At 41.1% G+C, this 72,089-nt stretch overlaps 2 protein-coding genes across 2 annotated transcripts in view; one reads left to right on the top strand and one right to left on the bottom strand.

The window, feature by feature from the left end:
* The window catches only part of SLC22A3 (solute carrier family 22 member 3), a 35,996-nt gene extending 5,335 nt beyond the window's left edge, over positions 1–30,661 (top strand). Inside the window, exons 2-10 of the mRNA XM_063307831.1 lie at positions 1,936–2,039; positions 10,517–10,671; positions 12,036–12,204; positions 14,183–14,300; positions 20,342–20,439; positions 20,559–20,773; positions 26,011–26,119; positions 28,288–28,400; positions 30,472–30,661. Of these exons, the coding sequence (XP_063163901.1) occupies positions 1,936–2,039; positions 10,517–10,671; positions 12,036–12,204; positions 14,183–14,300; positions 20,342–20,439; positions 20,559–20,773; positions 26,011–26,119; positions 28,288–28,400; positions 30,472–30,578 (1,188 nt within the window). The 3' untranslated portion in view covers positions 30,579–30,661. The remainder of the gene's footprint in view (positions 1–1,935; positions 2,040–10,516; positions 10,672–12,035; positions 12,205–14,182; positions 14,301–20,341; positions 20,440–20,558; positions 20,774–26,010; positions 26,120–28,287; positions 28,401–30,471) is intronic.
* Positions 30,662–35,624: 4,963 nt separating this feature from the next.
* Positions 35,625–68,276, bottom strand: PLG (plasminogen). Its single transcript, XM_063307822.1, has 19 exons — positions 68,168–68,276; positions 65,138–65,273; positions 63,514–63,620; positions 59,554–59,668; positions 57,915–58,054; positions 55,430–55,550; positions 54,319–54,437; positions 53,009–53,168; positions 51,784–51,911; positions 50,994–51,177; positions 50,075–50,220; positions 48,386–48,534; positions 47,699–47,792; positions 44,474–44,594; positions 42,319–42,396; positions 40,561–40,701; positions 39,186–39,292; positions 36,491–36,636; positions 35,625–35,902 (listed from the first exon to the last, which is right to left on the bottom strand). Exons 1-19 carry the CDS (start codon positions 68,214–68,216, stop codon positions 35,741–35,743), a joined length of 2,403 nt encoding a protein of 800 aa, XP_063163892.1. The 5' UTR covers positions 68,217–68,276; the 3' UTR covers positions 35,625–35,740.
* Positions 68,277–72,089: the final 3,813 nt, after the last annotated feature.

Genomic DNA, 72,089 nt, shown 5'->3' with positions numbered 1-72,089 from the left:
AGGCCACTTTGGTGATGCTGTAAATAACCAAAGCTCTCTGCTCTTTGTCTGCAAGTTTATTTTAGAAATCCTCACTACATACACATTACATTAAAATATAAAACATAGAGCACAGTCACAACAGGTAGTAAATGCCAGCACAGCAGTTAGTTGTAATTAAACTTGCTCACGTGATATGCTGGACAAAGCAGTAACTCATCTTCTTCTGTTATCAAAATACCATTATGAATATTTTGTGATATTCATAATGGCCCCTCAACACAATCCTCCTACCCTACTCTATGAACATTCATTAAAAAACAGGCAGCTAGGTGACCTTATGGTTTTTGTCATAAAACAAAACAATACAAACATTCTGAGGATTTTGTCGGGACATAACCCTCCCAGGACATTGTGAAGGGAACAGCATCAAGTCCTGGGCTCAGATCCAGCCTCCTGGAATATATCAGTTGTTTCCCCATTTTTCCAAATGAGAGGCAAGAAACATTTGTAAGAAGAGAGGAATTAATGCAACAAGTATTGCTGGCTTGTCAACCATACGATCTGTCTTCCTTAATGCAACTTCCCTATCACTCCATATCATAAAAGTAAACCATTTACTGCTTACAGGGGGTCTTCCAGCCTGTCAGCACCTGTTCATTCCAGCATTCACACAATCACAGTCGGGAGGCTGTGTTCCTTTAACTGTTTTAATGAAGCGAAATGAATGGCACAGAGGTAAAGCTGCAAATGGAGAGTTCCCGCTTAAACCTAGTTGTAAAACTACATTCCCTTAACTTGTTCCCTTTCCCACGAAAGCATGTCACCCCCCCTCCCATCCAGGTGGTGTTCCTGGTGTATCTCAACCCATTGTCCTTGATGTCTCCCATAGCCATAATAACCCACTTCACACTCTAACCTCACACCCCCGCCCCATCTGGTGACACAGAGTCTACACCCATTGAGAAGGAAACGATGGCACATGCTCCGATAAGGGGTTCTGTGAATCCTTTGATCAGGGGGATGTGACACAGCCCCACTTTCAGCCCTAACAGCACCCCCAGACTGTGCTGCCCATTGTTGACAGAAAAAAAGGTTCATTTTGAGCTCTGCAATTTTGTGCATTTGGAAGAACCAAAATAAGCACATGAAGACTGTGCAGTACCCTCTTTCAAAAAGGTAGCACATTGTCAAATCTTCTCTTCTGTGACCTTCCCACATTAGAGCTGCATCTCACAAACCCCTTGGGTTCTTTAAAAAGCAGAAACAAACTACTGAACCTGACTTAAATCTCTTGGTATACAGGAACCCAAAAGCTAGACTAAGATGCATCCCAGGCATGGCTTAAACACCAACCTCTCCACCCATATTCTTCTTCTGCCTTGCCTAAGTGTCCTCAGAGCTCAAAGGTTTGCACACTGTCACCTTACATAGACCTAATGAAGTGATTACCTTAATTTTAATATAATGAGTGGTTAATCTCAAACGCACTGGATTACTATGTAGATATGTGACAGCCATGAGTATGTGCAGCCCCTGAATCATGTCTCAGCCCATGCACAACTTGCAATGACTCTGGAATGGATTTAAGAGACCAGGGAGGGGACAAATCATTTCATAGATTTTAATTTAATAATACCAGGGAGGTATTATCATTGGGACATTATTCTGATGCATTTCTAATTATCTTTTAAATTTACCCTCTTCGTTCTCTCATATACTGAAAGGCTGGAACATCACTTTACAAAACCAACAAAACAATGCATGTGTTTAAGCACATGGGTCCAGTATGACAACTGGATGGCAAGTTGTGCGTCTTTAAGAAAGAAGGGAGTGGGGAAGGGAAGAGAGGAACATTAAATACATAAAACGTTAACACTGTTAATTTTTTTCAAGACCTAAAAACCATCCTTCCTCTACTGAAACTTACTGTATTTTTTATGCTTCCTTCTGCAGTATGACCTTGTCTGTGAGAACAAGTGGTTAATAGACATGACTCAGTCTATTCTCAATATGGGCTTTCTAGTAGGAGGATTTGTTCTGGGCTACGCTGCAGACAGGTAACATTGTCTTTTGAACACTTATCTATGGGCTGCATTATCTTCCATGGCAAATAAGGCTATGTCTTGCATTATGTAGGTGGAGGGAGACATACATTATGTACTGATATTACGCACATGACTGTCATGCGCTGCCTCCCCCTGAATAACAATCAGACACTGGTTTGCGAATCAGGCTCTGGTTTATTGCAGGGCAGGTACAGCGTTGGTAGAAAAAAGCTGAGAGTGACAGGAGCGCGCCGGTGCGGGGTTTAAATACCCCGCGCCGGTCAGCGCCCCCTCGCTCACGGTCACGTCACCCCCCTTTGTCCCATGCGTTGCCCTGCCGGTGGGTGAGGGTTTCCGGGATCGCCCATCGGCAGGTTTCCATTCTTCTGCTGATTGCTTTCAGCTGGGCGATCCCCGTTGTATTGCCGCTGATGGTTTGGGTGGCTCCGTGATTCCTTTGGCTATTGTTTGTTGGCCGTTAGTCGTTGTAGGTTGATGGCTACTTAACTTGTACCCCTTCACCTATTTCCTTGTCATTGTCATGAGTGCCATTGCGCTGATGACTTTAGCTCAACGGCACTCATGACATACTGCCCCCTTTCCGAATAGTGTTCTCCCTCGGGTTTCTGGGTTTTCCCCGTGGAGCTGTCAAAACGCCACATTTTTTTTTTTTTTCAAAGTTCCCGCCGGAGTAGTTGTCGCCCCTCCCTTTGCTCCTCCCTCTACCACGTGCCTTCCCAGGGTGTGTCCATGGTGCGCATGCTCGGGTTCTAACCTGGCGTGCGCATGCTCCAACCACACCCTGTTTGTTTGGCTCAGTTCGGCGAGGCGAGAGGCGTGGCTGGTCGGGTGCTGCTCAGCTCCAGGTAGGGCCCTTCTTTTCTTATTTAGAGTGCGTCGCCTTTGTTGTGTCTCCTGGGCGTTGCCCCCAGGTTGCCCTGTTGACTTGCTTGCCACTCCCCCGCGGCCAGGGGGCGGGGGGAGGGTGCTGGCGATCGTTTGTCACCACCCCGTGGGCCCGGGGCGGGGGGAGTGAGTCCCGGGGGGGGGAAGGTCCACCCAAGTCGCGGGCTTGGGGGGGGCCCTTTCCCTTGGGGCACGGGAGGCGGGGGGAGGCCTGCGGGGGGGGGGTTTGGTTTTGCTGACCTTGGTTGCGGTTTGTCGGGGTATGCCCGGTGAAATGCTCTGGTCAGGTCAGGCGCGTTAACGTTGTGCGCCGCCACCCATTCCGGGTGGGGGAAGTGTTTCCACCTGACCAGATAGTGTAGAGTTCCTCGTTGCTTGCGGGAGTCGAGGATGTCCCTTATCTCGAAGTGGTGTTGCCCGTCGATCATAAGTGGTGCGGGCTGTGGCGTGCTTGGGTGCCATCGGGAGGTGGTTGCCGGTTTTAGGAGGCTGGTGTGGAACACCGGGTGGAGCCTCCGGAGGTTGTGTGGCAGGTCCAGGCGTATTGCTACCGGGTTCACTATTTGCGTGACTCGGAACGGCCCGATGTACTTAGGCCCCAGTTTTTTCGAGGGTTGGGTTGACTTTAGGAACTTGGTGGATAGATAGGCCATATCCCCCGCCTGGAACGTCGGTTGTTGGCGCCGGTGCTTGTCGGCCTGCTCTTTGTAAGCAGCCTGTGCCTCCTTTAGCGCCGCCGTGATTACTGGCCATGCTTCCGCGATCTTCCGTCCCCAGTCGCTGGCGTCCACCTGTGGTTCCGGGGGTTGAGGTAGCTCCGGTATGGGGACGAAGTCGCGCCCCGAGACTACTTCGAACGGAGTTTTCCCCGTGCTCGTGTGGACGGCGTTGTTGTATGCGACTTCGGCGAACGGGAGCAGTTCGGCCCAGTCGTCTTGGTGGTAGTTCGTATATGATCGTATAAATTGCTCTAAGGTGGCATTAAGAACCTCAGTGGCTCCGTCCGTCTGCGGATGCCAAGCCGTAGATAGGGCCTGTTGGGTCCCCGTCAGCTTCAGGAAGGCCCGCCAGAATTTGGAGGTGAACTGTGTGCCCCTGTCGGTCACCACACGTGCGGGACATCCGTGTAGCCTGTACACGTGGATGAGGAAGAGTTTGGCTAGTTGTTGTGAGGATGGGACCGACGTGCAGGGGATGAAGTGGGCCTGCTTTGAGAAGTAGTCCTTCACCACCCAAATGGCCGTTTTCTTCTGGCTGGGTGGGAGGTCCACTATAAAATCCATAGAGATTTCCTCCCATGGGCGGGAGGGTTCTGCCACCCATTGCAATAGCCCCGCGGGTTTGCCTGGTGCCCGTTTGGCCCTAGCGCACGTTGGGCAGGACGCCACGTAGGTTTTTACGTCTCGCCTGAGCGCGGGCCACCAGAATTGGCGCCGTGTTAGGTGTAGGGTCTTGAGGAACCCAAAGTGTCCCGCTTGCTTGGCGTCGTGTGACCTATGCAAGATCGCCTGGCGCTGCGAGTCCGGGACGTAGATTCTGCCTTCCCCCCATGCCAGGTCTTGCGCCATCGTTATCTTGTCGGGGTTCGCCAGGAACCAGGGGTCGGTTTTGAGGGCGGCGGCGAGGTCCGTGCGCATTCCCCCTGGTAGTTGCGGTTGGCTTCTTTCCGTCGCCGGTTGTCCCGCCGTCGGCTGCGCCGTAGCGTCGAGCTGCCTCCGTGCGCCGCTTCGGGTGGTCACCGCCATCCCCAGTTGCGAGGCGGATAGGACCGTCCCAATGGTGTCTGGGGCGGGCTCTTCGTCTTGGGGCAGTCGGGAGAGGGCGTCGGCCAGGAAGTTCTTCTTGCCCGGCATGAACTTCAGCTGGAAATCAAAGCGGCTGAAGAATTGGGCCCATCGGACCTGTTTTGGGCTAAGGCGTCTAGGCGTTCGTAGGGCCTCGAGGTTCCGGTGGTCCGTCCAGACCTCGAATGGTTGGGTGGCTCCCTCGAGTAGGTGTCGCCATGTCTCTAGTGCCGATTTCACCGCGAAGGCTTCTTTCTCCCAGACGTGCCATCGCCTCTCTGTCTCGGAGAACTTCCTTGACAGGTAGGCGCATGGTTTCAGGAGCCCCGTGGAGTCTTTCTGTAGTAGGATGGCTCCCAGGGAGAAGTCTGAGGCGTCGGCTTGGACCACGAACGGCCGTTCTGGGTCCGGGTGCGCGAGGATTGGCTCCGTAGTGAACAGCGCTTTCAGCTTGTCGAATGCGGTCTGGCACGCGGGAGTCCAATTCAGCACTGTGCCTGGGTTCTTGGCGCGTCGGGTGTCCCCCACCCCTTTGGTTTTGAGGAGGTCCGTTAAGGGGAGGGCTATCTCAGCGAACCCCCGGGCGAATGACCTGTAGAAATTCGCGAATCCCAGGAAGCTCTGTAGTTGCCGTCTGTTGCGGGGCCGCTCCCAGTTTAGCACCGCTTCGACTTTTGCGGGGTCCATTTCGATGCCGTCCCCGGAGATTCGATACCCCAAATAGTCTAGGCGCTCTTTGTGAAACTCGCACTTTGTAGGCTTCGCATAGAGCTGCGCCCTTCTGAGCTTGTCGAGGACTTGCCTGACTAAGGTTACGTGTTCCTCGTGTGTTTTTGTGTAAATAAGGACGTCGTCGATGTAGACCAGGACCCCTTTAAACAGATGTTCATGCAGTACCTCATTGATGAGCTGCATGAACACCCCAGGGGCCCCCGCGAGTCCGAAGGGCAGTACCTTGTACTGGAAAGCGCCTAGGGGGCAGTTAAACGCCGTCTTCCATTCGTCCCCCTCCCTGATTCGGATGCGATAGTACGCCTCGCGAAGGTCCAATTTGGAAAAGACTTTGCCCGTGGACAGGTGGGCGAGCATGTCTTTCACCAGGGGTAAGGGGTATTTGTTGGACAGGGAAGCCGCGTTTAGGCCCCGGTAGTCGGTACAGAGCCGTAGGGTCCCGTCTTTCTTCTCCCGGAATAAGACGGGGGCTCCGACCGGTGAGCATGCTGGCTCTATGAATCCCCTGTCTAGGTTTTTATCGATGAACTCCCGGAGGGTTGCCATCTCCTTCGGGGTCATCGAATAGATTTTTGGTCGAGGTAAGGGGACGTCGGGCAGTAGGTCGATCCGGCAATCCGTCTTGCGGTGGGGGGGTAGTTGGTCAGCCTCTGCCTCTCCGAAGACCTCGGAGAAGTCGGCGTATTGTTCTGGTAGGTCTGCTGGGTTAGCGGCGTTGTCTTGTGTGGTCGCCTCCGCTCGTCCTACCGTGGGGTTGCTTTTGCCGGCTGGAACTGGTGCTCGATACTCGCCGTCGCCGAATGTGAAGGTACGGGTCGCCCAGTTGATCCGCGGGTTGTTTTTCGCGAGCCATGGCATCCCCAGGACTGCAATGGGCCGTCCGATGTGCGTGACTACGAACGATGTGCGCTCAGTGTGAGTGCCCATTTGCAGGGTGACCGGCTCGGTTTGTAGCGTGGCTGGTTTCCCTCCCGCTGTAGAGCTGTCCAGCTGGTGGAATGCCAGCGGCGTGGGGAGGGGGAAGCAGCGGAGGTTGAGTTTGGCGACTAGGTCGGGGTGGATGAGGTTTTTTGAGCACCCCGAGTCCACTAGTGCCGCGGCCGTGGTGGCTCCGTTTCCGGTGGAGAGTTGAATTGCTGCCAATATTACGGAGCTTTTGTCGTTTCGTTGAGGTGGTCCGCGTTGCTGTCCCACCGCCTGCCTCGCCACGCGTCTCAGAGCAGGCGGGGAGCATTTCCCGCCGGCTGGTCGGGGTCGGGATTGTCCTCTTCCCCCCAGTAAGCGTCCCAGCTCTCTTTCGGTGTCGCTGTGGCCACGGTCATTCGGCGGTGAGGCGGCGGCCCCGGGTTGGGTGGTTTGGGGCTAATTTTCGGGGTGGGCTTGGGCGCGCTGGTCGGCGGTCGGTTGGCGAAGCAATCCGCCGTCTTGTGCCCTAATTTGCCACACCTCCCGCAGGGCTCCCGGTTGAACTTCTTTTTAGGGTATATGGGGCCGGCCATCCCCCCGTGTGGTGCGGGTACCTTTTTCCCGGCATCGTTTGTGTCTTCCGTGGTTGTCATGAGGAAGGTGCGGTGCGCGTGTTCGGCTTTCCCCGCGAGGTGGATCCACCCGTGTAACGTTTCTGGGTCGTCGCGGTAGAGGGCCCATTGGAGAACGTCGCGGTTGAGCCCCCTTTTGAAGATTTCCAGCAGGGTGGTCTCGGACCAGTCGCTGACCTTCCCCGCGAGGGCTTTGAACTCCAGGGCGTAGTCAGGGACCGTGCGGGTGCCCTGTTTAAGTCTTTGGAGTGCGCTTTTCGCCCGCACTTTGGCTAGGGGGTCTTCGAAGTAGTCTTTCATCTCTTTGATGAAAGCAGGGAAGGTGGCGAGGGCGGGGGAGCTGGACTCGTACAGTTGGACGTACCAGTCCGCCGCCCTGTCTTGGAGTTTGATCGCCACGGCGGCGATCTTGTCGGCCTCGGAGTCATAGGAGTGTCCGTGCCTCCCCATGAACTCCCTAGCGTTGGTCACAAAAAACGAGAGTTTTGTGGGGGTCCCATCGAAGAAGATGGGAAAGTCCTTTGGGGCCCGGGCGTTTTGTGCGGCCCCGCCTCTCGCTTCTCGGGGTGTGGTGTCGGCCGCCTGTGCCGTCTGCTGGCCCTCCGCTGGCCCGTGTGGGTTCGATGCTTCGCTCGGGGTGTGGGCTTGTGCGGGGACGTCGTTGGGTGGCGCGGGGGGCATAAGCGCCTGGAGCATGGTCCGGAGTTCCGTCAGCTGAGCCCGCATGGCCGCGAGTTCAGCTCGTGCCTCCTCGTCCACAGCCCGCGCCGCCGCTGGGGCCGGTTCCGTTGGCGCGTCCTCGGGGGTGGGTTGCCGGCGGGGTTCATCGTCCCTCTGCCGCGGGTCCGCTTCCTCCGCCGTCTGATGGGTGTCTCCGTCGTCCTCCTCCGTGTCGAGCGCCGTGGGGCTGTCGCTCCACGCCCGTTGCTGGGGTGCGATGTGGGGCGCGGGGTCCTCCGCTGGTTTCGGAAGTCGTGCTGCTCCCTCCCGCGGTCGGGTTGCCTCCGTCGCCATCTCCCCTTGGGGTTGGAGCTGAGGCTCGGGTCGGGTTGGGTGGGCGTCCATGGCTCCGGGAGTCCGCGGTGCCTCTGGCCTTGGTCGGTCCTCCTCTGTCTCTTGCCGCGCGGCTCGCCCTCCTTGCCCGCGCCGTTCCGGCCTCATCTTGCTGGTCTTCTCGCCGTCTACTCCTCCCGCGGCTCGTTGTCGTCCGGTGGGGCTCGGCGAGGCTGAGTTTATGACTCTCAGCTTTATGTCATGCGCTGCCTCCCCCTGAATAACAATCAGACACTGGTTTGCGAATCAGGCTCTGGTTTATTGCAGGGCAGGTACAGCGTTGGTAGAAAAAAGCTGAGAGTGACAGGAGCGCGCCGGTGCGGGGTTTAAATACCCCGCGCCGGTCAGCGCCCCCTCGCTCACGGTCACGTCACCCCCCTTTGTCCCATGCGTTGCCCTGCCGGTGGGTGAGGGTTTCCGGGATCGCCCATCGGCAGGTTTCCATTCTTCTGCTGATTGCTTTCAGCTGGGCGATCCCCGTTGTATTGCCGCTGATGGTTTGGGTGGCTCCGTGATTCCTTTGGCTATTGTTTGTTGGCCGTTAGTCGTTGTAGGTTGATGGCTACTTAACTTGTACCCCTTCACCTATTTCCTTGTCATTGTCATGAGTGCCATTGCGCTGATGACTTTAGCTCAACGGCACTCATGACAATGACTATCCTGTATTTATGGATTCAAGGAGAAGGTTAATGTTTGAATCCTTCTGAGAAAAGAAGTACTTGGATGAGACAAGTGATACACGTTCCACCTCTCATTTGACGTCCGTTCTGAACTGTGCTGAGAAATCCTTGAGTAGAAAAAATGAAGAACTTAGCTTTCCTCATATCTATACACAATACCATGCAATGAGTAAACAGATTCCTCTATTTCTCCCTTTATTTGTGACTGGAATTCATATATACACACTTCTACCCACCTGCATGCTATATGAGTATCCCCAAGTGGCTTGGCTTCTTCTAAAGATTTGCTACAACTGCAACTCCCTTTCCTTTCTCAAAGTATCAATTTGCCGTGCCAGTATCCACCTTCACCTGATTTCAGAAGCACCAGGTGCCATCAGAGGAAGCTAGCTGTAGAATTTTTTTAAAGGGGGCAGGGAGAGAAGAATGGTAAAACAGTCACAAATCCAAAACCATGGTTTAAAAATCTTGCTATAGTTGGCTTTGGACTTGCATGCTCCTCTCTCCCTTCCTCACACTCAAATTTGAGGGAAGTACACTGGAAGCTTGCATTCATGCTTTGTAACAAAACATATTTTTCTTTATTGTTCAAATATGGGAAACTGGTTTCTGTCTATTGTAATCTGCTAAGAAACCGAAGTATCAAAATACTGTCCTAGTGCAGCCATAAAGGAGATCGTATGCATTTTCTAGTTCTCATCTTGACAGCTACAGGTATTTGAATACAGATGAGCAGAATTAAGCAAAATTATGCTGCTGAATAAACCTGAAGCTTTGTCCACTTTGACTCCACTTCAGCCTCTCTTGTTCCACAGCCTTCCCTGATCTAAGAGCCTAACACCAACAGTGGGGTACCAAGAGGTGGCAAAGAAATGTTTCCCCCCTAACTTCCCAATAGGAAACCATGGTCCCATATATAGTCTCTTCACTGAGCTTTCTTCCCAGCAAAACCTGTACATCCACATTAGGTTTCCATAGGGAACCTGAAATTCAGGGACTGTCATAGTGTGTGGCAGGAAAAGTCATCCTACCAACGTCTGGCAGCGCTTCTAGTCATTCTACCACTTCTGACTGTTTTCATTATTTTCCAATGGCCCAAGTTATAATTTTGGACCCTTATGGCACAAATCAGCAACAAAATAAATAGTGCTGGATATACAGAGCACTTCTGAGGATTTGACTAAAACACTAAGGAAAAAACCTCCCACTACTTGGACTCCTTATAGGATGAATAGACATCTCTAATTACAATCAGCTGCCAAGGATCTGTAGGTAGAGGAATGGGCGTAATTTTCACATCCTTCATCTTATTTCTTATACTTTAAAAGAGGAATACTTTTAAGGCACTTATCTTCATTAGTACAAGCAGTGGTGAAACATCTGATCTCTTCCGCAGACATGCACATCCCCAGGCTGTTAATTAATATCTGGAAGGAGTTGAAATAGTCTGAGATACCTTAGTATTCAACTAAGAATTATTCATGTGTTAAAGTATTTAGAAGATCTAGCTCTTAACACAATCCTATGCATGTTTATGCAGAAGATCTTCCCCAAAAGTTTTATTAAACAAACTAAATTAAACTAATAATGGGAGTTGTAATGAATCATGCTGATTACAGGTGATGGAGCTTGTAACTGAATGTACTGTATCTGGAGAACATCAGGTTGGGCAAACTGTATTAGAGTGCCAATAATCTGAGGGAAGAAGAGAGGTTTCTCTAGAGCTTTTCAAAACATCTTTTCTTCCTCTTGGCTCCACTTCTTAATTTATTCATTCATTTTGCTTCCCTTGACAGATTTGGCAGAATCACCATTTATCTCATCTCTTGCTTTGGGGCAGGACTATGTGGCCTTATAGTGGCTTTTGCACAAAACATTGTTGTATTTTCAATATTTCGCTTTCTACAAGGAATCTTTGGAAAGGGAACCTGGATGACAAGCTTTGTACTGGGTAAGGAATAGTGTGTTTTCATTTCTTTCCCAATGTAGCTGGGGGAACGTATAGAAGCTGAATAGCTTTATTGAAGGAGCTTTGTTGAATTGGGTTTTATTGTAGAATTCTCTGTGGGGTCATTCTGTTGAAGGATGATATCCTATTTTTCTGCTGGAAGCTTCAAAGAAGCCCTTAATTAGGACCAGTTCAGGAAAGAAAATAGGCAATTCTTCTTCTTGAACTGTAGAGATGGAGAATGACCATCCTGATAGTAAATGCTGTTTGCATTTTTAACAAGAATGTGTTACATTCAGTGTCATTTAATGTCATGTTTCATCTCAATACCATTTATGATATTCCTGTCTCATTTTAGCATATGACTATTTATATCATCTGGCTGGAAGGTCAATTGATTTTCTCTTTTTCTTAATTTCCACTGGAACTGCAAAAATAATTCATTTATTGAACCTCTCACAGGCTGTCAATCAAAATGTCTGATTCACATTCAGCTTGGAGAGTTGAAATCTGAACCTAGTATGATCTGCATATATAATCATATATTCCAAAGTATCTCCTGATTCCAGTTTGTGCTAAGCACCCAATTTACAAATTCCTTTAAGAATGAATGCAGGCTCCTCTATCACCGCATGAGTTAGAGACCTGGATGGATATTTGGCTTTGCATGCAGAGATTAAAGCACACCTTCTTGATGAAGTTGTTAATAGTGAATTGTAGCTTATGCATTATATACATTACATTATGTTACATTATGATGTGCAACAGAGTGAGTGGAAGAAAGGAGCATACAAGCAAAACAGTTGATTGGTATGTGTGAATAAGATCACAGAGCAGATCACAGAGCCATGTCCAGCATCAGATCTGGACATGGCTTCAGATCTATGTGGGAAGCAAATTAAACCTCCACAAATCACAGCCAACCAGTTGGCAGCATCATCAGGCCTTTTCCATCATGCCAGGTCCAGACTTCCTCCTGCTACAAGGAAAAGATCGTATGCAAATAATCAGCATGAGTTCAGTTTGATTCCCATCCAGATCTGAAGCCACATATGGTAATGCTCATAGCACCAAATATTTGTAACAATGTTTGCAAATGGCCTCCCCTCCACTCCTCCATCTCAAAATAGCAAAGTGGTCTTATGGCTGAGGGAGACTTAAATAAAGTACACAAATTCTTTTCTGTCCACTTTGGCACAAGACAGGTCTTTATTTAAAAAAAGTAAATATAAAACAAGTGTTTATAAAAGCAAAATCTCCCTGCATGTAAGACACTGCAGTGACGTGCCATTACTTTACCTATGATTTTTATAACAGCTCTCTTGTTTTCTTTCAAAGTCTGACGTTTTGTCTTTTTGTCAATTCAGTAACAGAGCTGGTTGGTTCAGACCACCGAAGGGTCGTTGGAATTGTTATACAGATGTTCTTCACACTCGGAGTTGTGATTCTTCCTGGAATTGCTTATGTGATTCCCACATGGCAGGGGATTCAACTAGCCACCACACTCCCCAACTTTCTTTTCCTGCTATATTACTGGTAACTCTGCCATTACTTTCCTTCCCATCCCCCACTACAAAATGTTTGTAAGCCCCATTTACAGATGAAATGTAAAACACAAAGAAAAAAAAATCTCTAGACTTGAGTAACTAATTCACAGTCTAGGCATCCTGCAAGAGATTTACAGCAAAAGGCACTATAGTGGGAGGTGGCAAAGGAAGAAACTCTCTGTAAGGAAGAGAATCAAACAGAGGAGCAAGTTCGTGGGCAAGACTCACAAGTAAGAGCAAGAGATGCAGAAGATATATCCTTGGACCTCAGAAACAACTCTGAGGTCATTGCAGAAGAAACAGCCTCTGAGTCTTCTGTGAAAGAAAAAGAAGCACAGCAGGATAGTGGATCTCTGAAGGGTGGAGAAGATGCAGCTGCACCCTGCAAAAAGGCAAAGAGAAGAGATATGATCATTAGTGACTCAGTACTACTATGAGGAACCAGAACCACCATGTAGTGAAGTATGATGTGTGCCAAAACAACTCCTAAGTCTTATCAAGTCCACTGAAAAGGATCTTGTTCTGCTAATCCATGTGGACGCAAATGATACTGAAAAAGCACCTGCAACTGGCATGAGATATGCTGCACAAGAACTGTCCAAAATGTATTCAGCCAAAACATGGTGAGTTTGAGCTGGAGAATTTTGGAGACAAAATCCTGAAGTAAAGATCTCGGAAAAAAGAGCTGTGCACTGTCAAAGGAAGTGGGGATATTGCTACAATGGGACCTATTAGACCAGTCAATGAGAAGTCATCATGAACAATGGCCCATAAAGTTTCTGAGCTCCATTAACAAATGATCAGAATATGGGAAATGAGGAACTTGTAATTTTGGTGCAGGAAGATGATAATGATGTAATAAATATTACAGAAACTTGATGGGATAGCTCCAGTGCTTGGAGTAGAGCAATTGAAGGATGGTTCTAAAGGAGCAGAAGCAATACAAAGGGAAGAGGAGTTGGAATACCTGTGTAGAACTCCAAATGGATGAACCTGGTGATGCTGCAGAGAACATCAGATTGTTCTTGATGTCTGCTGTGATCCACTCAGCCAAGTAGATCTGGGCGATATCTTCCAAAAGCAAATGGCAAATATTTCATAGAAGCAAGAAGCAGTAGTAACGGGGGACTAGAATTACCTCGACATTTTTGGAAAAGAAGTTCTGCCAAACATGGTACTTCCAAGAAACCCCTGGTTTGTCTTGCTGACCTGTTTCTTCACAGGATAAAGGAAGGCACAAGAAAATATCCTTGGCATTATGCATAACTAATTCTAAAATCACACTCAAAGAATGCTGATTTTAATGGTTATTAGTTTGTCAGTCAAATGAAAAACTGTAAGATGGCGGAAATGAAATAAATGTATTTCATTCCCATGTGCTGCCTGATAAGTAGGAATGGGAAGAAAGGAAAGGCTTGATGCTCTCCAGAATTTTGATAGAATTTCAGAGGCACCAGATTACACATATGAGTCACCCTTGTTACTAATATGAACTAGCTTACTGTTGGAATGGTTGAATTCATTAGTTTCACATAGTTCAAATACACTGGACTGCTCGTCTCCTTCACCATATGCAATATCACTTTATTGGCTCATAAAAAGCAACAGCAACTATGTTGGTATCTCAAGAGGGAAAAAAATAAAAATCCGCAGTATAATAGTTTTTCTAGCATCAACCAAACCAGCACAAAAGAGTATGAGAGCTTTTGAATTCCAAAGGAATCTTCATCAGGAAGGATATTCCAAAAAGCAGGGGAGGGGGAAGAAGTGGCCAGATTTGTAAGAGTCATTTTCTCCAGCAAAAGAAGTTTTCAGGAGGGAGAAAGAAGCTCAGAGTGCCAGGAAAGAGTTGAAAGGCCCAAGACCTCATTAGGATGCTGCTTAAGTTCTGCCATTCTTGCAGGCAATAAATCTTACCTGCTGTCAGCTGCCGATTCTTCCTCATTGGTCTCTCTCTCTTTTGGCAGGCTGGTCCCTGAATCTCCACGGTGGCTGATCACTCGCAAAAAAGGCAAAAAGGCGCTGCAGATTATGCAGTCCCTTGCCAAGGGGAATGGACAGAGCCTTCCAGTGCACTTTTCAGAGGTACAGACTATAATTTAATTTTTAAAATGCAATTTTATTGCACTGCAACTCTGGGTGGCATACAATACACCAAATTTAAAATAAAACAATCTGTGCAATAGAAAAAGAGCATCTGGAGGAAACAACCACCATCTCACAAATCAAACAACCCACAAAGAGCCCACCACCCCCTCTAGCCCAAGGTCTGGGAAAAGAGCCAGATCTTAAGGGCTCATCTAAATACGGCCAGAGTGGGGGCCAAACGAATCTCAGGGAGGAGGGCAATGTCATTCCAGAGGGCAAGTGCTACAACTGCAGTAACAGCTAATTTTTTACCGCTATATCTTAAGGAGTTATTTTCTTTGTCATGTATTTAGCCAAGTCTGCACTCAAACCCACAGGCTGGGCCTTGGAGGGTTTCAAAGCATAGGTTCCCCCCAACACAGAAGTCCTGTAGTCAAGGCATTACAGGTCATGTGTATATGTGTTGTTAACAACCATCAGATTTCTTTGATGTGTTACATTAGGTAGCCACCTAGCTTGTAGTAAAGGATTTTCCCTGTTTTACTCTTCAGTTGTGTCGTGGCTCTGAGCTCCATCCCATTTCTCCTAGATTCCAGTTCAGACAGGAGAGAAAAGTGAATGCCACTTGTAGCAGTGTTTTGATTCTTCTGTACCACTTCTGTTTTTACTAATATGCATGTTATTGGCCAGAACTTGATGGCTTTGTTAAACTTTTCAACAGAACATAGGAAGGGTGACTCCTTTTCTAAGGAAATGGAACCTGCCCATTTTCAGAGAAGTAAGTGTAGGGATTTAAAATCCTGTTGTTGCTTTTTAAGGAAAACGTTTTAGACTTTTGGATAAATCCTAACAGACTTTAGATCCCAAGGAGTCTTGACAGATTGTGAAGGAAACATTTGCTATTATCCCCCCAACATTACAACCCACCCAACAGTTCTCGGTGAACAACATTTATGAAAATCATAGATATTATAGAGGCATCACTTGTCTTTTGAAAAAAAAAATCCCCTCTAAATTATAGAAAGATAGATGTATAGTGTGAGCAAGCCACCATCAAAGTTAATTTTGGATTTTCCCCATTCCTAGTTGTTGGATGTATGTAAGATTTCAAAAGGAGAGGGTTGGTGACCCTGAATCTTGTTTGATTATATCTTAGTTTATCTTGTACAATGCACTTAATTCCTCACAGATTGTAATGGTTGCCTATCCTAAAATACTCTCAGACTTCCAAGCAAGAGCTGAATAAAATCTGGTTTATTAAAGAATAGTATGCAAGTACAAAGAAAGCTGAGAATGAGAAAAACGCGCCAATTACAAACTAAAAACCCTTCGGTACAAACGAGATCCCTCCCCCAGTAGAATCTTCCCAGGCTCACAATCCCAGGTGCTCCTAACAGCTCTTGACGTTGTGGTGGAAAAGTCCTTGAGCCGAGCACATAACCCAAACACATTCCATTAAAATGAACATAGATACAGAGCTTGGCACAAGGTCAGCGACATGGCATGTGAAACGTTACGATGTACAGTGCACATTGGAACAGTGAACATGACACAGATGCTTTCAAAATGTTGTTAGTAATTGAACTATGTTTAGTTGTAAGAGGAATGGAAAATTGGGGGTGTTTTCAGACTGGTAAAGCAGTGAAATTAAGATTCAGTATGGTCCATCCCACATTTCAGAGAAGAATATATTAAAACTTCATAAATCACTATAATGAGAATTTCCAACTTTTCATAAAAGTTGAGCAGCGGTGCTTGAAAGACTCTCCCCTCAACATATATCTTATAAATGCATTGTGTATAAATAAATATATTTCTATGAGGTCAGGTTAAAAACAATGAACAAAAATATGTATGGCTTTGGGGGGGCATCAATCAGTTTATATTAAATTCAATTTGTTCAACCACAATATTTTTAGAACTTTAACCTTGGCCTCCAGGATTATATTACTTTCCCTGTGTCATTTCAAAAATCTTTGTCTAAAGTTTCAAGTTAGTGTTCTCAGCCACAATCCTAATTTATTGACAGCTGCAACTGGTTAGTTTTCAGTCATATCTACCACATCTAAACTCCACTTTGGCTCTTTTCCAAAGTCCTTTTGGATACACAAGTTCAGTCATTCTTGGTTCTGTGCCCAGCAAAGAGCATGATGCTCCCGGAAGTACTATGATGGGAATATCAGATGCATGTCACATTCTGTACTTTTGGTGGATTTTCTCCCTAGCTGATGTAGCTCTAATTTCCGAAAGAAATGTTGAAGCGGGGTGGTGGGAGCAGGGGGAGATAATTACCTCCTAACAGCTAGGCATAGCAAACTCCTTCTAGTGCTAAGTTTCTTACAGTGTAACAACAGATAAACTTTGTGTTATTTAAAACCATGTCATTGGTAGGCAGAAAAAAGTTGCTGCATTCCCTTTTGGAGAAAGTCATTTGAATGCATATTGTCAAGAAGCATAACTTAGAAGGAAATTCTCCTATGTAAGCAGAGCAGTAAGGGAGATGCCAACCTTTTGCCTCCTTGGATAAAGGAGTACCAACCTGCCCTGTTAGTATCAATTTTCTGCCATGCCCCCATGACTCTGTCTTCAACTTGTCCGCTGCCCATGAATAAGATAGTCATAAGTCATTTTTGACTGTATCAGTGTTGTTTTCCCCTTTACGCCAACAGCATCAAGCACCAGTACTGTAGTAAAATATATAATTGAGTTTTCTGTACTACCCATTATGTCAGAGGGAAAATCAGTTGACAAATAGTTGGTGGAAGACTGGTCATTTTGGGCCGATGCAGGTGTGCCCCTTCTCTGGTCCCTGGTAAGCCTCCTGTACCATCATTGTGCAGTTGTCTCTCTAAAGACCTGGTTGGATAACACTGTGCTGGTGGTCTATCAGAATTGTCCAATAGTGCTAGACTATTCAATAGGCAAGATGGTGAGTGCTTCAGCTCTATGCCACCTACTAGCTTAGTGCCAGGCAGAAATAGTGACACAGTGGTATGATGGGACTAACCTCCCTCCATGGCATCTCAAATTGAGCATGGAGGAATCTGGAAGTTGATATTTGTGGTCTATATAAAAAAGAGAAAGGAAGATGAAAGAATTCCTAAAGAAAAGTGCTGCACAACTTCTTTGTGACTCTGATCTTGTTTTTAAAAAAATGTTCAACTTGAGTTATGACAGAATGGGATGTAGGAGAAGCAGCACAGCAAGTTGCCTAGACGTAATAGAGCTGCAGCCAGGCTTGCCCCATTCTTGCTGTTGTGGTTGGTGGATGTTTCTCCCACCACTGGCTGGCAAAGGCATCTGCAATGATGAGAAACATGGTGAAATTCATTTCAGCTTTTGCCCCACCACACCTCCACTGCAGATGCTTATGTTGTCTGTTGACCTGCAGAAGAGCACATGAGAATGTGAGAATACCCTTGACTCCTGGGTGTGGCTTGTGTGTGAGAGAGCAACCACTGTCACTGTTACAGATTGCATGAAAGCTGGATGAGGAGGGGCTTGACCCTCTGGTGGAACTGAAGCCCTGGGCAGCTTCCCTGGCTTTCTTCCCCTCCTCCTGAGGCCCTTTGTGAAGAAGAAGCAACTGTGGGAACCCTCCTTTCCACAACCAGGAAGGCTTTTATGCCTGAGCTATCTCCACTGGGAAGTTCCATCTCAGAGATTTGCTTAGAAGCTCTCCTCATGCCACTGATCCTGAATCTGCAGATTTAATCTTTAGAATTTCTAATTACAGGTTCTCATGCCTCTCAGTACACTTGAGTGCATGGGTGATCCTTGAAATTTCACCTTTAGGGCCCTATATGACTCTAAGCATGATTATCTGAGGGACCATCTTCTCCTGTGTTCATCTGCCCATCCAACTAGATGAAATAGGGTTAACTCTCTAGAGGTCCCATCCTCTTGGGATTGTCATTTGTTGGGACCTCAGAGGCAGGCATTCTCTATGGCCACCCCACTCTTTGGAACTCCTTCATAAAGGGCATTTGATTGGCTGCATCCTTCCTAGAATTCAGGAAGAACCTACGTGTTCCATCTTCCATAGAAAGAGTGTGGTCTTTGGTTAGAAGATATGGTCATTGTATTTGTTGGTGTTTATTTTCCTTTTTTTTTTAAAAAAAAAGCATGCTTATATGTATTGGGGGTTTCCTGGGGTTTTTTATAATGCTTACATTGTTAGCCACCTACAGCCTGTGGGAGTGGGCGGCATATAAGCAACATAAGTAAATAAATGAATAAGGCAGGACTGGATGGGAAAGACCTGCTGAAGAGGCCTTCTTAGCCAGCACTATGAAACAATCTTTTGCAGTGTATTGCATTATGACTCCTGTAATTCCACTCAGCACAGGCCAAAACATTAAAGTTTCTGTGCTTTCCCACAAACCATGCTTCCTAGCTGGTAATCTAGCAGCTAACTAATTCATACTTTTAACTGATCAAGATAAAAACCTATTTTAACCAAATTCAAGCAAGAATGATTTCCATATACATGATCTATCACACTGCAAGGCAAATGCAAACCTTTAGAGTATAGATTTTAAGGGGATCTACATGTTTGTTTGTTTGTTTATTAGATTTATATTACCGCCCCTCTCACTGTACATCGGTTGGAGTATAAAAAGAGGGAAGTTAGAAATTAAATGCCTATCTACTTTTTCCAAGCAACTCAGTTTTTTCCTCTTCACTTTTTTTTTAACATTAATAAGAATACAGTGGAGACTTTAGTATTAAGTATTAAGATCAAAGATCAAAGATCAAAACCTTTCTCATATAATTCAATGCATTTTGCAACTCTTTATCAATGTCATACTTAGCATTTGTACAGTTTAAGCAACTGTATGTTCATTACATTTTAGAAATCATATTTAACATTAACTTTTTTTCTAATCTTTAAAGGTTTAATTTAAGTCATCAGTGTTAACAATTAATAATTTTTTTATTGTATAAACACTACCTAATTACTAATTTTTTATTGTATGAACACCACTGTACTTAGCTATTATCTGTATTATATAATCTATAACTCACATTTTATAATGCAATAAACAATTAACCTGGGAAAAATGATAAAAACCAAGGATATGACCTCACATTCTCAGTTCATCATTTATGGCACATTGGGCAATCTGAGACCCAAAATATTTATGCAGCCCCCAAACTCCATTTCTGCTCCCCTATTTCTCCCTCCAGCTATAACTGCCCAGACCTGCCCTGTCATTTAGGGGTGCAAAATGCATAAAAACTGACATACCCCTCAAAATGATGTTAGTATGATTTAGAAATAAATAAAATTTAAACTAAGGAAAACAAACTAAAAAAAAAATCTTCCAACACATCATTTTCTTGTCCACTATTGCTCCTGCACAAGAAAGTGTATTGCTTTCCCCAGCTACCAAAAATGTTATCCACTCTGGCATACAATATATGAATGCTGACCTTGATTTATTTTACAGACCCATTTGAAGGTTATGGAGGTTTTCTGCATGAAGTTCTTTGAATGTTCTCAAGTACTATATGGCTATGTTTGCAAGATATCTTTAACTTTACCTTCATGTTCTTAATTACCCCAATTTTTTGGGTTTGCGTGATTCACCAAACCATGAAGTGACCACAAAGGCCGAATTTGGACAACACACTAAGCTACACTGTGGCTGGCTAGTTTGTGTTCAGTCTGTTCTGCAAACTTTGTCTATATGTATTAAATAAGGTTCATTCCAACTGGTAGTTATTAGTTGTAAGCAATAGAATACTTTGCAGTGGATGGGTTGAACATTTGTGTGGGTTTATCCAACTGTACTCTGTTCACAGGGATGTAGCCATGTAGTTTAGGAAAGACACAAATATCATGGCAAGGGGAAAAAAAGAAAAATACTAAGGTGAAATGTGATGGTTTATTAACAGCTCTTTGTTTGCTCCATTTGCCAACTTGCCTTTCTGCTTTTAAAATTAATATTAGCACATTTCAAAACTAGAGCACTTTTACCTGGTCCAATTTCTTTACTGTTACTGGGAATACGAACTCTGCATCTCTTACATAGATCACAGTCTCTGATGAAGAAGTGAGCAACCCCTCTCTGTTGGATCTGGTTAGAACTCCGCAGATGAGAAAATTCACATTGATTCTCATGTATGCCTGGTAAGTGTTGCCCAGCTGCACTGCTGCTATGCCTGTCTCATTCAATATTTCCCAGGCAAGCCTGGCTGTTCAGAAATCCTGGAGGCCCCACTGTTTCTTGTTTTGTCTTGCTTTTCAAGGTTCACCAGTGCAGTAGTTTACCAAGGGCTTGTGTTGCGCCTGGGACTCATAGAAGGGAATCTGTATTTGGAGTTCTTCATCTCTGCCGTGATGGAATTGCCTTCAGCTTTCTTAATCTTAGCGACCATTGACCAACTTGGCCGGCGTCCCCTCTTTGCCTCAGGAACCTTTGTGGCAGGGGTTGCATGCTTAATCACAGCATTTTTACCAGAAGGTAACTGGATGGCTTTGGTCTTCTTTTTCTTTTCTCTTTGCTATCTCACCCTGTCTCTCAAAGCATTCAGCTTAAATACAAAAGTGCTTTTTTAAACAGGTTTAAATATCTCCAAATGTTTCAGTTTGGTGAAATAAGGTTGTGTGTTACTCTTTCAAAAGAACTGCACTGCTTTTTTTATGGAAAATAATAGGAGAGGTTTCAGGACTCTGCCACACACAGGTTGATGCCAATCTGTCCTCGGTGCCATGTTGGAGGATTCCTGTAAGGTCCTCCTCCTTGACCAGCCGAGTTGATTTTCTTCCAGCTTGTCTGTGGAGCAAAACTTCCATTTTGCACTTTGTGACTTGGATTGGAGTTTGGTTGGGGGCTGTTTGCTGAGGTGAGCAGATGGAAGAGAGATGCAGGCTAACTTCAAAACACATTAGAGGTATTTGAGAATGAGCCAATACCAATGGGTAGAACTGCCATAGTTTGCAACAGTGCCTGATTGCAGGCCTTGACATTCTTATTTGTTGTATATGCAATAATGAGAGTATTTGTTTAAATGACTGTAGTATCATGAAGCACTGGAACATAAAAGAATGAGACATCAATGAAGGCCACAGGGCTTGCTTCCCAAGACTGTTGCTTCAGTCTTATCCAGAGTCTGCTTTTATTAAATCATTGGCATTGATTATCCAAGCATAGATGCTGTGTAAGAACAGAAGGATATGATTTGCCTATTAATAAGTTGCCAACTCAGACTCTTGAGAACATTTTTCAGGTGATTCATCATCAACTCATGGTCATGATCAAAGGTATTCTATAGCCTGTATTAACTACTAACTGCCCCAAACTACAGAGAGGAAAGGGTTCATTAGGGTAATGAATGGGATAATGAACTTGCAGAGCTAAATGGAGCCATCTGAAGGAATCCCAAGAATATCTCCTTGATTAATTATGATCCCTCTCAATTTCTAGGCCTGAAGGATGCGTACACTTTAGTTAAAGTCCACAAAGAATGAGAGGGGTTGGGGATGGGGATGTGCAATGGACATTTTTAGAGCATGTTGTAGACACTCTCATGAAATAAATTTCACTGGGGAAATTTGCACATGCAAAACATGGCTGTGGTGGAGGGCAGAAAACTCCCCACCTTGACTTTTGCCTTCTCAGAATGTTCCTTGCTATTTCCAGGTTACTTTTGTCATTCTTCTGGGCAGGTGGGCATACTTCCAAACCAAACTCTAGGTTGCAACTTGTAGCCATTTTTTGTTTTCCAGGAATGCTTATGGGTCCAAAGGCAAAAGATGATGTGGCAGGCTGGGATTATATTTTGCAGAGTACCAACTTCCCATTTCATTGAAAAAGTAAATATATGCTGGCTGGGCAATTCTGGGAGTTAAAGTCCACACATCTTAAAGTTGCCAAGTTTGAAAAACACTGATATAGAAAGTTAGGTGGGGAAGGGAGCCTAAAGAAAATGTCCATAGATATATGAGTGCCTTAGACATCAGGTAGTGGGTGCCCAGAATACGTCTTACAAACATATTCCATTCATTGGTTACTTCTCTTCTCCTGCCCACCCCCACCCCCACCCCCACCCCCAAATAGAAATAAAAAAGTCATGCAGCTCATTAAGATTGGAACAAATGTTCTCTTTCCTGGAATATTGAAATGATTTTGTTATTCTATAAGATCAATGTATTTAAAGGGATGGTGGTCCTACTTTCACTTTGGGAAAACATGTACATCACACAGACTAATCTGGTTTGTACCTTATCTGCCTACCATTGCCTCCAGGTTAGGAGTCCAAGCCATGTGATCATTGCATTGCAAAGATTTGGGATCAATAATGGCAAGGGATAGAAGAACTAAGAAGTTATTTTTCTGGATTTTCATTTGCTGAGCTCACAATTTGCTAGCAGTTAGGCAAGTTTTTCTGTTCTGCCCCTTGTAATGAGATGCTTGGGCAGTACAAGCCATTGGCCCAAAGGCTTTGGCAAACAGTTGGCAAATAATTCATCTTATCAGTTTTTTTAGACTTCAGACTTTCTCTACTGGTTGTCAGCCTCACTGGGTAAACCAGATAGGAATCACGACCAGATGAGCCAATTCCTCTTTATTGTAAAGCTACATTGACAGAATCCTGCAAGTCTGAAAGTACAATTTCTCCCCTTCTCCTCTAAAGCCCGAGAAACTAGGGAGGGTCTCTTCTGAGCCTCCTGCCCCACCCACCATCCAGCTGTGGGCTGTGCTGTCTCTTATCTGACCATTCCATTGGCAGCATCTCTTTGCCCAGTCTCCCAAGGTCTTTCCCACATGCCATTACATTGGGCAAAAGTGGGCAAAGCAATGGCATTGCTTTCCAGTTCCATAACTGGACACACTGTGTCCATGATCACATAATGTAGAATAATCCCATAATCACCTAATGGTGAGGATTGCCACGTGATATTATCAGGCTGCTTTATTTGTATCCAAATTAGTTCAAAGTGGATAGCCTCAACTATATTCATTGCTGTTTCTCTGATTGTCCAAGAGAGTTCCATGATCATTTCTGGGTACAGTTTGAAGGAATGGACAGCAAGTACCAAGATGCCTAGTGCAGCGCAGCCCATCTCTGCTTTTCTCTGCAGTGACAAGGAAGTTTCAAATCCTTCCAGAGACCTGTTTGTTAAATCCAAAAGCAACAGTTGCTGGGCAATGCACTTGAGTCAAGTTTAACTCCTGGTGATTGCTTTCATGCAGTTTTCTTGGCAGCTTTATGGAAGTGGTTTGCTACTGTCTTTTTGCAGTATTTTTTTTTCCTCTTTAATTCTCAGTCATGCCAACAGCACAGTGATCAACCACAGGAGGCTCAGTGCTGCCATCTGCTGTGGTAAAAGCAACAGTAGCAACTGCAAGCACAGTGATTTGGATCTGTCCCTAATGCAGTCTGGAACTAATGGGCCACCAGAAGTCAAGGAAAAAAAAAAAGGGAATCCCTCTATATTTTTAGCAAAGCTCATCAATTGCCTTTGGGGCAACCTGAGAGTTTATGTATTTTAAAACCAATGTTGTTTGCGGCAAGAACAAGGGTCCTTAATGGGATAACGATGCATAGTTACTGAAAAGTAAATTTCAGCAGGACCAGTATTCCTCCACTCCACTCCACTCCACTCCAAAGGAGCATTCTATGGTTATATTCCCCCCCCCCCCGCTTTTTCCTTTTTCTCAAGCACTGCACTCTTTGAAGCTGCAACTACAAGTTTAAAATGGGAAGAGAGAGAGAGAGAAAAAAGATTCATGCTCCCTTTCTTTCTGTCATGCAGCTGGAAAAAGTCACTCCTCTCAGCTAATCATGACTCACATCGAAGTTTTAAGGGGGCAAGTGGAGGTTCATATATTTATTGTATTCATGTATATTTGGGAATATTATACGAATATACCTGTGATTTTAAGGGTCAGTCTAAACTTCTTAAACTTCCTTATTCAACATTCAATGTTTCTATTCAGAATGGCAGAATATTTCTACTAAGAACACTAACCCTCACACAAACCCTTTGTAAACAGAACTCTCCACCTAGAAACCATGAGGACTGAGGCAGCTGATGAATTGCATAAACAAATTAAATTAATACATTTTAAAAACTAAAGTAGTTAAACAATCGAGTTTGGATATATATACTATCTTGAAGAAGCATATTTGTCAATCATTTATAAACAGTTACAGAAGATCCACCCATTGGTTGGCTTGCCCGCCCAATGTATCAAAGGGTGAGAAAGGGAGGCAAAGGTTGGTGGAGACCATTTTTGGCCTTCTCCTTTTCATCATTGGAAGGACTGCCATTTGGTTCATCCAGAGAGAGTGGCATTTCCCAAACAGCAGCCCTGGGGACAATTGCAGGTTGATATGAATCGGTGAAGAGACACAGTTTGATGTAGTGGTTAAGGTAGTAGGCTAGAAACTGGGAGCCTCTGAATTCTAGCCCCACCTTAGGCACAAAGCCAGCTGGGTGACCTTTGGCCAGTCACTTTCTCTCAGCCCTGGGAAGAAGGCAATGGCAAACCACTTCTGAAAAGCCTGCCAAGAAAACTGCAAGGACTTGTCCAGGCAGTCTCCAAGAATTGGACACAATTGAACAGATTAAAAAAAGCATCAGTGAGGAGTAAAAAATGCTCTCTTCCCTTTCTTAAATCTAGCCTTTCAGCTCCTTATGAAAACGATATTTTATGCTATCTACAAGTAAATGTGAAAGAAGTGGCTAAGTATTTTCACATCTGGAGATTGCACACTTCATTCATTTGCTCTTATGCACAAAAACGTCTTCCTTCCTTAGATTTCAGTAGATAACAATTACACTGACAAGTCAATAAACTAAAAATTGGTTTTTAGCCACAACTGACTTCCTTTTTAAAGCATCCTTTCATTTTTTTTAAAATGTCATGATGCAAAATAAAATACTAGGCTCTAATTGTATTTACTAGAATGCTCTGCCTCGACATAGATCCCGTAGACATTTTGAGAAGAGACAAGTGGTGTCTGCCTGCAATTCAGTGTTTTATTGGGAAGTGTGGTTACCTGTCCTCCCAAAAAGGGAGAGATGAGATGGCATGGAGGGAGCATCCTGAATTAAAGAGGGTGGCAAGGGATAGCCTCACATTTTATCATCTGTGACACATACTACCAATATAGCAAGTTAATTCACCCCTCCCAACAATACTGGTATGATCAAGCAGGGTGGGTACACTCCAGGTTCTATCAATTAAACAGTGCCATTTTATGGGACCCAGGAAATGGGCCTTCTCTGTTGCAGCCCCTGCCCTCTGGAATGATGTCCCCCCCAGAAATTCAAATGGCTCCCACCCTTATGACATTTAGGAAATAACTAAAAATTAGACTGTTCTCCCATGCTTTGGGATAGGGTGATTGTGGAATCCCTTTTACTTAAGTCTGGTTTTGTAACTGGCTGTATTGTTCTTTCAGTTGGATAATACCTCTTTTTATATGTACTGTTTTTCTTTTTTCTCCGTAATCCACCCAGAGTAATTAAGGAGTTTGGCAGCCTTGAACTTGGATGATAAATACATAAATAATTCTGAAATCAATCACAACATTACCTCTTTGGCTAATTTATATGGAGGAAGAGTCATGAAATAACAGTGGTTAGAGACCAAGATAATAAAATTGGTTAAGGAATCGGATCTTGATGTCCAGGTTCCAGGGTTAAGTGAATTCCTTTAACATTTCCTTTCTGCATATATCTCAACAGACATACCATGGTTAAGTACAGCAGTAGCCATCTTGGCAAGATTGGGGATCACCATCACTTTTGAACTTGTGTATCTTGTGAATAGTGAACTGTATCCTACAGTTTTCAGGTAAGTGGGATCTGCATTTTGAACAATTTTCACAAGATCACAGAAAGGATCAGCTTTGCATCTGAAGGCATTTTAAAAGTAAGAAATAGCATTTAGCAAGGAAGTGGATCAAAGAGCTGCAGTGCAATCCTATGTCTAGACATATGTTGAGAAATAAATCCTGTTGTATTCAGGATGATGTAGTTACCAATAAATGTGTAAAAGCCTGGGACTCCAGAACAACTGCAGCAAAATTATTATATGCTCAAAAGTGGAAAGACTCGGCACAACCCACAATGGAGGAATGGTTGATGAAGGCGATGGAACTTGCAGAGGTGGCTAAATTGACTTCCTTGATTGGAGAAAAGACAATATCTGCATTTATGGCTGACTGGAAACCTCTTACAGACTTTTTGCACGAAACAAAAATGAAGTTATGACTTGTGGTTTTGATGATTAGAAAAGAAGTTAGATAATATAAAAAAGTGAGCTTTTCTTTTGTAACCATAGAGATAACTTTGTTATCATATTTGTATTTTGCTGCAAAGAAAATCAAAAGCTTCTTCTGTTTCTTTTTATCTTTCTGCACTTTTGTCTCTTTCTCTTTCTCTGTTTTCTTTACTCTGTATTAGTTTTTGTTAGTTTTTATCTTCTTTAAAACTTCTGATAAAAAGATACATATGTATGTGTGTATAAATAAAGATTGGGCCTCTAGAGAAGAAGACAATTCATGGGTCACAGGCTATACGCAACCCCAATACCTTATTTGAATCTGCTTAGAACACACCCTAAATCAAAACCATTTTTCCTTGAGCGATAAGCTTATTTCATTTCTTAACCTTCTGTTACTTCCCCAGAAGTGGGGAAAATTATTTTCCTACTTTAGTGTTGTTTTGTTTCACCAAGCAGTGTAAAAGGCCAATCTAGTATTGGTTAACTGATGGACACTTACGTATAAAGCTCTAATTCTTGCAAGTTAAGACATTTAATAAAACTTATCTGGACAGTATCTGATCTCTCCACCTCTGAGTGCTAGGATACTTCCATACAAAGGTTTGTGTAAAAACTCTGTCTGTGATCCATTATTTGTAATGGTGTATATTAGAATTGGTGGCAAAATTGGTCTTTTCTTGAAAATAGTACAGTCTTCTAGAACTTCTCAGTGGTCCATTTCCACATTTGTAGGAGGTCTTTCCTTATCCACATCCAGTCTTCTGGGCTTCAACTGCTCTAGCAGCAAGGGAAATGGTGACTCAATAGCTTTGCATAAGAGCCTGCCTGCCTGCCCGCCTGCCCTCTTGCCTGCCTGCCTGCCTGCCCTCTTGCCTGCCTGCCTGCCTGCCTGCCTGCCTGCCTGCCTGCCTGCCTGCCTGCCTGCCTGCCTGCCTTCCTTCCTTCCTTCCTTCCTTCCTTCCTTCCTTCCTTCCTTCCTAAATGCCATGAGACATAAATGGGGAGATGCAAGCAGTTTATTTTATTTCTGATTGATTGATTGATTGATTTATATAGCTGCCTATCTTATGCAACATAACTCTGGGCAGCTCACAAACACAAACACAGATTATTCTCCCTCCCCTCCATATTTTCAGTCTTCTGTATGTAGTTGAATAGTTGTTTGCAAAATATTTCAAGTGGTTACTTGGAAGAAACACATCCTGAATGAAAAACCACCTTCCTTCTTTTGCATTGAAAAGTCTTTTGTGAGCTCTCACATGGTAGCATGTCAGCATTTTTGCAACTAGGCACTTTTCTCAATACCTCCACCCATGATTGCATGCCGCTATGGAGGATGGAGTGGGCAGAGAGACCATATATTCTAAAGATTGCCTACAAGCAGACACAAAGAAGAAGATCCTGAAGCTCTGAAAGAGGGAGAGATTGATGGTTGCCTTGGATTCTGGAGCCAGGAGATGGGAGAAGGCGAAGTTCTCATCAGTGGGATAATGGCCAACCAATAAGCTCTCCAGAATTTCTGTTTTGCAAATAGAAAGCTGATCTTTCCTACTGTTCTAGATACACATAGTTGAGTCAGAAATAAATAGGTAGCAAGCAAGGGATCATATGGGTGATGGATACTGAGCACACCTATAGGGAAGTGCCCTGTATATGGTGAAAGGGAGTAAATATGCTCACCTGAAACTCATATCTATACATCATAAGTAATATGTTTCCTTTTCTTTTCCTTGCAGAAACTTTGGTGTTTCAATATGTTCAGGAATGTGTGATATAGGGGGCACGGTAGCCCCGTTTCTGCTCTACCGATTAGCAGCCTTCTGGTCAGAGCTTCCTCTGATTATCTATTGTAAGAAATTATTTCAAAATTTGCTTTTCTTTTGCCAGTTTGGAAGAAAGCTCAAGGTTGATGCTATTTCAGAACTAGAAAACATATAATATGATGGGCAAATACACGTACTGCCCCCTGATGAATGCTGGTGGTGGTGGAAACCAACTTTGAGAGAGGGAATTTTCAGCAAAGCAGGGCCAGGGATGGGGAGGGATGTATACTATTTGCTCTGTACCCTTCTCAAAAACTGCATTCATTGTAAAATATGTTTACAAAATTATAAACACATCTAGAATTCTGCATAAAGGCAAGTGGTTTGGAGGAAGGAAAGTTGCAGAAATGGCAGATGGTGATGAACGCCTACCCAAGAAGCTTATGGACATCTGATTTAATACTGGATAGTATGCAAGTTCAAGAGCAAAGCTGAGAATGGCAAAAGTGTGGGTCTTTCAAACAATTAAAGCTTAAACAGTTCCATTCCCTCCCCCCCAAAGTCAGAAAGAGTCCACTCCCTGCAGCCTGCAGGCCTTCCTAACGGTTCCTGACGGTCTTCGGGAAAGTCTCCTTGAACAGGCAAAATAACCCAGATAGACATTCCAAAGTCTCTACATCAGTGCCTGGTACAAAGAACAAGAGCAGCACCTCCCGGACAGTAACACGTGTCAGCCCCAGCATGGCATGGGAACTAGTTACGATGTTCACAGGAACATTGAAACAGGAACCATGACAGAGATGGGGATAGGATTAAATTTCTTCTGTTAGTACTTTCCCATGGAAATGGCTCCTTTTCAGAGCCACTTACGATGAACAATCAATGGAGTTTAGATGCATGCTTGCATAGAAAGTGGGGTTTGCTACTCAGAATGATAATAAGTCTATAATTATTTTTGTCCAGGAATTTGGTTTCTTGCAAGAGTACTGTGCATCACAAAAGAGACCTCCATGTTGCTAATCTCACTTTGTTCATTTTTATATAGTCTCAATTAAAGATGAGAATAAACTGTGTTAAGACTGGAATTGTGGATTTTGGCACTGCTGTTCATTCCCAGGAAGGAGGGAGTGCATTCCAGGCAGATAAGAGGATTCACAGTCCAGAGGCTGTTTATGGGAAAGTTAAGAGGTTCAAGGTAGCTCCACCCTAGAGTCTCCCAGGTTATTTACCCTTGGGTCAGTTAGGGTAGCTTTAGTCTGGCAAGATTTTCTCTGCATGGTGAAAGCAATAAAAACTGAAGTTGGGAATGTAGTGATCTGAAACTGTTCTTTGGCTGCTCCTGACAGGAATTTATTTTTAATTGCAATTATCTCTGATTGAGATCACCATTTTACAATTAATCAAATCAAAACTGATTATTATACCATTCCTTCAAAAAAGATAATAATAATACTTGTATCAATTGATCCTTATGTTTTAATCCAGACCAATATATTATTCTGCACCTAAGGTCTTTGGGAAGACCCATCCTTTCTGAGTGTAAGAACTGGTTCTGAAATCACAATGAGCTTAATTTATAGCATTCTTCCTAGGAAAACCCACTAACAAATCACTTCCACGTTGTTGTCAAGAAAATGACATGGTTGTGCCTATGTAGTCACCAGGGGTTGAGCTCAGCTTAAGGAACCTGACTCTACAGAATCTTCCCAAGTATCATTCCCAACAAATATGACCCTGACTAGTATGGTATTTGTAATCCATCACATCTGAGGAGCTCCAGGTTGGGAAAACTGATTTGCGGATTACCATCTATAAGGCCATGACAGGACTCCAACTCAGGTCCACCTCTCAAACTCCATGTCTGCTAGAACAGTGCAGTGTCAAGACAACTGGCCCAAATCCTAATTCTGGTGTAGTTGGATAAATTGTGCCTCGAATTTGAACCCATATATTAAATACTAGAAGCTGCTGCCTCAGTGTAGTATTTCATGGACTGGATGAACTCTTTAATCATCTCATTTAGACCTTTTCTTGCTGCTTATATCAAAACTATTTAAATTGTAGCATTTTTTTTTTCAGCACAGTAGAATTAAATCTTCTTTTTTTCCAGGACAAATGTCTAATGTCTAATGTATTTCTCACTTCACTGTTTCATAGGCATACTTTCTGTTCTCTGTGGAATTCTGGTGTTACTTTTACCTGAGACCAAGGGGCAGCCCTTACCAGAGACAGTGGAAGATGTGGAGAAAATGTCAAGGTACTGAATAGGTATCCTTAGATATTCTTGCATGCCCTCTGGAAATTCAGCCTTCAGATGATTAATTCTAGACCTTAGTTCAGCAATTTTTGAGAATTGAGAATTGAGAATTTAGCACAAACTGTGTGTGTGTGTGTGTGTGTGTGCACGCATTCATACACCTAAAGATCCATGTGTTGTTGTTGTTTTTAAAAAAAAACAGACATCACAGGGAGCAGTTTGGACTGGAACCAAGACAAAAGCAGAGGGGATTAATCTCCCCCCTCCAAACTGCAGTACAAGTAAAACCATCTTAGCACTGACTTAAGTCACTTATTTATATTCTACCGTCTTCCAAGAAACTGAGAGCAGTATTTATTTTCACTCACCTCCATTTTATTATCACAACAATTATTTGAAATAGGTTAGGCTAAATATAGTAGATGAGTTTGTACTTACATTAAGCTCTTGATTTTTTTCCATGATTTGGTGATTAAGCAGTAATAGCTAGGTCCATATAAGCCAGAATGGCTGAGTTCATACAACCTGCTAAACCAAAGCAAACCACATTATAATTTAGTGTGATGTGAGAGGAATACCCCAATGGGGTTGCAGTGGTATCTCTTTGGTCTTAGTCTGATCACATGCACCTCCTAATTTAGGACAGAGGAGACCAATGTTCATCTGCTCACTGGTACAGGAGGAAATTCACTTTTATCTTTATTCATGAACCCAATCTAAATTTGGCCCTCTTGAGTTTCCTGCGTAAAAAAATGCCAGTGCACATTACAAAGTAAGATTCAGTCTCAAAAATTATATTACTTAAGGAAACAGCATTTCTGCTTAAATCAGTCTACCCAATAAAGTCAATTGCTTATACATTATTTTTATTATCTACACAGTTTCAGTGGCAGCTGTGAAAAAAACAAGCAGCAAAATTCCAGCAAAGAAGCTTGATCTTTTGCTAACCCTGCAAAGCCTCTTCAGCTACCTGGTTCTCAATTTCATGACCATTGGACACAGTCTTCCTGTTGGAGAAGATGGATTCAATTATGTCATAAGCCCTAAAAGAACCATTTTATAAAGTAAGCATAGAATTTTTCTATGGGGTAAATATGAACATATTTTCAGAACCTATTGTTTCCAGATAGGGAACTATTATATGCGGCTCTCATAGAAGAGTAATCACTTCCATTAAATATTTTGTTTTACTACTGGATCTTGGATTTTTTATACATGCCTGGCCTATCTCCTTTGTCTTTACTAGTTTGTAACATAGTTATTCTGAAGTATTGTCAGCTTACACGGAATCAGCCAGAAGCCATTTATTTCATGAATTTGATGGAACAGGATCAGAATGGAATTTTAAAAACATTTTCAGAGAAATATGTTCCTTTTTTCAAAGGTACACATGAGTAAAGATGTTCCTGTGTCATGCGCTGCCTACCACTGAGTGAAACACAGACACTGATTCAGGGAAGAGCAGGTTCAGGTTTATTTCAGCGTGGTGCTAGACGAGAAAAAAGCTGAGAGTGAAGGGAGCGCGCCGGTGCGGAGTTTAAATAGCCCGCGCCGGTCAGCGCCCCCCCCCACTTTGGGTTGCGTCATCCCCCCCTAGTCCTGCATGCTTCCGTGCCGGTAGGTGAAGGGTTGCAGGGCCCCTGCTGGTGCCCCGGGCTTCGCCCATAATCGGTTTCTTTCTCCGGCCGGTGATTGCTGTCAGCTGGGCGATCTCCGTTGCGCTTTGCTGACAGCTTCAGGTGTGCCTCGTGATCCGCCCTGTCTTTGTCTTTCCTTCTTCCTCTTTTGTGTCCTGATGGCTGGGTCATCCGGCCGGGGTCATTCCCTCCTCCTCGAGGTCTGTGTCTGTTGTTGTGCGTGCTTTGCTTATCTTAAATCCCTTCCCCTGCTTCCTAGGTATTGTCATGTGTGCCGTTGTGCTGATGCCTACAGCTCAACGGTACTCATGACATCCTGCAAGAAATGTAGGAATCAGCTCCTCTTCCTATGGACTCAGGACAACAAGCACATGTATATCACCTTTATCCTCATGGTAATACTGGTTAGATGAGACTAAAAGATAGTTTCTTGACCCACACTCGAGAGGGAACTTCAGATTGGCTGGGGGATTAGAAACCACCTTTCTATCTACTGCATCATGTTTATCCTCAGCAGGGTTAGCATTAAGCTCTGGTACTGACTTAAATTGCTAGCCTGTCTCTGGATGCAGCCAAATTCCAGAGATTTGCCCAGACAGAGTTAGAGAGGTTAAAGATACAAAAACTTTGCAGCTGCTGTTAATACTTAGCTTTACAGCAGTTCTTGAGATTTTGTTTGGGGTTTTTTTCGGAGGGGGGACTTCTTATTTAACCAGTTAGATCACACATCCATATGTAAGGGGGTTCACCTCCTCTCAGAACCTTTTATAGTGGTATGTTGTGGGAAATGCAATTATCCTTGGAAACTCCAATTAAAAGGCATTGAGATACAAGGATGATTTCTTCCCATTGTATAGGAGGGATGCTGCTGGTCCTCCTAAGTTCCATCTCTTCATCAATGTACGCTCACCACTCACTGTTAGAAGTCAGAGGGATAAACTAGATATGAAGTGAGGTATTGGTATAGAGGTTGTGGCTTTGCCGTCTTTGGAGGTTTGGTAGCTGGACAGCTACCCCTCAAGGATGATTTAACTGGTTTCCTGCGCCCTGCAGTCTTTCTAGCTTCACATTCTCTGGGAAGCAGACACAGGTTGGGCAGGCAGACATCAGGATCCCATAGCGGATATGGAGTGAGGAATTTTCTCTTTACCCTTTCACCGTGCTCCAGAGGAAATTCCTTCCTTTGATGGTTTTAGTTGCTTTGGGCAAAAGGTCCTGCTGAAGCAAAAGCTTTTTCAGATTTTTCACACATACACAACCCTATTTACATCATAGCTGTACCCTGAATATAAAGTCAGATTAAATGTCCTCTCTGGTTTCTCACTGAAGATAGATTTACTGCTCAGAGCAGAAGAGAGCTTGCCTACTGTTTTCTCCTCCCCCATCCAGCCACTGGTGAGAAATTACAAACTGATGATCAACTGGCTGTGCCTGGAGAAAAGTAGCTGGCCAAGCATTGTGTCTGCAAGGATTTAATCTTAAATGCTGAATAGAAAAAAAAGAGAGTAAATTTTAGACTGCAGTCTAAACATGTATTCTAGTGATTAAGTGCTTTCGAACAAAATGAGTATTGAAAAAATGTGACTGTATGGCATCTTTGCTGTAACATTCACTCCCAAGTCAATGTACAGGTTGAGCAGATATTCAAAAGAGATTGCAGCAAACCCAGGTGGCCTAGACTTAGAGCAATACCATCTTAAGTCCTATTAGAATCGGAACAGGGTCTCAGTCCAGCAAATGTGGTAAAAAGCTTCTTATAGTTGCACTGAATCAGAAACAGGCAAGTTTTCCATTTCATATAATGAAGAGTAACAATCTCCACATAGATGCCCCCCCAGTCCCTCCCAGCAATGTTTTCCCCTTTATCAGCTTGCAGCCTCAGCTATAAGGCAAGTTTTACCCCTCTCCCAGGGAACTGCGCCCTGATCCACCAGAGCAGATCCATGTGAAAGCATGCACTCGTGGCAGAAGCGTGTCTGCTTTAGCATCCATATCACAGTGGTGACCCACGCTGAATAGGCTGGATGCATCCCTGGTTGTGCCTAAGAAACTCTCTCCCATCTAGAGCAACCAACGTCTATAGCGTGAAAGTAAGTCCTGATAATGTCTTGAGATTTTTTGAAGCACCAAGACAAATACCCTGTTCCTTAGTCTTTGCTATAAAAGTGAAAACCATTTATTTTCTAAAATGTGCTTTAATTTTTTCATTTACTTATTGTATGTCAGGTTTTGTCCTACATGCCTTTTCCAGATAAATATTTTCTGTGGCACACATCTACCTGTTTTGCACTGGGTTATTCAGAAGTCTTGTTACAAACACAAAAGCTGAATCAGTAATTCCACATTGAACCAATAATTTGGACTACCAGATCTGGACTGAAAAAATCCAGACAACCACTAGCTGACAGCAGAGGGATCTAGAAAACTAACTCTCTGCTCCTGATTAACTGTCATTCAGACTTTTGTGGCTTGGACTTGATAGCCCCATTAGAGGAGGCAACAGTAAGATCAAAACTTGCCTTCCAAGTAAAACTTCCCTTAGATTTTCATGTACGCCTGGGCTTGTATTATTAACCAGGATTTCTAATATAGGTGCATGTAAATGTCTGGGATAGCTACTGACATACTGATTGGTCAGTGACAGGTTCACACATTGTGCTAGGCCAGGCTTGTTAGCCCTTGTTTAGGATGTACTCTAAGAGTAAGTGAAAGCAAGTCAGACAAAACAGATGAGAGAAATAGCCAGAAAGGAATGTTTCACATGCACATTCAGTTATAAATTGGGGAAACATTTCTTGGTGAATTTTTACTCATGGTGCTCATGCTACTGAATGAGCAATGCATGTAAGGTAGCATTAAAGATGATGCCATTTGTAGAGAGGTTTGAATCTGCCCCTTCCACCACCATAGCCATCTGACATCTCTACCTAGAAATCGTATAGAAATCCTTCTCCAGCCCAGTCTTAAGAAAGAGTCTTGCCTTTTGGAACCATGTTGTTTTTTCTTCTTTTAACAGTAGATTAAAAAAAGAAAAGAAACTAGAATGGCATACTAGGAAACACGTCTGTCTGTCTGTACGTATATAAGTTTTCCAGTATGCCATCCTAGTTTCTTTTTTTTTTAAATCAACTATTAAGCTTAATGCTAAAAAAAAAAAAGTGATGCAAGGGCGCATCACTTTCAAGTAGGCTTTGTAAATGTCTCCTCCCTTTCAACCTAGATGCCATTTGTTGCAAAGATCAAAAAATACAGTCACACTAGAGACCAGAAGGTGTCCTCCCCCAGTGGCTATTAATCCTGCCAAATGCTAGTGATTTAATTTCCTCAGATTTTCTACATCATAACTAACACAGCTTAATGTTCCACAAGCTCAGGCACCTTGTAAACCAGTGCTAAGACACAATTCAAAACAAAGGTAGGGTTGCTTACAGGTGTTTATTTCACATTCATGTAAATTATTTCATTATATTGCCCTTCACTTCTATTTATTCCTCTTTCTCTGTGTTGCTTTCAGCAAGAGGTTATTGGCAGCTCAATTTTCATTCATTGTTCTTTGAATCCATGGAATAAATCTAGACACTCGGACATAAACCCCAGGTTTCATGGGCTGGGCGCAGCCAAGACCCCAAGAGGTGACTCCATGTAGCACATATTGTCCTTGCTCTTCACAGACCAGAGGTCCACCACTGTCACCCTGGAACCGAGGATTAAGAAAAATGAACCAGGAATTCAATAGAAATCAATGTAGCCCTAAGATGAGTTACACATGATTCTCGCTGGATGACCTATTGTCTGATAATCTCTTACAAAGCTAATCATAAAAAGGTCTTGATGAGGGTCAAACTAGACCCAAAGGGGCTTTGGAGGGGGGTGGGATGTTATACAAATAACATGAGCTGGGTGGGCTCTTAAGTAAGAGGATCAAAGCAGATATTTATTGGATGGATGGATGGATGGATGGATATAGCCAGCCATCTCAGTACATGACTCCAAGCAGCTCACAACATTAAAACAAACATGCATGTATTGTACAAATACAAAATAAGCAAGAAATAAAACAAATAGCTGGAGAATCATAAAAAAGCCCTCAACACAGCCAGGAAATGGCTGTGTCAGACACCCAGGACTTCAGAATATATATGGAGAACAAATGGAACTTTTCTTCACTTGCTGTAGTAATGAGAGGGGAAACCCCTCTGAAGGTAGAACCTTCACTGGGAAAAAATGGAAACATCCTTGGATTTATTTACAAAGCCAACGTACCATTCATGATATATCTTACCTGACAGCTATCAGTCCCACCATCAATAGTACCAGCACAGAGTTCATTGTTACTGACTCTGTTATTCAGAAACTCAGGCCGATTACAGACTTTGTTTTCAATGACAGGGAAGCCAGTCTCTTTAAGAAAGCCGTCTCCACCACTTCCTTTGAAAAGCAGAGGGGAGGGAGGAAATAATGAAAAGAAAAGCTGAGTATAATCTATGTTTCCTGATCTGATAAGAAGGGTGAGAGCAGATATATTCTTCTAGCTTTTTTTTTTTAATGGAAAAACTTCTTAATGCCTCAGGATGCAGGCATAATTTGTTCATGGCATAAAACAAAATTGATAATATTCTAACTTCCTCTAGTAAGCATCATCATCATCAAGTATGGCACTACCAAGCTTAAAAAATCCAGATGACCACTAACTGGCAGCTAAGAGACTAAAAACTATAACCCTTTGGTGCCATCTGGTGGCCATTTGGATCTTGCAGCCCAAATCTAATACAGTTTATTTATTTATTTATTTATTTATTTATATTTATTTATTTTCTATCCCACCTTTATCATCTTTGTAAATAACTCAAGGCGGCGAACATACCTAATACTCCTTCCTCCTCTTATTTTCCCAACAGCAACCCTGTGAGGTGGGTTGGGCTGAGAGTGACTGGCCCAAGGTCACCCAGCCGGCTTTCATGCCTAAGGCAGGACTAGAACTCACAGACTTCTGGTTCCTAGCCCAGCACCTTAACTATTGTTCTTCATTTAGCAACAATAATTGGGACTGGCAATTCAGTTGTTAAGTGAGGCAGTTGCTAAGTGAAACCACAATTGTGCTTACGCTCTTACTTTAGCTTTCCTTTGCTTTACAGACCTGCAAAGGTCATAAATGTGAGGACTGGTAACAAAGTTACTTTTTCATCACTGTCATAACTGTGAATGGTGGCTAAACGAGGCCATCGCTAAAGGTGGACTTAACCAAGTATCCTTTAAAATATTTATTTATTTCCTTATAAAAATTATCTGGCTGCCTGTCATGAGTAAGGATGGCGAGCAGGGGGCTCCCACCCAGACTGTCAAGCGCATGCATAGCACTGAGGAACTGTTCAGCCATTCAAAGAGACACAGATCGGGACCGCCTTAACCTTTGGGGTTTCTATGGCTGGGTTTTTCCCACGCTTCCTCAGTTTGTTAGGATTCTTGTTAAGTACTAGTAATAAATATTAGAGACCAAGTCATTGTCTCAGTGTGTTTCCTGGTAGTCAGGACACTGCCTATGTTAAGCAAATAACTTTGGGCAGCTAACAATAGAAAACCAATATTAAAAAAACCAAAAACTAAAATTAAAAGCAAATTTAATCAATAGAAAAGCCAAGACATCTCACAAATAACTCACAGTCCCAAACAAACATATTGAGTTCTGTTAACAACCTGACCCTAATGCTTGGGAGAAAAACCAGTTTTTTATCACTTCCTGGAAGGCCAACAGGGTCAGAGCCATCCAGATTTCAGGGCCCCCTAAGCCAACTCCAGTGGAGAGGAGGCTTTGAACTCATCTTACCATATAGTTTTGAGGGAGATAGAAACTAAAATAAGATGCTGACCATGTGCTATAAATGCACCACAAGCTTAGTATTGTGTCACCTGGAAAAAATGGAGAGGAAGGGAGGAAGGGAGGATAATTCTGGGGCTGTTCTGTATGGCTGAGGATTCATTATTAAAGCAGATGTTAGCCTGATCTGTACTGCAATGAAAAGCTATATGCAGGGATAAAGTGGGAGTCCTGCATTTCACACTTTCCAAAGAGCATGGAAGCGACTATTTCTCTTCCGTTCTAGAGGATGAGTGTAAGAGCTGCTGTGCATAATGATCTACAGTACTTCTTTTATGGGGAACCAAGACCAACACTTCTGAGGTGCCAAAATCTAAACAGCAAAGCACAAGTACACTGTGCAGTTGAACTCAAGACAGTTGCTTAGCATAGTTAAGTGCAGATTGCTAGAACTGTTGCGCCTATCACGTCTGTCCGCCTAAGACTGACATGGATTCTGTAGCTTATGCCTGCTTAATGTTGCACTGGTTTTGAGATCACTTGTAACGAAAACAATGGGCAAAATCATCTGAAATAAAGAAACAGGTGAGTTGTCATCTGAACATGAAGTCAACACTCTCCTTTTTCCAATGCTGATGAGTTATATAGCTATCTAGTGGTATCCATCTACATACTCACTAGGCTTTCTAGATGACACAGGTTGGGCACACGTCAGAATGGAAATGTGCCTAATATGTGTTGAGTTGTATGGCCTCTAGTACAAGTTGAACCCCTTTTCCTTGTTGAATTAAGACTGATCTTTGTCTTAGCCATCACTGTCATGGAAAGCTATTGCTTGTGATAATCTACCCTTCCAAGAACTGCCCAGAAGCCTGAAAAATCATATCATAAAGTGCACCCCATGAATAAAGAAATTTTTCCAAATTTCTCATAGTGGCTAAATTGTGTTGTGTCCAGATAATAAATATAAAAGTGTTCGTTTGTTTGTTCATTCATTCATACATTCATTCCAAGTCTCCCCAGGTATATGGAAGATAAAATCTATCAATAAAAATCCATCAATTTTATATCCATCAATAAAAAATATGGGAAGAAGGAAGGAAGAAACGTAAAAACAAAATGGTAGCTACTTTGGATTTTTAGCCACTCTGAGTTTACTCACCTTTTGTTTCACCCCATCCTGTGACATAACATTCTGCCCCACCTGCTACCATGACATTGTCTGGAGGCAAACAGACTGGAATGACTTCACTGGTGATCTTTACAGGGCTGGAAAAAAAATGATATTGCACCTTTTTTTTATTCCAGTCACTCTGGACATTACAGTAGCTGCTGATATGTTAGGCACTAGATATTTTTTAAGCAATATATTCCCAGGAATCTAAAGTTCACACAATGTAAAGTTGGCTTACTTGCCAGTTGGTAGCAAGCAGGTAGGCAGGTGGACAAAAGGCAATCATAAATGTGGGTGGGCTCCAATTTTGTTCACATGACCATGGGGGCACTGCAACAGCCAGAACTTCAAGGAATGGTCATAAGCCCCTTCATTCAGCACGTTATAACTCTGAATGGCCTCTGAACAAATGGACGATAAGCAAGGACTAACTGTACAAAGAAGTTTTCCTAGCCATCATTCTCAGACATTTCTAGCACATTCCTCTCAATGTGTATTCCCCATTATGTGTCTGTTTACTCACTGTAATCCCTTCCCTCCAATGAATGTAAATACAAATATTAAACAGTTAGTGTGTCCTACCCACCATTTGTCCTCCTTTCCAATTGTCTCTGTCCTCCTTTGCCTGTTCAAATGTCTGGCAACCCTTTGCTATGAAAGCTCACAGAGCAACTTTTAGTCAGTCACCTACCCTACCCCAAAGGGTTGGATGGAGAAACATTAACTTGTGCGGAGGGAGTGTTATGTGTGCCACCTTGAGTTTTTGGAAGTCAGGAGGGATATAAATCTAACAAACAAATAATAAAAATAAATCACTTGGTAGAAGAAGAACTCTGTTTTTATCACTAGTGGACCAAAACTTAGGTTCTCATGCAGCAAAAGCTCCGAGTATACTGTTGTTACAGATTGCCAGTTGCGTTTGTTTCCTATATATTTACTGCTGAAGCCAAACCTGAAATTAATGTTCTTCTAAATTCTACACAACCCAATCTATACCCATTAAAAAAAAAAGAACTATATGGCTACTCTTCCATGCCAGAAGCTTACCGCAGTTACAGTGATTTTGTTCATAACAACACAATGCCATTACTTAAAAACAGAGGCATGATGTGCTCCAATAATTTGGAAACCACTTCAGACAAGTATTGCACCATAATGGAATTGGATCAATTCAAATATCATTTTAGCATGGTTTATCTATCTATCTATCTATCTATCTATCTATCTATCTATCTATCTATCAATCAATCAAATTTTTATCACTGCCCATCTCCCCCATACGGGTTACCACACTCACATCAAGGAGTTCTAGAATGGAGGGTAAAGAGATTATTGAAGATAAACATTATGACCCAAAGGATACCTGCTTAATTTCAGCAAGGCAATGTCTGCCCTATTTGGTGCTTTGAATATTTTCTGAACATATCGATGCTGTGCAGATTTTTCTGAAGCTTCCTCTCTGTGCAGACCAAGGGACACTTTGTAAAAAGTAGGACTTGATGACCTACAAAAGGCAAATTTCCCAGGTGAGAATATCTCCATATATCCACCGCTCACATCTATTCACCATAGATAAGAAGAAGACAATTCTCAGAATTTCTGAAGGCTGGAGCCACAGGTGGATCTTCAGTTAGGAATCTGTGTAATGGAAGTCTGCAGGGAGGGCAAACAGGGCCAGGTCAGCTCTGGGAATTGTGAAACCAACTAAATGACTAGAAGTCACAGTTTCACAGGGAGATTTTTGGGAATTATGGAAAAGCAGGCTATCAGATATCAGGCATCAGATGCCAATGGTTTATTTATCTGTGTTCACTTAATAAATGACACTAATTGCTGTTGACCTACAATCAATAGGTTATAGGTCGAAGTTATTTATTCTTTATAGAGAAACATAGGAAGCTGACAGACTAAGCCAGACCACTCTTCCATGCAGAATAGCTCAGTGTTACCACTGTGCCACTTGGCAAGTGGTTTCCAAGGTTTTAGATACAGGTCCTTGCCAGCCCTGGACAGAGATGCCGACTAAGAACTGAAGCTTGGCCCCTTCTGTATCCAAAGCAGGAGCTTCTGATCCTAGAACTATAACAATTTTCCATATGCTATCACTCAGAGAAGGCAGCTGAGAAAGACAGGAAATGTAGTCCATCCTCTTTGCCAACAGGTTCTTCCAGGAACCCAGGTGACAGATATCCCAGGCCACAATGGAGAGGTTTACACACATCACAAAGCCAGATCCAAACAAATCATATTATGGTTTGGAACAAATTGTGAACTGAGCCACAAATTGTGTTGTATAAGGAGGTCTTGCTGTCAATCAGTCCTCTCCAGTGTAAAGATACCCTGCTTTATTGGCAATATATTAATTCTCAAAAATTACACATTGTTTTCTTCTACTGATTTCTTTCTATTTCTAGTCTTCTTTTTTCCCCAAATAGTCTTCTAAAAGCTGATTAATGCATAACCTTGGATAAGGTTTATCACTGTCTTTAATAACCATAATATGTGAGCCAGTAGCTTGAGCTCAGACACAAAAATTTTACAGTTTGTGAATGATTTCCAATGAAAGAAAGCCGGGATTTGGAATCTGTAGGAAATAACAACAATTGTTACTGTCGTAGTGAGATACCTGCACAGCCAGCAGGCAGCCTGCTCCAAATAGATTTCAAACTTTTGTTCTTAGAATTGTGTTGAAGGATGGGATATAAACCACTCAGATATAGAGGATGAATTAAACCCTTAGCATGGCTAATGCTAAACTAAATGGCAGATTTCTCTTGATGGCAAATGACAAAATGGCAGATTTGTCATAATCTGACAAATGTATGCTAGGACTAGTATAACAGGGCCAAAATTATCCAGATTACCACAAAATGGCTCCCAAAAGACACAAAAAACCCCTCTTTGCTGCCAAGTGATGGTCATCTGAATTTTTGCAGCCCAGGTATGGTAGTCTAATATCTAATAGCATCCTCTTTCATCCTGATGTTTTCTAGTTGTGGAGTGACTACAAGTGCCAGAATTTCCAGTCAGCTGACTGAGAATTCTGGGAGTTGTCATTTCAACCCATTTGCAATAGCATCGGACTGGGAAAAGCTGATCTCTTGTCCAAGGAAAGTTTTACCGTTCTAAGCAGTGAGTTGCTGTCAGGACCCACTGTGGGTGTATTAATGTGCCTCCACAAAAGTGGTGATCACCGAAACTGAAAAAAAGAAAGAAAGAAAACAGAAGAGTAATTTCATAGTAAATAATTCACCTAGAAATCAGAGGTTGTCCATTCATCATTCAGTCTCCTCACGCACAAACTAATACCAGCATCCATGAAACAGCTTAAGTTTATAACAGTTCAAAGCAAACTGAATGGCATTTCTTTGCTTGCTTCTTTGAGACTAATGCATTCAGGGAGAGAACTGTGATGATCCCAGTAACAAGATCCCAATTTAGAAATTCTCCAGACAGTCCAACAGGAAGCTTAAAGAATTCTTTATTGAGGATCTGATTAACACAGGATAGTAGCCAAAGCTCCAAGTGAAGATTTGGCGCCAAGACATTCAAAGTGATTCTTTCCCTCCTCTGATCTCACCCCTCCTCCCTGTCTCGCAAAAAAGCTGTTTCTCACTCCTGAGTTCCCCCTCCCATCTCGGCAGTTTATTAGGGCAGGTGCCTTATCAGCCAAGTGTCCTTGGCTAAATGCCTGAGGCAAAGGAATGTGAAGTGAACACAGGTTGGTTCTCTGGGAATGCAGCGAATGCATGAAGGCAGCTAACGTGTATAGAAACTCCTTCTAATGGCAGGCGAACCAAGGGAAGGGAGCCTGACATGGAGCCATATTCAGCTGCTGTAGCAAAAACAGCAGTCTTAAGTACTAACTTAAGCAGTTAGTACTAACCTTAGCAGTTAGGACTGCTACCTTAAGTACTAACAGATTTATTATGGCATTAGGCTTTGTGGATCCATTATGCAAAGTGATATCTAAATCAACAAGGTATTACAAGCAGATGAGAGATAGATGTAAACAATGAGGAAAAATAGCAATGAAATGCAAAAAGCACTGTTTCAATAGTACAAGGTAACAGTTAAATGTAAAAAAGAGGATAATAATTGCTCATGACACTGTTCTTAACAAAAGCTAAATAGGGCCAGAGCTGGTTAGTGCTTGGATAGGAGACCACATGGAGATCTCACAGCTGCATGTTAGACTTGGGAGTTGAAGGCAATGCCTAATCACTTCTAAGTATTGCCAAGAAAACATGGATGTATAATCCCCAGGGGTCAAATGTCATTCGAGAGAGCCTTTACCTTTACTATTATTGTTGCTGTTACTATTTTACTATGAATACATCATATGGACTGAGGACCTTTCACCACTGCTAAATTGAAGTGCTGCTATCCACTAATCAATGAGCTGGGAGAAAATTATAACAGCATGAAAGTTGCTGTCTTGTAGCCAATCCACGTCCTGCCTCTGCTGTTGCCTCTGCTGAAATCAACATAGCCAGCTGACTCTCTTCCAGAGGGCTGAGTGGCAAAGCCCAGGAGATTTTATACCTTTCAGGTAACTTTGGGGCAGTATCAAAATACGATGGGAAATACTACTTTAATACAGGTGCAGTTAAAGGCAATTTAAGCCTGTCTCACTCATGGTCTGAGGAGGAGATGAAGCCAATATCATGGGAAGATGGCAAAAAAGGAAAATGATGTTGCCACTGTATGTTTGAGCCATCGTTAGGTGCAGCTGGGGAAAGATACTGAGTCATGCAACACTGCACAATTAACTTCTCTCTTTCCCATCCAAAGATAAATGTATATGTGACAGCCACATAAGAGAATGCTCAGGGTAGGAAGTTGCTGCTACAAACATGGAACAGCTGGCACCAAGATGTGGTGTGAGGATAAAGGCTTTACTGCTTGCCTGGAAGCAAAGTTCAAGCTAATTTCACCAATATGCAAGAATATATTCTGTCTCCCCTCAGCAGCTAGGGAATAGGGAGAAGCAAGCTTTGGAAAGAAAAGATGTCCTGTTATTTAGAACTTTGGGGAAAATAGTCTGGTTAGTTCCCCCTTAAAAAGAACTGTAAGCATCTTCATAAAGTTTAAAATGAGGAAGGTATGGACAAGCTCTGAGCAATAAACAGAAAAACAAATGCAAAGGTTTAAAAATAGTAAATCAAGTAGGACATGGGGGAAATCACAATCCAAGCCCAGAATATAAGAGCAGAGAGAGTTTTTTGCTTATTGGGTGGATTAGAAGTATAATAAATAATCATAATATTTAATACCGTATGCGGAGACTGATCTGCCAGGGCCAAGAATGGGGATTTGAAACACAACCACCAACGATTCTTCCAAAACAGCGCACTTGTTCATATTTGGCTTTTCCACATCCGTCATCAGAAACAGCTGAAATACGAATGGGAGAGATGTAGACATGTAAGACAGAATCGAATGTCAAGCTTACACACATTTCAAGAATAGGAGGGCTCCGTTATTTTGAAAACTTATTTTCAAAACTTCCTGTTGAGCGTTCCTAAGCTGTAATTCTTACACAGACCCTGTAAATGTATGGCTAATTAACAGGGGTTTTGTAAAAACACAAAACAAAACCAAAATAGTCTAAGCTGCTTCTGTCTGTTGTTGGAATATCTGAGGCTGACTAAGGACCATTTTCTGCATCCATATTTTTTAATATATGCAATGCAATCCAGTTCATTCATTTTGAAGAGGATTCCGTGAAACATGATGCCCTGGTAATGTCTAGGGTAGTAGTTTTCTTTTTCTTTCTTTCTTTCTGTCTTTGTTGTGCAATTTCTATAGCTGCCCATCTCATATGCAACTCTGGGTGGCTCACACAGTTAAAAAAACCAAAAACCAAAAAACCAGATACAAATAAATAATCAAATAGTAACAACAAAAAACCATTAAAACACATTAAAACAATTAAACACATTAAAACCCTAAAAAATTTCCATAAGAATTATGGAAAACAGATTGCAGCTTTCTTATATGTACAGCCTTTGAGTCAGAGAACTTTGGTCCACATCATTAAACTATCAGAATCCATGGGGGAGGCAAGAGGGGGTCAGTCTGATGTCAGTGGCATTGTGACCCAAGCCCCACCACTTTTCTGTGTATGGTGAGGTGTCACACACATGTCCTCAAAGGGGTGGAACTTGCAATGTGACATCACGATGCTGCTTTTGTCATTCTCATGAAAGCAGTGTGTCCTTATGGATTCCACTATATCAAACAAAAATCTTGATTTACTTACAGCTGCACAGATATATGAGAGGCATTATTGATAAAGTAGCAACTCTATTGATAGACTAGTGAATTCTTGATTGAGGAACAACTGCACAAACAGTAACATCGTAAAATCTCAAAATTCGACCCAATGACATAACCAGAATTTTGAGGTTGGCCACAAGAATGTGAATGTGCACAGTTTTTGCAGTTTACAAAATCCTGCCAATTTAATTCTAATTAATAATATGGGCCAATGATTAAAATGTTTTACATAACCACGCTAACATTACAAATAAGTGATTGAGAACAGAATGAGATATGAAAAGTTGTAGATAATCCTGTCACCAGAACTGATAACCTTGTCAAGTTTCTTATCTGATCACACTCTATGCAATGGAAATGAGATGAAATAATCATGTCTAGAATCAGAACTGCTTCCTTGCTTATTTTTCATACCCTTCACATCTTTAATTGCATCATATCTTCTATAATATAGTCATTGCATGTATATCTTTCCTTTCTTCCTGAGACTTCAAGATAACATTCATTTTTCCCAAATTTTATCCTCACAGAAACAACCCAGTGAAGCAGAGAAAGAGAATGATGAGTCTAAAGTTATCCAGTGAGGTCCACAACTCAAGCCCCAGGACCTAGACCTGAGTCTCCCTGGTCCAAGTTCAACTTCTTAACCATAACACCTTCTGATCACATGAACAGCAATACGTATTGTGGAGCAGAGAGGAAGGACTATGTCATGTGATGACATACTGATGGCAAAGGTTTTTAAAAATATATTAAATCCATTTCTTATGATCATTAGAGGAGATTAATTCCACAAAACCTTTGACCTGTGAAATAATGTTTAAATAGAGTTGGCTACCAACTCCACTATGCTGGAAATGTAATACTGGTGAGAGAATACTTACTCATATGATATAGGCATATTCAATTAATATTCCATTCTGATATGATATTCATAAATCTGTTAATATGGTGCTACAGAAATCAATACTGTTGAAAGTTGTGATTTATGCAATGTATACAATTATATACAATTTTGGAATGTATCATTACAGTATATGAAAAATTATACATGCAACATGCATGGGGGATAATAAAGAAGTTGGTGGAAAGACAGTTATTCCAGAATTATATTCTTGTGTTATTGAATCATTTTATGCTTATACAGTTATGAAAAATTTATACTTTTGGGAGGATGTAGAACTTTGCTCCATAAATGTACTTCATCGATTATTTTCTGTAATTAATAAAAAATCCCAATGCATTCTTCCAAAACTGTATATGATGGGACAAGGACAGGGAATTAGAGATGGCTGTTATCAGACACAACCTTAAGCTATCTAGTTCCAGTATCCAGAAGCAACCTTAAGCTATTTAGCTGGAATTTTTTATTGTAAACTGAGTCACTTTGGTTGTCATTGGTTAATATCAAGATGATAGATGATAGATAGATAGATGATAGATACAGATGATAGATAACTTGTAAAATGAATATAACAAAATTGAGAAGTCAGCAATGGGAACCAGCAGTCCAACTTCTGGCTGCAGCCTTCATCTTCTTCAGAAAAAGTCCCTACCTTTATGACTTCCTGAACTCAAACAAGTATATTTTGAGCCTACATGGCTATAATGTGAGCCTGGAAAAAGTCATGGCTCTTTTAAACACAGCCAATAGGTAGAACAAGAGTGCCCACACTGAATCCAAGCATTCTTGCCTGCTTCAGATCTGAATACTGCACATCTCCAGTTCATTCTAATCCAAGGCCTCCCCTCCAGAACTTTACTTCAGCCCCAATGAAGCACCCATTTGCATGAATAGGACTTTCCCTGGATTAACCATTAAACAAAGTAAGAACAGAGCAACACATAGTTTTCTCCCCCTAGCTATCATGCACTTTTCTTTCACTACTACACGCAACTTTAGTTTTCAGCACTTATTGAGTCTTAATTAAGCAATGGAAGGGCAGAGTGGCATCACTGTTGGGCTATGCTTAGAGCATCAATTTAATCTGGCCCTCCCTTACATCTAAATTACTACACTGAATGTGGGGAGAAGAACTTTGGGCAGGAGAGTAAAGTACATAGTGAAAGGCAGAATAAGAGAAAGAAATGATAGAAAGTAAGTAGATAATCCATTGCCAGTTATGGTCATCCCACTGTGGCCCCATCCATCATTAATTCTCACTAACAAGGATTTCTCACCCTCAAAATAATAATACATTTATTGGTAGTGTACTTACGGCACTGTGGAATGTCACAATAGTCCCAGTCTTTATTTGGATCTGTTGTATAGCACCAAGGACCATTTGTATCACCATCAGGATTTCTACAATACTATAAAGAAATAGAAATAAAGTAATATTAATAAGACTGGACTTCATTTAGCCTCACTATTTTCAAAATGCAGCCAAAGTAAATGTTACTATAATAAAATGAATATAGTTATGGGAATATGGGGTCAAATAGTAGTCATTTGCTTACATATAGTGCCAACATAATATTGGCTTGCCTAGAAATCATTGTTTGCCATTCAAGAGTGAGCCTTTATGTTGCCTTCCACTTCTCCTATCAAGAACACAAATCTTTACCCTTCTTTTAGTAGCCGTAACCATAATTTAGTAACCTAAACTGTGTCTGAGTCTTGCAGTATCTCACTTTCAATTAGGTTAATGAAAGACGCTGCAATACCTGACTTCAATTTACTACAGTGTCACAGTTTCTAAGAAAACAAATTTTACAGCAAAATATACAACACTGGTGGAGGAGGAGGGAAGGATAGAAGAAAAAGAAGAAATAATGGCCAAGAAGGAGAGATATAGATGGGGGAGGGACACTTTTGTAATTATTGTCACAAACCTGAACATAAACTTGTCTATCATAAACTTATTATTACTTCCTACCTGATTCTTGAGGCCAATGGTACTTACATTTTTCTCCAGTCCTGCCCTTGGGTGAGTCTCTGGTGTGAAAGACGTATACTCATAAGGGACTTGTGATTGCCATGATCGGCAGGTCTCGCCATTCACTGTGGTCGCAATATGTCCACGATAATCTCTACCATTTCCAGTCCTACAGTCTTTAAAGAGAGAAAATCATGAATTAGAACTTGCTGTTATATAGGATACAGACTTACTTCAGCACAGGTTGAATAATTATTTCCTTTTATGAGAAATCCTGGGAATTGCCATTGTATGTGGGGAACAGGTCCGAGGGTTAAGAGTTATTGATTTCCCTGTTAGCTGTGATCTGAAATAGCAACATTTGAGGTACCTGAAGAGAACACTGAAGACAAGATTTTTCATGGTGCAAGAAGTGAAGTGCAGAATACTTCTGAAAGTTTTAATTCCAGACATTCTCTGGACTGTAGCCACAAGAGGCATTAAAAGCAATACAACATTCATACAGTGGATGCTGGGTTTAAAGTGAAAGGGTCCAACCCTTCTAGGTCTAGCTGATTAGTTTACAAGAATGGATAATCTGAAGAAAAAGGGGAATGAATAATTTTAAAAATCAGAAATGAGAATCAAGAACCACATGAAGTTTATGAGTAGAGTGAAACAGAAGGAATATATGAAATATGACAAAATAGGTTGAGATGAAATAGGAAAGAAGGAAGACCCAAAATGATCTTAATGGGGACTTCCAAGAGTGCATCAGATTGTAATCCTAGAAATATTTTACAGAGCAGATAATACACACACACACACACACACACACCCCAGTTATTCTCAACCTTTGGTACATGTAGCAAGGTGGGACTTCAAAATAGTCTAAGCAGGACACAGAGTAAATCAATGAAATATTGTCTTACACAGTTATAATAAATGACTACTGTAATAATGGAATGCCTATTAAAACATATTTCCTCCTCAGAAAAAATGGCCTTTTTATTTTTACTCTATTGGCCCATGGTTCTTTGACAGAGTCTTTGGTGGGACTTCAATATGAAACCTGAGAACCAATGTTATACATGATTACTCAAAAGATTGACCACCGAGTTCAATGAAACTTATGTTCAAATAAGCAAATGTAGTATTGAAATCTAAGTCTTCAGTCCTATATCCATTTATCTTGAAACAAATCTCTCAGTTGGGCTTAATTGTCTAATGGATATATTGTCACTGAAAATTCATTAAAATGGAGTATGACTTCTATTGAAGTATAGACAAAGAAAGATTAGACAAAGTTTAGAAAAAAGGTTGGTATTAAGAAATAAAGGATGGAGATTATATATATAGCAGTGATGGTAAAATCCCCAAAGCTGCCCATTTAAGGTACTAAACTCCTAAAAAAAAAAAAATCCAAATTCAGTGGCGGGAGGGGAAATAGCTTCACCAGAAAAAAGATCTGTCAGAACTCTAAGTCCTAATTATCTGCTCCTCTGTTCTTATGCACAAATTCTCCAGAAATAATTATCTGAAAAATTAATAGAACATAATAGTGAGAACGATCAACTTGGCTACAGATTGCTAATGGTCTCTTGAAATCCTCAAGGCTTGAGGTGGATTTATCTCCCGCCACTGAGTCACTCTTTTCTGCACTGAAAACAGTGGAGATCACAGATAACAGTGGCTTTTGCCTGGTTGCCTGTTCTAGGAGAAGAGGAGAAGTCATACCAATATTTGATGTCGGTGTCTGTGAAGTTTCCTGTTCAGCACACTTTTGTAGATTGCAGTACTCCCACCTTGTCCCAGGAGCAGTAGTATAACACCAGGGTGCTTTGTCATTCTCTGGGTTTCGGCAATAGTTCCTTCTCAGGTCCCTATCAATAAATGCATAAAGTGGATAAAATGTTATGTTATACAGCAGAGATGGGCAACTTGGTGGTTGAGGTCCGTCCTGAATATTTCTTGGGATGGTGAGAATGTCCATAGGCAGAGAAAGGATACATCATCGAAACAATAATTATATGTTTAGAATAGCATCTCTCATTATCTTAAAACAATGTTCTACAAGTTCTGGTTGTTTGCCATCTAATATGTTTTTATATGTTTATAATAGTCATATTAAATACTTCTGTTAATTGTAGATGCAAAATAAGATTTCCTGTCAAATTTTCAGATAAAACTGCCAATGAATCTACAGTACATGTTCTCATAGATGTGCAACTGCCACTAGAAACAGAAGCTTTTTGTCCCGTACTGTTTTCTCCTTTAGTATCAAGTAGTTATACAAAATATGTAACATCTTCTCATCACCCTGCAGGTTTTATCACCCCCATAAGCAGTCCCATTATATCCAAAGTGAAGTGGAACAACAATCAAGAGCAGTTCTTCCTCTCTCTAAGTAGGGCTGGAATATCACTGAAGAGGTGGTTGTCCAAGTGAACAGCATGACTGTTCATGGCAAGGATCCCCAAGGGAGCTCTCCACATGGAGACCAACTATGTAGTGAGGTCACTGTCACAACTTGGAGAAAGGAGAGACTGCTCCTGCTGTACATTACCTGAACAAGGCTACTATTTTGTACCCAAGGGAATTTAGTCATTTAATGGACAGCACGCACAACTGATAATGAACACTCCAGGAAACCTACGCATCTGGGAATGCAAATGGTGTCTTAGTATGACGATGGGGCCTCATAGAAATCCATGCTTGGCATTTCTTCCCTGAGACAGTCACTGCAACAGTACCCCGATAACCTGAGCCATTGTCATAATAGCAATCTTCAACTTGTTGAGGTTGTTGTTGGGGAATAACAGGAGCAACAGGAGCAGCAGCTAAGTAAAGCAGAAGGAAGCAGAAATAAAAACAACTTGTGGGAATTCATAGCGTCTTCTTTGTTTCCAGATGCTTTATCACCAATCTTATTAATGTCCCATTCCTATAGAATTGTATAGCAATAACAGTGTAAGCCTTCCCACTTTTTATTACAGATGGATGATTTTGGTAACAATATATTATTTACTTATTTCTCAATCTGAAGTGCATTCTGTTTTACAGTGTGTAGTAGTTCCAAGCCACTACTCAAAATATTTTACCCAGAAGAAAGTTCTTCTCACTCTCCTCTTAATAGCTGTGCTCTGGACTGTGTTTCTAAGCTTAGAAGACTTTTATCAAGATTCCTAATTGATCCTGTCTTTTTCTGTAAATAAGCATTAAAAATTCAATAGATATAAGCATAACAACATGTGAGTTTAAAAAGCACTACATATACATCATAATGAATTCACTCCACTTTCCAAACTCAGTCAGGAGATCATAACCCTATTTCTCAATTTTATTTTATTCTTGCAACACTAGTTTCCTGGAGTTTTGTTTTTAAAGCTCAAAATATTTTATTTACTTCACCCCTTTCTCAGTTACACAAATATAAATGTTCTTACCCGTAACTGTGGTTACATCATTACATCTAGCAATGTCGCAGTATTCCCATCGAGTATATAAGTCAGTTGTATAGCACCAAGGTTTAATCTCTCCATCAGGGTTTCTACAATAGTTTTCTTCTAAACCTCTGAAATAAAATGTGCATAAAAGCAAGAGATGTTTAGGGGAACAAGAGAGAGGTAAATTTTACTATAATCTGAAGTCTGAAAACTGGTATAGAATAAAGCACAACTCTCCATTAAGATTCAGATTTCATGTTGATCCTGCTTCTATTTTTAACGCAGTAGTTGGGTACATATATACCGTATATTAAGCAAGGATTTTTCAGTTTGTTAAGCAAGCCATAGGGGGCTGTTCTGCGTATAATGCTACACTGTGACTGGAGGATGCATGCATCAAGCTAAGCCAAAAATAAATAAATAAGCCATGTTATGGCTTGGCACAACGTGAAGCTACCCATTTTTTTAAAGACGCTAAGTAAGACCATCTCCCCTGAACACTATCCTTTGTACACCTTGTACACTATCTCCCTTGGAAATGGAGACCAGAATGAAAAGCAGAGTATAGGCTTAAGTTACAGTTCTACATATGAGATTTGGGCACCATTAACTTGCTAGATCAAGCCTTCTCCAAATTAAGGTAAGGGTGAAGACTTCCTTCAGGCGATCTTGACTCCTGACTGTATGAACACCTCCATGTGGCTTTTTAGCAACAGTACGGAAGTGGCCTGTCACTAACTCCTTCCAGAAAGTTTGAGGAAGGGAGAATGGGTGGGAGAGGAAGGGAGACTCTTCAGGATTTCTTAATAGTTTTCCATCCAAGCACTAACTACATCCAGCCTCCTTAGCTTTTCTGAGATCCACCACCTCTAAATGAATTCAGCTTCAGTACTCATAAAAATCAGCCAGCTCAGCTGGAAGCCTTCAAATTGAGGAAAGCCAATGCTTTTTTAAGAAGCCTCATACAAGTGGCATACTACACAGCAGATATAATATCTCTGCCGGGTCCTGAGATAGCAGAATGAACCCTGAATTTGAATTCCTAACAGAATTCTCTGGTTGAAACTTAACTCACTTGCTCCCTCCTGGATTTTCAGGAAAGTGAGAAGAGACACAGCTCCAGTGTAATTTCTGAAGCAAAACAACTGAACTGTTGTTTGTTTCTAGATACCTCACTTTTTTCTTTATCATAGCAACAAGGTGATGACAGTGCTGCTTAACATACTTGCAAGGGTAGTTTTCTGGAGTTCTTGCATGGCCATGAGGTTCTTGGGATGCCCAGGATTGACAGGTTTTTCCTGATCTGGTGACTCCTACATTCCCTCGATAATCTTCTCCATTTCCCACAAGGCACTGTTGCCCCTTAATAGCTGGTGGGGGAGTAGCTATATCCACAAGGGAATGCAAAGTAAATCAGCATCTTCAGAATCTATATGCTAAAAATGGCAAGGTACTGGCAGTCCACAGATGTGAAAAGCCAAAAATTTTTTTCATACTGCATACAAAAAAATATCACAAGTAGTCCCCCTTTAGCAACTGTCTTGTTTAGTGACCATTTGCAGTTATGACAATGATGAAAAAGTAACTCTGCAGTTAGTCCTCACATTTATGACCTTCCCAGGTCTGTAAAGCAAAGGAAAGCTGAAGTACGATTGTAAGCACGGTTGCAGTTTCGCTTAGAGACCGCTTCACCAAGTTGCTGGTTCCAATTATGGTCACTAAACAAGGATGACCTGTACCACACTTCCTGCTTTGGAAGAATGGCTTTTAAGAGTATGCATATATATTCTATTTGTCTATATATCTTCACAATTAGAGTAAAAAGATCACAGAATAATAAATTGTACTGAATTGGAATATATGGATTATGGCACAGAATAATAATGTTCAAGTTATAGCTGAGACATATTCCATGAATGGAATGTTATATTGTAATACCTTAATTACAATAAAGCTATTAATAGCTAGCTATTAATCAAATATTCAATAATTGTTCACCTGTAATTGAAACATTTATTGAGTATCAGATTTAATATTTTGCTTGAACTAAGCTACAATCCTGGTGATTTCATGGCTATATCAATTAATATCTGTTCATATTTCTGTGACTGTGAGAAAAAACAGTACAACCCACATGTGGGACTTTCTATAAATCTGCCTTGGAGCTTACTACAGTTTTCTACTGTAGTAGTACTTACTACTACAATAGTACTTACTACTGCCTAAGAGTACTGTAAGTACTGTGAGTAAGTAATGTAGTAGTTACTACTGCTTGGGAGCTTACTACAGTTTTCCAAACTATGTTTTTCCCCTGAGTAGAATTAAAGATGCCTTTTTGAAATTCGTGTGGTTGAGTTTGCCAGCTATGTGAGGCTTGACACTAAGTTTACCCATTTTAAAAAGCTACAGCCAAGTTTATAAGATTAAAAGGAATCCCCCAAACTCTCCTACTTGAATTAAAACATTTTTTTTCTCCACAGAATTGTTACTATATCATGACTACTGGGGGTCAGTAATTACACAAATGAAACTTACTACACCGAGGAATGTTACAGAATTCCCAGCGTTTCGTCTGGTTGGAGGTGAAACACCAAGGACGTGGCTCACCATCAGGATTACGGCAGTAATTCGTTATCAGGTTCTTTTCTGGAAATCTGAATGTTGGATGAGAAAGCCGAAATGTCTGCCTATTATCTTTTGACAGGTTAGGGTTGAATCCAATGGTATCTCAATGTTGACAGAATGGTGTTCACCCCTTCCAGAGTGCAACCTTCTGTGACCTCAGATTTCTCCCCATTAATCTCTTCTAGATAGTCCAGAGACTACTCAGAGCAGATTTGATGTATGGGAGATAAACCAATTGAAGTGAAAATTTGTAGCTCAGGGTTGAACTGTGGAGTCCTTGGTGCTCTCTGAGCCTTGTTGTTTTCTTGCAGACATTTCATTTCCAGGCTAGGCAACATCTTCAGCACAAACGTTCACACTGAAGATGTTGCCTAGACTGGCAATGAAACGTTTGCAAGAAAACAACAAGGCTCAGAGAGCACCAAGGACTCTATGGGAGATAAAGGCAGAGGAGAAGAAGGGAAGCTCTCTTTGGATAACCAGAATTTCCCTTGGATGTAGCCCAATATCACCACAGGAAACCATGTAAACATGGGTGTTGGAGGGGGGTCAAAAATTCAAGATGGTGGGGGTAACCATGTGATTGAATGCATTGATTACAATGTGTATTAAAAGGGACAAGGATTTCCATTGCACAATCACACCTACCATCTTGACTATTTTTAACCACCTGCCCTCTGGGCAGATGCTTCTGCATGTAAAATTACATTATTTCTGCTCAGGCTACATCTTTGAGCTAAAAAAAAGTACCAAAGACATAGAAGTCATATCTGTTATATGTCAAAGCCTTTAGTTTTGACACAGATGAAAAACACAACTTTCATTCACCCTAATTAAGTCTGGAGTAAAAATCTTTCCAGTGAACTGTGTGTGCTGGTTAATACATTACATTAAAAATAATATATGTTGTTATTTTCAAGTAATCAGCTGAAATTGTTCTTTGTTTCCCACGCACACTTTCACTTTTCCCCATATATCAATAATAAAGGTCCGTGAGTGAAACGGAAGCTTGTAGACTTACTTTGAAGGAATGTATCCATGAGCATGAGGCTCTTGAGAAGCCCAAGGCTGGCAAGTGAGCCCAGATTCTGTTGTGGAAAGTTTGCCTCGATAGTTTTCCCCACTGCAGTGCATACACTCATCTGCAAGGATAAATATCCATGAGTGAAGCAGATTTGTCTTATTGGACTCATTATTTTCTGTAGGAATCATGATGCCCAAGTCTTCTGACTCTGAAATACGATTTGTTACCCCCAATTGCTCAGTGATCACATTTCTCATTTTATAAGCTATCGAGAATGCTCAGGACTAGTTCTTGAAATCTCTCTGAGCTAAGTCAATCTAAACAAAAATTATAAATTAATATTTTCATTTTGCCTTTATAGATGCCTAATTTATACTATTACTCCAAGGTCTTACATGTAACACACATAAACACACCTACTGACAATGTCTTTTGGTTTATGGAATGATTTTCTTTTTCTTGTTTTTAACCTTATGGCAATCACATTTGGGGTGATCAGATATGGGGTAATACACAATTTTTCTTTGGGGATTTAATTTTTTCTTCTTTCATGCTCTAAATCTCAGGGCTCCATGATAATCTTTAGCAGCTTTCAGCCATGGCATCATGATTTGCCAAATCCTTAAAAGGTAGTAGAATAGGACAAATGGGGCGCTATTCTCCAGTGTATTGCAAAGTGTATATGTCACTGTTCACAAAGCTTCTCACTTCACTTAATGGTTTGCAAACTTTTGTGTAAGTCTGAAGTTTGTATAGACGTGCATCAGTGTAAGTGGGACAGTTGGTGTCCAGAGTGAATATACTGTAATAAAGTTCATCTCCATCATAAAGTACTTCTGCCTTTAAAAAGTCTGAGGCATTTACAAACAAAAGAACATCAGAATAACTGGTAGATGGTTAAATATAACAATAACAACATTTAAATATAATAATAATAGTTAAATATATCCATATGATCTTAGTTTGATTTGTAAATGTCTCAACTTCTATTAGTTGTAAATATTCAAAATATCATTTTCATTATTATCAACCTACAGTATTTCTACTTATGAAAGGTTATTGTTAGAGAAATTACATATGACTTCTTGAGAGTAAATCTAAAGTGATTAACTGCTATTTTTCATGTCCATTATCATGTTTTCTTGATATTATTTTTTCCTGATTCCTTTGTGTTAATAGATTTGTATTTATTTATCTTTACTTAGTAATATTTTAAACAATACACTGATTCTCCTTTTGAAAACAGTATTATGCTGTGGATACTTCTAAATTACATTTAGTCTTCTTCAGAATGGGGAGCTTCTATATGGAGGAATTATTGTGTGCTTATTTCCTCTACTTTTAATAAAGATGCACTGGAGACAGTAGGCTTTCAGCAGTGAAAACTATTGCCCCAGTATAACCTTATTAGTCTATAAGTTCCTTAAGCTTTCCTTTCAGAACTAATGCTAAAGAAAAAAAATAGCAGCTGGATTTTCCACTTTTGCTACAGAAAGTTTTGTTGCCAGTCCAAACTTTGCAATGCTATACTTTTTTTTAGAAGTCATTGCATTATTCCTGATTTTTTAATTCAAAAATACTTCCCATTTAAAGCAAAGAAGGATTAAAACATAGTCTAGCCAGCCAAACCTAACTGAAGACAATTACTTTTTTTAAAGAAAGGTTTTACTCTTCTTTGAAAATGGGATAAATCAGCAGTAATACATACAAAGCTCAGGGTCACGTTGGTTATTGACAGTAGTTCATTTCTTTGCATGAATACAATCAATGTGCAAACTTTCCTCTTATGTAGAAATAGCAGCAATTTCAGAGAAGCAATAACCAGCCTTTGGATTGTGGAGTGTAAAACCATAGAGTTTAACCCTGTTGTTTGCTCCTAGGCCTGTGCAAAAATTGCTTCTCCGGAGCTACCATCTACATTTCAGTTCTACACTGGCATAAATGAAGCACTTTTCCTGTGATACATTTAGAACCTTGGGGCATTGATGTTTGTTGAAACTGGCTGGGAGAGAAAGAGTTAAATCTCTTTTAATGGTCCAGGGTCTTCTCCACATCAGCTGTTCTATACCACAAAACACACATAAGTTAATTATATTCAAGTAACTAACATCACCCCTTGATCACTTTGATGTCGTTACAATGGTGTTCATATTTTATTTTATTTGAAATAGAAACTGTTTATTTTCTTTGTTATCCTGCACAATTCTGGTCAGTGACCATAAAAAAGAATTTACTAACATCATGTCTAGTTGGCCCTTATTGGAAAACTATTCAGTTATCAGTTCTTAGACAAAAGCCCAGCATTATTTCATATTGTATCTTATATTTGAATAAGAAAGTGCTACTCCAATGTTCACTCTTTTTTTCCCCAAATAATGTGCAGTGCAGGTAAGAAAAACAGGTTTCTTCATCATTAAAAATAACAATACATTGCATTCAAAATTTCCTTGAGGAGCTAAAATTCCAGTGTGTGCAACTCTACCTTCACATTCAGGAATGTTGCAAAAATCAAATCTGGTTCCAGGATCTGTTGTATAGCACCAGGGACCGCTATCATCATGATCTGGATTTCTACAGTAGTTTTCTTCTAAGGAAGCATTAGGGTAAAGAAAAGGCGTAAAACTAGTAAAAGCAAAAGAAAAAGAAAAGAATAGTGTTACAGAAGTCACACTTTTTTTCTCAGAGTCTCAGAAGATTAAGCTACATATTGATTGTTGCTGTTGTTGTAATTTTTCATTTGTTCTGTTATTTCAACAAAAAGAACAAGGTCAGCCACAGCACAGCTCATTCTTCATGGCTTCAAATGGAACTAGACCAAAATGGTTAGATATATAGGTAGTCCCTCAGAGAGTCAGGACTTAAGCTATTTGGGATTTTAGGTATGACACGTTAGTGCATATTAATGCTAAATATCCTTGGGCATTTTCTTTGAATAATATTGGGGTTGGACAAAAAAATGTTAACAGGTCACAATCAATAAGAGTTAACTTGTTAACAGAATGAAAGCTTTTAAAACAGTTGGAGGCCTTCAGTACTCTATGTGGGAGAGGACACAAGAGTTGGTTGCTTACCTTTTCCCCATCCCAACTGGGGGAAAAGAGGGGAGGGTTTTAAGGAAAAAACAGCTGCCTCTCTTTGAGATTTCACATGGGTAAATGGATTTCTTTCTTGCTTATACTGTTGCTTCCACCAATATCCTACCTAGATAATTTCAAGTAATCAAAGTATTAAAAATGCCTTAAGTTATATCAGTGTTTTTCAAACTTGGCAACTTTAACATGTGTGTTCTTCAACTCCCAGAATTTCCCAGCCAGCATGCTGGCTGGGGAATTCTAGGTATTGAAGTTCACACATCTTAATGTTACCAAGATTGAGAAACACTGAGTTATACCATAAGCCACTGTTGATATGTCTCTCAAACTGTCCTCCAAATCAAATTCTAATAAGTACTTGCAACTTTTAACTACTTGGAACAGTGTCACTTAATAATAGCAACAAAAACAAGAACAATGTCATGTTCGTCTACTGCATGTAGTTTTCCTGGCAGTGATTCAGAAATGGTTTTGGTTTTTTCAAGATCAGAAAGAGTTGGCTAGAAGCTGCCGCTTGTGGTGATAATTTTATAATAAATGAAGGAGGGAGTGATAATAAAAGTATTTTTAAAAAGTACTGATTATGTACTAATTAAAACCTTATGGGACTAGCTTTTGAAAAACAGAATATGAGCTACTTCATACTTAAGCTTCAGTTCAGATATATTAGCATTTAATGAGTATTTTCTGCAACATGCAAGAATAGAGAGAGATCCAATGGAAATTCCAATTGAGTCTCACTAATATGCTTTGCTGCATTCTACACACTTCCAGAGAATTGTCTGTTCAACAGAACTTGCTCCTGTCAATGGGACAAGGAAGGAAAGTCCTATTCAAAAGACCCCACTGAATTCAATAGAGCTAGTTCCTTCCAGGTAAGCAAGCAGAAGACTGCAGCCTTAGCCATGGCTAACTTTTGCTGAATTGTATTATACATGTTTTCTACAACAATTCAGGTCAAATCATTCTGAATTCATATGGCTATAGAAAATCGAAGGCTGTTTTTGCTCAGATGGGAAAAAGTCATACTTGGGTTTATGAGGACTATTCTCAGCCCATTTCTGGCACAGTACACCATTCTGCGTTTTTGATTCAGTTCCTCTGTAGTCTACTCCATTTCTAATTTTGCATTCAAGGAGATACACTGAAAGAAAATGTGGTTATTAAGGACTGCTAGTGTTATCACAGAGCATTCTTCCACCAAATAAAAATCATTGTTTAACAGATGGACCTCCACCCAGGTCTGATGAAGTTGAACACTCTAATATATGTGGCCTTCATGTTCAGTTGGATCAGAAGAACACAACCTGAGGTCATGGGATTGCAAACCTTGGATTGCAAACAAACTTTCAAAAATATTTTGTTAAAAAGGCAAAGACTCTCTCGAGCTGAGCTTGATTTCTGGGGACCACATGGCTACAATATGGAAGAAATATGCAATTACCTTCTTCTGGGATTTTTTTTTTAAATTTGCCAATCTAGATTGCAGTCCTGAGGTTCTTTGGTGGGCTCCCGTCTAAATACTAGCTAGACCTAATCCTGGTTAGCTTTTTTTGACTCCAAAGTTGGTTAGGTTCTGCCTCTGGCTATGGTCTCAAAATTGTTACCAGATGGTAATTTTAATTATGATAGCTCAGGGGGAAGGCATTGTGAAATCAGCAACTAGAGAGTAATATCAACCATTTTAATATTAATTCAACATAAACATAAATCAAACAAAATTTAGGTTTTTTTTATGCTCTTACCTCCTGAGCATAGAACAGAAATTTGAGCTGAGTTACAAATGAGTGATTCCCAATGAAATTAAGGGCTGCATAAATTACTAACATTGGTGACCACATCAGCTTCTCTTTCCCATTGCAAACACGGTGGGGGATGTATATGACAGCATGAAAAATAAGCATATAGAAGGTGACCTTCAATTTTGATCACAGACTTTTTCCATTTCCTCCTCTGTTGTAGCCTCCTATGCTCCTTAAAACTGCTTCAACGAGTATCCCAATCCCCTGAAATAGGAGTTGGAGTGGGATACTGAAAGAGAGGAGAGAATACTGTAGATGCCATTTTGTTGGCAGTCAGACTTCACTGAACAAAACTATATGTGGGTCAGTCAGAAACCATATCACCATGTTGCATTTTCCCACCTCTGTCTTGTAATGCTTTCTTCACCTTTCACATGGGCTACTAATTGGTAAAGCAAGACATCTTCAAAGAAATGTGCTTTTTTTTTAAAGGAAGAAAACAAGCAAGAGATTGGGTGGGAGGGAAGGATGATAGATCACTGTCTCTCTTACTAAGTATTGGTAAATTAAGAAAAATGAAATATGGAATAGCTTTCCTGCTCTTTCTGCCATCAAAGAGAGAAGATAAAATAAAATAAATCACTTTTCTGTATGTTTCTGTCTGTAGGATAACTACGGGGTACAAGTAGATGATTTACATACCACTTTAGCATCATAATTTATTACGTGCTCAGAAGATGCTGAATGCTAATAAAGGAAGCCAAACTCCCCACAATAATTAAACAGAAGCTAGTTTGGCATCAAAAACTGTATGTGAGATTATCAATTCATTATTAAAAACAACAACAACAACAAAGGCAAGTTATGTTAGAAAAATGGGTATGTGACCATTGTATAATAAATGTGTCACCCTAAAAATTCTCTTTTGACTTATCAATTAAGCATATCAATGCTGATGTTTAATACATTTGACGCCAAATTAAAATGCTGTGCCTGGAATGCGATTGTAGCTAATGGTTTCTACTTTTACAAGTTTCATGTAAGAGAAATGGAAAGCAAACTGCATGTTAAAAAAACAAACCAAAAACCCTTAAATGGTCAGATAAGAACTTTCAAAAGTTTTCTGATCCATCATCCATCAGGTGATTGAGACAGGCAAACAATTGCATGCATCCAACAGCTTGTACTCTGTTTAGGAATCTATAGACAATATTTGAGATATTCTAGTTTAGAGACTGCCAACACCCCTCATGTCAGGACCACAAATCTTCTAGATTATGATCAGGTGATCCATTTCAGCTCAAAGGTTGAGCTGATTCCAGGCAACCTTGTTGGGGGTGCCTGCCCCCATTGACATCATCACCGGTCAGATTTTCACACATACTGGTCCATAAAATAGAGACAAAGATTCTTTGCTTTTCAGGCATTTTGGAGTGAATTTCCAGAAATCCTAACTATTGTGTCCATTGCTCTGTGAATTATAGTCCAAAATATCTGGAAGGGGGCACGGTGCCAAATTTCCCAATCTAATACTGTCTTCACCTAGTAGTTCAAGTCTGACAGAAGGAGAGTTTGTTTCCTTCATATAAACGATAAAGTTGAAGTCTCCTTCAGGTCAAGCTTGATTCCTGATGAATTCAGGAAGAAATCTATATAGTTTTTTTAGCAACAGCCTGGAAGTAGATTGCCACTATATTCTTCCAAGGTATTGATTCAGCCTCTCAATTTAGCCTATGAGGAGGGGATTTCCTGGTGATCTCCCATCTAAGTAGTGACCAGGCCTGCATCTGCTTATCTTTTTGAGAACACTGAGTAGCTTACAACATCCTGGCACAAGATTAAATATTAACAGCAAAATCCATCCATCCATCCATCACCCTGCAAAAATTAGTCAATCTTTCAGGAGTAGCTTTGCTTGTGAAATTCTTCCAAGCTGTTATTTGCCCTAAAAGGCAAAGATGCATTATTTTATTCATTTGTATTTCTTTACTGCATTTATATCCTGCTTTTCCCCTGGGAATGCAAGGTGAGCTCTGTGATATTTTTTTTTTCCTTAAGAAGGACCACCATTCTTTGAGTTAGGCCAGGCAGAAAGATTGTGATTGGCCCAAAATCACCTAATAAGGCTTCCCATGGACTTGAACGTGGCTCTCCCCGATCATGGTTTCAGCACTTAAGCACTGGTTCTCATGTGTGTATTTTTAATTGGAAAACGATGTAAAGAAAAGATTTAAAATTCCTCTTTAGCATTGAAACCCCAATCTAACCCACACTTTCATCTTTGCTTCAGATATTACTAAGCCTTTTAAAAGCACAGAAGCAATTCTGTGATCAGTTTACTGAGCAATCTTATGTCATGTCTACTTTTATCCTGAGAAGATCTCTTCTCCCTCCCTTCCTCCCTCCTTTCCTTCCTTCCCATATCCTGATTCATACCTCTAATACTTGGTTATCTGAACCACTGTGGCCCCCGTAAATATTAGGAAGAGACCTGGTTTCACCTCCTGAGCATCCAATAGCCCGTTCCTGAACAAATCAAGCCATTTCATTTCTTACAGGCTATTCAATTCTTCTTCAGAACACCTTTACAAATATCTTGATAATACATCTTATCAACAGCTATAGTTTTATTCCCTTAAACAGCCCTAATTTGTTCTTGAAAGCACAAACCTACAAGGAGAAATGTGAGGAAAGATGTTAGTGGAAAAATATGTTTTGAGAGAAACAAATGACTTTTGGTCTATATTTAGCTGGGCTTTGAAACTACTCTAGATAAACTGTTCTGAGAAATGGTTTCTTTCTTGCTTGCATTTTTTTTAGATTTTTTAAATCCCACATATATTATTTTTATAAATAACTCAAGGTGGCGAACGTACTAATACTCCTTCCTCCTCCTGTTGTCCCCACAACAACAGCCATGTGAGGTGAATTGGGCTGAGAGAGAGTGACCGGCCCAAGGTCACCCAGCCGGCTTTCACGCCTAAGGTGGGACTAGAACTCTCCATCTCCTGGTTTCTAGCCTGGTGCCTTAACCACTAGACCAAACCGGCTCCTATAACATGACTAACACCTTGAATTGAATAACCTTATGGTCCTTTTCTCCTCAGGTCAGAATTCCCTTGACAAAAAAACAAAATACCACCTGCAAATTTCAAACTGCCCCAACTAAGAGTTCTTCCAAATTTCATGAATCGTTACGTCACATAAGGAGCTGCAAAAGGCATAATATTCAAAAGTGTACACTTACTTCGTTTTTCAAAGAGAACGGCCCCTGCCTTTCTGAATACAACCGCTGTTTTAGAATTGAGGGACAAGATAACACATTGCTGCTGTTTCTCTGTAAATAAAAATGCCCTGTGGAAAGGGCAGAGAAGAGGGACACTTTCACTTAAGTGTTGATTTGCATTTTATTTAGAAGCATATTTTGCCCATTTTGGAGGCACACTCCAACTTACCATAAAATAATAGATGCAAAATACATTAAAAACAAAAGAATGGGGACATTCATAAAATAGCAGCATAAACCCAACCCAGACCAGATAAACTCTACTTTGTATAAAAGACTAAGGACTCTCCTCTCCTTCTGTTCCCCTTTACCTCCCCTAAATCTATGTGGCAAGTCTGGATTTGGAGAAGATGAAGGATTGCTAGGGAGCAAAAGAATCTCCTCCATCTTCTGCTGGTTCAAGCTGTTCCACTGGTGGGAGGGGATAGTTGGATCCAATCCTAATGCAATAGCAGATTAAATGCCAATAATTAATGCATAATTCTGAGGATTATTTTACTAACTTTATATAGCTAGAATGCAATAGTTGGAAAAGAAGAACAATGTTTAAACAGTCATAAGACTGCTGTTATGATGAAACATAGTTACATAACAGTATCTGTTAGCAGAAATAAATCAAAGTTCAATACAAAAAGTGTTGCATTACATTGCATTGCATTGCATTGCCTTGCACTGCATTGCCTTGCACTGCATTGTGTCAAACTCCCCAAGTATTAGCTGAATTCTGTCTTCATTACTGCCATTAGTCTTTTATATAAAGGGGGAATGAAGTGAGCATCAATTCAGGGCTTTGCCCATCTTCTCTACACTGGCTTGATTCCCTCCCACACCTTGTTTAGACATTCCCCCAAATTAAAATTATGCAAAATAAAGAAACACATGAGATGACATCAGGGCAGAAATACCCCCAGGGAGGATGGAGACAGATCCTGCCAGTACTGGTTCTGCAGAGGCAGAGAACTACAACTAACTAGCTGCTGCACAACCACTCTCTTACCAAGGGTAAGAGATTGAAATGGATAGATCTGAGGAAAGTGGGAAGCAATACAAATATACCCCTTCTTCTTCCTGAAATGAAATAAGGGAAATCCATTCTCCTTTCTTCAATCTTGCTGGAAGCTTGGAGAGAAATTGTCAAAAAATAAAAAATAAAAAGAAGGGATGGGAAGTGAAGGTCTGAAAGGAATTCATGAAATAAAGTACTAATGGAGAGGTCAAAGGGTGGGAGATAAATGATTGAGGGGGAAGCTGGCAAATTACCAGAGAAAGGAAGGTGTGCTCATGCATTCCTGCACTTCCAAAACACACTTCTGAACACACATACTGTACATGTCCAGCGGCCACCTGTCTTCATCACCAAATAATATTGATGAAAAAGCGTAAGAGAACTTACACACCTTGAAGCTGTCCTTGGATGGTGTCAGAAGAAGAGGGGGAAAATACTGGTGCAACTAATGACAACGTAAGCCTGTCTCGCTAATGATGAGCTGGGGTTAAATACAAGTCTCCAAGGAATATTTCAGATCATCAGTGACAATAAAAACATTTGAGCAACTTTCATAAAATGCAGGAGTACCATCATTACCTGCAAGTAAATGCTGTTTCAGTTTCACATTTCTCAGCACAAGCTTCTTTAGTTAAAGTTCTATAAGAATTGATATCTCGATCAAATATCCAAGCACCATCTGTCCTTACATAATTATGCAGAATATCTCCTTGAACTAAAAGAAAAAAAATGAGATGAGCTTAGAAAGTAAAACCACTGTAGCTACTAAAACATACTTTTTACCAGATGACAGCCTTCTTTCTTCTGCGTGCACAGAACTATGCATATTAGAATGTAGAGTCTGCAGATCACCATATAAATAACTTTTTTTTCCATTTTGATGTGGAGATATTCACTTTTCCTGAACATGTAAGAATTACACTAGTGCAGAGGCTAAATTAACACTGGGGGAAAACTTCCATTAGTCCAATGGCAGGTGGGGAGGAAGTTTCACCAAAAGTAGATTTGTGTGGGAAGGTTTAGATACTTTCCAGTGTGGTGGGAAGGTTTAGATACTTTCCAGTGTGCTTTGATTTGAGTAATAATTGCTCACCCTCTGACCTGATGATAATTTTGTAAAAAAAATCATCACATCATTTCTAATCATGCCATTTATATCATATATAGCCCGAGTCTGAAATACCAGCTGATTTTCAGTGCCATGCAATGTCAGCAACTGATGATGCTGATGAGGATGACAATATGAGCATTGTCATTGATGTTGTCTTCATTATTTAGTCCCATTATGATGAACAGAAGAGCAGTTTGGCCATAGGGTTAGAGTCATTTATGAAATACAGAAGAAGGGGAAAGTGGCTTATTGATTGGTAGCACAAGCAACTCCAGCAGGTTTCTTGAACAGCAGCTTTGCCCTTAATTTTGACCTCTGTGTGTGTCTTAGATCAAAGAAATCTACTTTGTGTTTTGCCCTAGTAACAATGCATGATGTTTGCAGTTTTTATTAAAAAGCATCATTAGGGAAGGCTATTTTACCCTATGATGACAAACTCTGACATGTTCAGTAGGAAGTTCTGCTTCCTAGTGACAGCTTCAGTTGTGCATTTGTAGTGGCAGAATAAGAGTCCTTGCGAGAGGGTGACATTCCTGGAACTGGAATCATGGCCCCAGGACTAGAATGACAGGCCTGCAGATTAAAGTTTGATCCCCCAAGGAAGGGGTGATAGACCTGCAAATAGAGTGACAATTCCAGGTTTCATATTAGAATGACAGAGCAGGGATACAGCTAATGGAATGATTGGATCAAAGGAAGACCCTGAGAATTTGCACCATTCTTCCCTAGAAACCTGATGTGGAACCCTTGTAAAAGGTTCAGATGGATTTATAGGTGGCTGTATTCACATAAACTCACCAGCCGGAATGCACTGAGTTAGGTAAAAATAATTGCTTCAGGTACCAAGTGCATATATGCATGTTTGAGAGAGAAATAATAACAGCACCACCTTTCTTGCTGTTCCTTGTACTTCCCTATTCAGTTATCACTGTCTTTTGAAGAATCAACAGTGTTTAAATACAGTCTCTTCTGAAAACCAGCTGCTGCCTCAGGTGAAGGGGGGGCGGTCCTATCTCTTCGCAGGAGTCATGATAAGCTTCAGTTGCCAGGCCAGGAGATAAAATGGGGAAGAGGCAGCAAAACGTCTTTTTCAGGGCAGTTCTTCAAAGCTGGGCCATCATCAGGCTCATTGCCAACTTTTTGTTCCAGGAGCACTTTCATAATTTATCCAAGGGAAAAGTATAGATTGTGAGATTTTTATTCCCAGAATGCTGCTGTTTTTTTCACCATTAATTGTACTGTGCAAAATTAAGCCCTTTCTTCACTGATTTGGTTATGGCTAAGTTTTAAGCAATGCCTCCAGTAAACCTTACGCAATGGCAAACTGCTGAGCCAGACAAAAGCTCAACTTTGGGAAATTATTTATTTGTTTTGTTTCAACCTTTCTCCTCTGGTGGATCTCAGGGTGGTATGCATGATCCTCCTTAGGCATTTCGTATTTAAGAAGGAGAAGGCCTAGGTCTTCATGAGCTTAACAGAGCAAAGCTATTGTTCATCTCATGCCTCCAAGGCCCTCCTTATCCATTCCTGTTGCTAATGGACTTCAGGATCTGATTGTAAGTCGGTGATTGGGAGCTACTGATACAGGAGAGGAAAAGCCTACATGGCAGAAACTGTGTCCATCTGAAATGTCTAATAATATGCTAAATAATGTGAAAACACTATGATAACTTGAAAATTAATGTATAGTAGAGATGCTATCTGCTTTCTAGTTTAGGATGAAAAATGGCTCTATTAGCCATTAAGATGGCTGCTGAATTACTGTAGTTACATGCTCCCGCTGTCAGCTTTGTTATATATATCCAAAAGCATTTTAATTCCCCCTTTAAGAAAGTAGTATCTATCTAGAAAACTTATCTAGAACTCAATTATAATATGAAAAATACTTAGCTTGTGCCTCTTCTGCAATAAGACTAATTTGTCATGTTTTCTAACAAAACATGGAGCTGTTCCACCACTAATCAAATCTAGCCCTTTAACATGCCTGGAAACCATTATTTTTAAGCAGCCCAGAGACATCTAGAGGAAAAGAAGGGGAATATAATCCAAGGGTAATAAATATTAATAGAAGATGTAATATGATATACTGAAGTTTCATAGACAATATGAGATGCATGCTTGCCTTATATGAATGCTTGCCTAGATTACTGAATGTTAGTATATAGGGCACAATTTGCAGAATTTTTGGTACAGAAAATCTCACATCTCATTTTACATTAAATCGGGTATAGAGTTCTTCTACCAGTTTCTCTTAGCACTATTAGTTCCTGGGACTGTACAGCATTTAGAAAAATCAGACGTCACTGTAATGTAAGGTTCTATAAAGAGAGATCTAATTATTTAGTATTTTATATATAAAGTTAGTAACATCCCACATTTATCCAGTATGTGCCCATTCAAGCTTCAAAGATAAGTACAACATTAATTAAATATGGCATACTATTCCTGAGAGTTCTATCGTCTCAATTCTGCTAAAAAGAAGCAAAAAAGAAACATACCTGTATAGAGAAAGAAAAGTAATCCAAATATATATTTGTAGTGCCCCATTTTGGGACAGGTAAGTTGTGTGCTGAAAGCTCTGCGTGTCTGCGGACAAAGTTTTATTGACTTAGCTTAGTTAGACAAGCCCCAAGTAAATGAGATTAGCCAAACTGGGTTAAATATTCTCTCAGTACTTTGGGCCTCTCTTCTCTGGTCTAAATGTTCAAACATTACCTTGAATTCATGATCTTACAAAATAACATTTAAATGTTTGAGTTGATGATACAGAAAGATAGAAGACCTCTCCCTAGAATGTATTAGAGTTTTTGCTCTGAAATTCTCTTTTACTTAATCAAAAATGAAGCAGCATTAAGGAAGATAGACAGATGAAAGGAAAGGAAAGGAAAGGAAAGGAAAGGAAAGGAAAGGAAAGGAAAGGAGTTTTTTAATGAGTTGATTAGCTAAGTGCATAGTTCATATTCAGCTTCTTGCAACCACAAGATATGGCACTGATGGGAAACCCTATCTCAGACTAATTTCTAGCTATTATTTATTTATCAAATTTCATCACCGCCCATCTCCCCCTAAGGATAGGATGTATTTGTTGGTTTTGTACATCTGAGGTTATGTACTGGATTCAGCTTTTGGATATATAATCACCAACTCTCCTAGTGTGGCACAACCCAATCCAGCATATGGCAGCAAATGAGCAAATGTCACCAGAAGGTAAAATGGGTGGAAATCCGCAGGGAAGGCCTTTCAAAGGACACAGCTTTAAAATATTAACTTTGCCTCCATTCATGCATATACATTTCTTGCTCCAGCCATACTCAAGCGTATTCTTACCTGGAAAAACATAAGGTAGGAATTGGGTACTTAGGGGTATTTGTAGTGCTACATGCAGTTACTAGTACAGAAAAGATTCAATCATGATTGTTGGCCATTGCTGGAACTCCACCCTTAAGAAAGCATATATATCCCCATAGCATCTTCTGGGCTAAACATACATCTAACCTTTCTCAATCATCAAAACTTGATTTTCACATTCCAATGTAACCTTGATCTCACTCATTATAAGATTCTCTCTAAATAGGTAAATTGCATAGATAACTTTGAAAGGATTAGCATAGAGCATAACAGATCGTTCGCTTCTCTCTATGACCTCTGATGCTGGCCTCTTATTTATCATCACGCCAATTTTCATCCAGAGGCCAGGATTATTAAGACACTGACAGTGGTCTTCGTGTTACAGATCCTTTGGCTTGCAAATAGAAGGAGCTCTTGCTGCTAATGCTGCTTCCTCCTTGTCATGTATCTCATCACCTTTCTGAAACTCTGTTGATCTAGTCATGTTTGTCCTCTTTGTTTGATACGTTCAGAGGTTTACCTAGAGGAGGATGTTTGTTGGAGATAAATCAGGGTTAGTCCTTTAGTTAGCACAGTGGTTAAACTGTAATCAGCTGCAGAACATTTTAAATAGCAGTTTACTACTGAAGTTTTCCTCCCATGTGGCCACAAGTTACCTAATAACATAGAAATCCTTTTGGCTAATGCTTTTATGTATAGATTTATGTCGTTCTTGAATGTTTGGGAAGTCCCAGAATTACAACTCTGAAGTAATTTACGAAATCATTTTCAAAACTGATTAATGCACAGAAAGCAAGAAGAGATATAGAAAGAATTGGACAAAGGCCAAACTATGGGAGGTTTACCAAGTTGATGGGAAAATACTGACATATGAGTTTTTAAAATGCTAGGTCAATGGTGAACAAGTCAAGATATTTTTCCAGAAATTCAAAGTTTAATTTATGAAGTGCATCAGAAAGAACAGTTAGAAGGCTGAGCTGCAACTCTACATGGACTTAAAAAGAAAGCAAGTATTTAATGAGGTACATGGGTAGAGGTGTATAGGACTGTCCAGTGAGAATCCTGTTTTGTGTATGTGTGTGTGTTTTGGACTGCTTCTGTTTCCAGACAGATAGTTTATGATCACTAGAAAGTGGAGGGAAAAGAAGGGGAGCTTTCCTAAAGATCAGCCTTTCTCAACCTTTTGACCCTGGAGGAGCCCTTGAAATATTTTTCAGGCCTCAGGGAACCCCTGCACATTCAGGCTCAAAAATAGGCCAGAAGTTAGAAAATTATTGTATTTGTTTCATGTGTAGGCCTGTATATACAGTATATGCATTAAAAGTGTTCTTAAACTAAAAATAAAGAATGAAACTTACCTCTTTAATGTGAAGTTGCCCAACTTTAAATAATTTTATAAATAAATTGTGAACTCCCAGGGAACCTCTAGTGACCTCTCACAGAACCCTAGGGTTCAACAGGAAAATAAAAACCTTGAGAAACCCTACTATAGAAGATACAGAATCAAAGAATCACAGAATTGGAAGGAAGTATTGAATCCAACACCCTGATCTGTGCAAATTATATTAAAGCAAACATAAATTAAAAGACAAATTAAAACAAATATGGCTGTTCAGCCTATCTTGAATATATCCACTTCTCCTTTAAGTGCTTCATTTTTCCTTCTCACCAAGCATTACTTGCCAGTAGGAAAAACGATAACCAATTGCTCACCTTCACGGGGAGGGGAGAGGAGGCAGGAATGGGTTGGGATGGACAAATATAGGCAGGTCCTTAGGATGGCTGATTTAGGAACCATCAACATATTTTTGGACTGAGAAATACAAGAAACACAATATGGGAAGGAAAGGTCAGGAGAAAGAGACAGCGTTGTTGCAGTGCGGGTCTGTGATAATGCTGATGATTGTCTCTTGCGTGTCTGTCCTTTTGGTGCTGCTGGCTACCTCACTCTTACACATAGATATACAGAATACAGGCATGTTAATGGCAAGATCAGAATTCACCAGAGAGTTTTCTCTGTCTCCCCAAATCCCCTGATGCTTATTTGCTGCACCAAAGAAGAAAAGAGATTTCCAATTCAAGTTTCCTTCATCTTCAGTGGCTATTGACAGCCCTAGCATGGTGTTCTGTTTCTTTTCCTGGGATCGCTTGATTCCTCAGAAACATCCTTTTCTACTTTTTTCAGAGCCTTGGTGAAAGAATGGTAAGTCTCCTGCAGAGTTGTATGTGCAAGGAAGTGGAAGCAGTTTGCAGATTGCTGTGAGTGTCTTCTTCACACAATTAGAAACAGAATCAGGAGGGAAGACGTACCTTGAATTTCTTTCTCACCCCTTCTTCTTAAAGATTCTTGCATTCCTTCTTCAAGGTCAACTCCTTGTTTTATTTATTTATTTATTTGTTTATTTGTTTGTTTGTTTGTTTGTTTGACTTCTATAGCCACCCATCAAACAAGTGACTCTGGGTGGCTTACAATCTACAGTAAATGCCTCCACAGAGGCCAGGTCTTTCTTGCAGCCCAAGGCAAAGTGGCCATTGAAGGCAGTGACCAGAGGACCCAAAATGGTCAATAGCAGCTGGCAGATCCCAACTGCTGACATTGTTACTAGTGAAGTATGTCAGATTGTGTCCATGGCAACAATTGTGTAGTAAAGGTAAAGGTAAAGGTTTCCCTTGACATTAAGTCCAGTCGTGTCCAACTCTAGGGGGCGGCGCTCATCTCTGTTTCAAAGCCGAAGAGCCGGTGTTTGTCCGTAGACACTTCCGTGGTCATGTGGCTGGCATGACTAAATGGAACGCCATTACCTGCCCGCCGAAACGGTACCTATTAATCTGCTCACATTTGCATGTTTTCGAAGTGCTAGGTTGGCAGGAGCTGGGACTAGCAATGGGAGCTCACCCCGTCATGCGGATTCGAACTGCCGACCTTCCGATCAGCAAGCTCAGCAGCTCAGCGGTTTAACCCGCAGCGCCACCACGTCTACACTCCCTACAATTGTGTAGGGAGAAGGAAAATGCTACTTTAAAGTGGGAACCACTACAGATGACTGGGAATGAGAGAAAGGCAATGGCATG

Source organism: Candoia aspera, chromosome 1, assembly GCF_035149785.1.
Source record: "Candoia aspera isolate rCanAsp1 chromosome 1, rCanAsp1.hap2, whole genome shotgun sequence".
Taxonomy (NCBI): domain Eukaryota; kingdom Metazoa; phylum Chordata; class Lepidosauria; order Squamata; family Boidae; genus Candoia; species Candoia aspera.
This window is presented reverse-complemented; position numbering and strand designations above follow the sequence as displayed.

Bases quoted from the DNA above. Each gene is read 5' to 3' on its own strand.
- PLG (XM_063307822.1), bottom strand. From the start codon at position 68,216: ATGGGGCACTACAAATATATATTTGGATTACTTTTCTTTCTCTATACA. The intron at 54,438-55,429 runs GTAAGTCTACAA...TCCAACATTCAG, and splicing joins CATGGATACATTCCTTCAAA to ATTTCCAGAAAAGAACCTGA. The intron at 35,903-36,490 runs GTAAGATATATC...CCTCGGTTCCAG, and splicing joins GTGGGACTGATAGCTGTCAG to GGTGACAGTGGTGGACCTCT.